We start from the raw sequence: 72,089 nt of genomic DNA, 5'->3' as shown, positions 1-72,089 counted from the left end.
AAAATGCAATATCATTATGCAAGATGAATGCATCTGGTTAGACCTGACGGTGTGTGTGTCTCTGTGTGTTTGGGCGTGTCAAAGGTATTTACTCACTCAACAAACAGTCGAAGCAACAGTTTATCGTGTGTGATATCTTCACTGTGACTGATATACGGAAGCCAAGTTTCAATGAGCACACAGTTTCTGCTGAGTCACAGTGACAGTAACAGTAGTGTCAAGCCAAACAATTTGAGCATTTTAGTTGAGCTGTCTGTCTTACCTTATCATCTTAACTGCCCCAACATTCCACATTTGGTATCTTTATAGTAAGAATTAAATGGTTGCATTTCTTTGTGTCAAAATGTGACATTTTTGCATAAATGGTCTATTCGATTACTGTACACATTAATTATACATACACTGTGGGCAATAGATACATCCTGTGCAACATAGGCCTGGGTGATCAAAATACATTTTAATAACATTCAATAACATTTGACAGCGGAGAGGAGAGAATATGTAGTCGGTAGAGGAGAAGACATTTGAAACAATATAGTGGAGGGAACTCAAACAATTAAATTATTTCATAAACTCAACCTAATCTCCTGTCCCCCTATTGGTTGTAAACCAGCAACACTAAGGGGTGTCTTGTAGCAATTTGCTTTAATACAATCAGGGATCTCTTATTTTGTCTCCATCAAATCACACTGAATAAAATAGCTTACAGAGTTAGTCTAGACTCCAGCTGGGCGGAGTCAAAGTCGTTCTCCTCCCCCCCAAAAAAATCCTGTCATTGCTCTCTAATCAACTGTATGTCAGGTTGGTGTATTCTTTTGTAATGCCTACCAGGTGCAGACGATATTTTATCTCTGCTTGAGCGAGGAAGAGTGATGTCTTGCCAGTTTGCAACGCTTTGAAAACATGTATGTGAGAAAAACACATCACAAAGACAACGGAAACTCGTTATTTATACCCTCCAACCCAACCCTCTCCCCATGACATCCAGTAAACCAAATATAGTCATTTGCTACAAGGGTATTTACCATTTTTGGAGAAAAAGAGATGTCTTGTTATCGGGAGTTGTTAAAGATGTGAGCCCAAGAGGATCAGGAGGGGAGGGGGTGTCTCTATTTGGCCCCAGGCCTTGTGCTTTGTGATGTGACGCGCCGATGCATCGCCGACCGTGACGGTAATGACAGGTGACAAGCACAGAGGTGTTGGTAGTTTTACTCAAATACACCATTTGCAATGTGGTGGTGACTAATTATCTCCGGTATTCGGTCCTTTAGTCGACGGTAGACTGTGAGGGGAATGTGTCATTATCTACTCTCATTATCAGCTATGAATTACAGGATGGACTCAAACTGACTCTTAGTCCCTATTAGCCCCTGTTCATAGGCCCCTCATAACTCCTCCTGGTAGATCTGAAAGAATTTGATATGTTCGCGTGACGGGCAGGGTTTGAACCCGGTGTCTACCATAACAAGTGTCTACCATAAGGTAAGAGGACGTCCTCAGTCATGTAGTCAGGCAGGGCTACCTCATCAGGAGAGCGTGATTCCAAGTCACCTCCGCTACATATGACATACTGTACCATACTTAATGGTGGTCGTGCATGGAACGGAATGAGGAATGGTATCAAACACAAATTCATACCATTCCTCATTCCATGCCATGCATTACAATGAGCCCGTCCTCTGATTTCTACATCCGCCAGCCTCCCCTGCTTCACGGATATGTGTGCATGATGTAGTATGATATGAATTCATCAGCGGCGTAGTCAAACCACTCTCTCTCCATGCTCTTCACACTAATCATACACTACAGATCTTAACGTTAATCAGATCTCCATGCTCTCAGATACCACACCGAAAGCAATGGCCATCTCTACTCTATCTATCTACGGTATTTAAATCCAAAGCCCCTGAAGTGGAGAGTAATTGGAACACCACCAGAGAGATGGCTCTATGAAATCTTCAGGATCACAGTCACCATCTCTGTCTGTCTGACGTTAAGACCACAAGGAGAGCCCAAGAAAAATAATGTAGTGTGATTTCCCACAAGGACCTGTTGTAGCAGCAAACACTTGCATTGATCTCCCACCAGCCAGCCCCACCAATGATTGGGATGCTGGCTGCGACACTCGCCAATTGATTTCTTATGGTAGCCGGCTTTACAGGGGGTTGTAGGACAACGACGACTAAATAACAGCTCGGCCAATGATCTTAATGCCAGAAGCCAAGCACAGGTATTGATTTCATTACGGAATACCTTCGAGGTTCCAGGCACATACATTTTTTTATTGATCAGCGACAGTGTCCACATTACTTTCAGCACTGTCACATGCGCGGCAATCGGCCAATCAATGCTGGCGGAATGCTGAGCACACGGGATTGCATAGGTAACAGCGGGGTGCAGTAAATTTTCTGCATCGTGCAATCAGGTTTGGGAAGGTGACCCAGATTGACGGAATTGATGAGTGTGAGTGTGTCCAGTCAAACCTCGGGGATCAACCTTAGATATGGAGTGATTAACTTGTCCGACAAGGTTTCATTTGACCCTGATCCCCCCCATTGGGACCAGTGCGTAGAGGAAATTGGACATTTTGTTTAGTTTATATGTTACAATTGGCTGTCATTCGTCCAGTCATATAGTGTAACTGTGTACCTACATTTTTGATTGCAAAAAACATTAAAAAGTTGCTGAAAAGGAATCAGAAAATGGTTGTTACTGTAATACTGTAACAATGATGTTATCCAGACAGATTGTTTGTCATGATATCAGAAAGCTACGTTTTGCTGTAGCAATATTATCAGATTAAGGAAAAAGCAAAGTGGTCTCACATAGAAGTTTTAAACAATGACTGTACTAGTACTAGTACTCCTGCTTTCCGTACACAGATGTAGAAGATCTGGTTCATAAATCCTGTTTGCTATTTGTTCATCTCTCCCCTTATCTGTGCATTCGACTGCTACACGCCTTCTTCAGATAGGTCTTGAAACACCATCTCATGGTTAAGTGTTATACCCACACACATACACACACACTCACATGCACATACACACACACACACACACACACACATTCTCTCTCTCTCTCTTTACCCACCTCTCTCTCTCTCTTTCTCTCTCTCTCTCTCTCTCTCTCTCCCTCTCTCTAGTCTTATCAATCTAACACATGTATGTGTGTGTTTGTAATGGCCCTTCCCTAATGGAGGTGGTGTGCCCCTGTGCTTGTGTAGGGCAGGCCTTGGGGTCCTCAGACTCTCTCTACCCATGGACCTTTCCCTTCCAAATGGGTCTTAATGAAGAACCTCATTAAGGATTAGCCGTTGCTCTGCACCCTTAATGAGGGCCAGACAGCTGCTCATTAGGCTCACAGCTTAAGGCTTTGTCTCTTCTCCAACCACCAGTGATACATCATCACTTACCACACCCCTCACAAACACCATAGCTGGTTACCTATTTACAATCTACTGTTGCTGTGGAGATTAAATAGAGAGTTTTTGTTTGCATGTGATGTAATAGACAACGCAAGGCTGTAGCCGACCTTTGTGGGAAAACGGAGGAGAGCACACACTCATCACTGTGAATAATATTCTCCTTGAAGTTCTACTACATTTGACAGCATTTTAAAAGCAATGTCTCTTCCAAGGTCATCCATGTTTGAGAAAGAAGTGCTCTGAGGGTCCAAGGGGGCCATGATCCCACTCATCATCAGGGTCCTTAGAAGCAGAGTTGATTGGAGTTTGTGGAGTGGAGGGGGGGGGGGGGGGGGGGGACTGTCCAAGACTCAGACTGCTGTTAAGAGAGAAATGCATAGTAATTGACAATCCTTTCTTGATAAAGGTTAGTCTGTGGTGCGTTTGCAGTACGTTTGTCATGATGAGGGCTGGACCCATCAGGCATGGAGATAACACATATACACACTCGCACACGCACACACACACACACACACACACACACACACACACACACACACTGAGAGTGATGATGAGTGCTGGAGCCATCAGCCATGGAGATAACACCGAGGACAAACAGCACGTCGTCTGAACGTGGCGGTAACATAATGCAGATATAATGGCTCAATCACCTCAGACAAACGTCACGATCTCGTCCTCCCCATTCGTCCGTGCCCTGATTGTCCTCGTGTTATTCAACGCCGGGGTAATTGAAATGCTCCACGCATGTAGCGTGTGGCGAGGAGGGGACACGCATTGATAAGACTGAACTTACTTCACTCCCCAGCCCGAGCAGCCTTTATAGAAAAGGTTGATGTCGGACGTGAATAGAAAATCGAAATGACTCACGTCCGCAAACCGGCTCTAAGTGATTAGGGATGTGTCATCATCCCTCCCGTCTCTCTCTCTCTCTCTCTCTCTCTCTCTCTCACGCCTTCCCTTCATCGGCCCAGCTGGGTGAGTTTAGGGAATAATAAGAAGGTCTCACTTAGCATTTACTGCCTGGGCTTCATGCTGTGAAAATGTGGATAGTCGTGCCAATGGCCAGAAGGACATGCTTATGGATGAACTAACTCAACTCTCCTCCGTAATTCTGTCTCCTCGCTGGAACCTATCAGCTAAGGAGTGTGTCCTTGTGCTGTGTCATGTGCTGTGCTCTCCACTTTCATTATAAATAGGGTATGTAACCGCTCCGTGGTGTGTGAGTACTTTTACAGTGTTTGGGTCCAGGATTCTTCCATTGCTTTGCGGCTGTCGAATATGAGCACTGAGCAGACCAGGCATTCACAGCAAGGCTGATTTCAGGTTGGAGGGATGGATGGATGGATGGATGGATGGATGGATGGATGGATGGATGGATGGGGATGATAGAAAGGGATAGTGGTCTTCAGACAAACAGCATTGCTCCCTTGCACTCCGAGCTCACACAAGTCTCGAACCTCCGTCCTCCCTATTGCCAACACACGTGACCGCCCGTCACCGGAATAACCGATGCTAACCAGCTACGCCACCAAAAAGCTAGCAATTCAATGGCGCTGGTAGGGGTATTTCAACTCGAGGAGTGAGTTAACCATTTCATCTCGGTGACATACATAGTACTCTGTCTGATATTGTGTGTCAAATCAGAAGGTCTGTGTGAAGAGATGCGCCATAGTTCTTGTCCTTGACAATATTGCCTTGAAGACACAGTGTATACAATCAAACATTCTCAACTTTCTCACACACACACACACTCTCTCTCTCTCTCTCTCTCTCTCTCTCTCTCACTCACACACACACACACACACACACACACACACACACACACACACGCTCACTTTACAACCACCTCATGATATCTACGTTATTTTAGTCTCCCCAGTGACTGAGACAGTGTGTGTGAATGAGCGTAGAACCATGTGGTAATCTTAAGGATCTGGTATCAACGCGACCGAGGCTCCCCGCGCAAATTGAGATAATTATAGACAGCGGGCCGCGGTAAGTAGTTCTCCCCTCCGTGCCGGTGCTCAGCAGAACAAAACCGTGCTCTCTGGGTGCGGAGGCCGCTGAGGCCCCCACTCAGCAGGGGGGCAACGTCTCATTAGGGCGCTATTTTAACAAAGCGCTTCCCTTCCGCACTGCAGAACGCCATGTACCCACGGCCTGAAGATCTTCTCTCTTCTCTCTCTCTCTCTCTCTCTCTCTCTCTCTCTCTCTCTCTCTCTCTCTCTCTCCCCCCCCCCCCCCCCCCCCCCCCCTCACAAAGGGATATAAATCTCCTTTGGGCAGGATAATTACCGAGATAATTTTATCCGTAATGATGCTTGTCAGTCAGGAGTGCTGATGAAATTAAAGAAGTTCTTCTCTGAGAATGTTCTCCCTGAGATTTATGTGTCAGGAAGAGAAGGAGAGGAGGAGGAGAGGAAAACTCAGAAACCTTTTCTCCAGAATTTTGTGTGTGTGTGTGTGTGTGTGTGTGTGTGTGTGTGTGTGTGTGTGTGTGTGTGTGTGTGTGTGTGTGTGTGTGTGACCTAATAAATGTTTTGCAAAGGTATCGCCTGGATGGAAGAAACACAATAATGTTCTGTATATATTCCTCACCTGGCTTCAAGCCCCAGTCAAGCACACATCAATTTCAAATACATGTTAGAGGCGGACAAATGACCGTTGTTGACACTGTATTAATATTATTCATAATGATAAAAATGGCGCAGTGAGTCGGTGACACAACATAATGTGAGCGTTGTGTGACTGTTGCCATCGGAGTACATCATTCAACTTGACACTTAATTTGCTGTTCACACATACACCTGGCAGTAAATATGCAGACATGTTCTGTGTTATGGGCAAATCTGGCAGGCTCCAGGACAGGCCTTTTAACAAAACAGTGTACTTGATCATGGTAGTAGAAAGCTGGGGAAAGTCAACGCTCGCCCCAACGGCTGCGGTTCTGCACACTTTGATCTTGAATCTGAATTCTCTCGACTTGTCTTATAGTTTTTCAAAAAGGGCTACTTAAATTATTTCAGAGATGCCGTTCCTCGGCGCGGTGGCAAAGGTAAAGCCCTCCCGTGGATATGAGGAGATAAAAGCGGAAAACAAAAGACATCATTGCAGGAATGTTATAATATTTAGCATAAGCAGCGCCAAACATTCCTTCAAGGAATAGATGTCTTGAGTTTTCCTTTAAAAAATTAACGTGGAGGAATTGGGACCCCGTGTTGTATCGCTCAACAAAGGCGACTGAACAATCGCTTATGTCAAACTTTGACAATGACAGAATTAGAGCAGGGTTTCTCAGCTCCCTGTCCCCCACTGGGACCTCGCCACACACAACTCGGAAAGAAAGTTTACTTTCGTTGTCATTTGAAATTACGCTCATTTGCATTTGCCAGGAGAACGAGGCCACATGAAAAACAATATGATGCCACCGAGAGGGACGAGAAGAGACACGGAGTCTTTGAAACGGAACCGTGGAACACTTCAATGGAATGTGCACCATTGTTTGCTAATCAACCCCACTGTGTTCTAAAGGCTCAATGATACAGAGTAATAAGAGAAGGTGGAGAGTGATCAAGTAACCACATCATGGTAACCACTGAGAGTTCGGTTCATCTCCTGCTGAAGCCTCTCTGCAATGACAAGTCTGTTTTCAATGACAAGTTTGGGTGTGGCTGACTATCAGGTCCCCCCAATTGTTCACATTGGCATACTAAACCATGCTAATGTACTGTATCACATGGTACAGTCTTCTCTGAGCCACACAATCATCAAAAGAGCACCATTGGTTGAATTGTGAGTTTTGTGAACCAAACTCCCTCTCTAAATAAATAACCTTTGAAAGGAAGAACATTCTAAAGAGGGAGAAAATAAATAAATGAAAGAAAAATCGATGCTGGCGGATTTTAGTCAGAGCAGCACAGTGTGAAAAATACAGGAGAACATTTCACATGCTGCGAAGCCCACTCGAGCACTGACCCTCATACGGGGATCCTACTGCCAGCGAGATCAATTGACAGGACTAAAGTCACCAGGGCATTGATTGATTAATCAAAGCTAATGTTCTTTTGATCAGCGGGACTACCCTATTAACAGGCGAAGGCAAAGTAAAGCGCCATGTTTTATTTACTGGTTCAGCGTCACTTGTTGGCTCCCGCCGTCTCAGACTTCAAAGAGCCTGTGACAATTCTGTCAGAGCCTTGATTTGATTGATACAAAAAAAGTTGTCTTTCTGTTCCCACCAGATGCATCCAGTAGCGTGAATCTGTTTTAATCGTTACCAGTTACAAAAAAAGTTGTCTTTCTGTTCCCACCAGATGCATCCAGTAGCGTGAATCTGTTTTAATCGTTACCAGTTTTTCAACACCACACCATCATGAAATGATGATATCTTTATTATGTAGTATATTGTACTTCCTCATTAGCCTTTAGGGACTGAGAGTGTTGTTTTCAAAAACAGAAATGCATGACAGATCGGCTTGTCATTGCGGCCGGACTGAACCCTGGGCCAGGGCTACCCTAAGTGAGAAAAATGTTGGGCCCCCCCGCCCACACCCGCAACCCCCTACCCCTCACCCACCCACTGCAACCGGTATATGATTTTTATGATTTTGATTTTGCAATAATAAAAACAAGACATCATAGGAATAATAGGAAACTGTGTAGGCCTACAATATGGACATTAAAATGATAATACAAATTATCGAATACAATAATATAAAGGGCTGGCTTATTGAAAGCAATGCTAAATAAAAGTCTTCAGTTGCTTTTTAAAAGAGCCAATTGCAAATGGCTCAAATGGAGGTTTCGGAGTAACAACCAACACGAAACCTCCCCAGCAAAAAGAAAAATGAAAAAAATCGCTATATTTTCTTTTCTTACTCTGGGCCCCCTAGTGGTCGGGGGGCCTATGCGCAGCGTGTAATCTGCGTATAGGGAGAGCCGGCACTGATGGAACCAATTTAAGTGAGGAGAAGCCGAGGGGAGTCGAGATCGGTCTAACTGGAGCTTAAGGCCAATCCAGTCCTAATCAGCCTCCCTACTGCCTAACCCAGCATGTTCCCACAGTCAGAGTTGGTTCCAGACCACAACAAGAAGACAATCAACATCACACATATGTTGCATGCTGTAAGGCGGAGGGTGGGGGTAGGGGACTGTATGCGTCAAAGCTTTTGATAACAAATGCAATGTAGTTAAAGTGCTTTATAGACTGAGTATTTCCTTTTCCTCTGAGGTTCATTATTGGAAAAAAGAAAATGCCGTTCTCAAGAGTCACCCCCGATTCGGCTTCGCGATGGTTCCTTTTACAAGGAAACAACAAGGTCTTGTGCATCAGACCACTCCAGCGTCTCGGTTGGCAAGCACACAATATTTTATATTTAATGATCTCCTGTAGTTCAGAATGTCAGGTGTACCCACACTTACAGTATAGACCAGGGGAGTTGTGGTGGAGATGGAAATCGGAGGACGGGCTCATTGTAATGCATAGAATGGAATGAGGAATGGTATCAAACGTGTGTTTGACACCATTCCTCATTACATTCCATGCATTACAATGAGCCCGTCCTCCGATTTCCGCCTCCACCAGCCTCCCCTGGTATAGACGTGCCCTCGCCTCGCTACACCGTCCGTCTATTCTCACAAACTTTACGGCTTGAAGAATGTTCTGCTTATAATTTGTAAAGAGAATGCGGCCCCATCTTTCTTCATTTGAGAGGCCCCTCATTCCCTTCCCGCCCTTGAGTTTCTCCAATGTCAGCGCTCACTTCAAAAGCCTCTGAATGAGCTTTGAGGACTCCGCTGAGACCTCCCATTGCAAACAATTATTCTGTCCGTAGTTCATTGGCAGATTTCCTCAGATTTTTATTACTAAGCCGTGAATCAAAGTTCCCTGCGTCCCTGTAGTGCCTCCTTCACACTAGTTATCCTATTGACCCATATACATGGGAGTTGAATATATATATTTTCCCCTAAATGTGGCCAAGGATCAGTCGTGTTGTCGTTTGCACAGCTCAGAGCTAAGAAGTGGTGGGCTGATCCTGGAGTTGCCGGGGCTTTCACACTCACTCCCACACGACCACTATTCTGCTGCCCTCCTGGGTCACTTTGCTGTGCAGCAGAGTATGTGGACTAACTCTTCTTGGAGGAGCGAGGTCTGAAGGCAGATGGTCTGAACAGTTGAAACTACTCCCCAACTTTTTCTTTGTGTTTGTGTTTGTGCGTGTGTGTGTGTGTGTGTGTGTGTGTGTGTGTGTGTCTGGGTATGTCTGTCTGTGTGCGTGTGTGTGTGTCTGTGTGCGTGTGTGTGTGTGTGCATGCGTGTGCATGTGTATGTGTGTGTGTGCGTGTGTGTGTGCATGTGCGTGTGCGTGTGGTGTGTTTACCTCTCTCGCTCGCTCTCTCTCTCCCCCCTTCCCTCTCTGATTCCCTGTCTGGCCTGTGTACTGTACCTCAGGCATGGGCCGGCGGGCCTTTCATGGTGTGAGGCTGCATCATCCAAAATAGATAAGAAAGGTCCTCTCCTGCAAAAGGGAAAGAACAGTGTGATGTCTCCCCAGCAGAGGTCCAGGCAAAGGCTCCAGTACCTGCGAATGGGAGCCAGGGAGAATAGGTTGAAGGCAACATGAGTGAAATACAGTGTTCATCCCCCAGGTTACCGCCCACATAAACTAGGAGAGAGAACGCAAGTCCAGCCATGTCCTGAAGAAAAGGTACGGTTGGACAGTACACCCACAGATAGATAAATGAATAAATAAATGTAGTTTTTTTTTTCATTTATTTATCTGTACATGTAAAGTCCTTATAGTCTGTATTCCAAACTTACAATTATTCTCTCTGTGCATTGTGGCCTGAGGAGGACTCACAGTGGATCTTCTAAACAAACATTAGTGTCAATCCATTCAAATCCACCAGGAGCAGAATTAGCTCCTGATCATCTTGCCTGTTTGTTTTGACTAGCCTACTTGGATTGAAAGACATGTTCTGATTTTGAATGATTTCTAAACGGTTTTCCATGAATAATGCCTGAAACAATGGCCAAATCAAGACCGTGCTTCACTGAGTTCCATCTCTATCTCACAAACCATTATGAGACACCAACCCCTATCAATATACCTATCAACTCATTTGTCACACGGAAGAATTATCACAGCCTTCGATAATAAATACTCTATCATTACGCTTCCTTTCCACTTATTCATCTGCGGGTCTGACTTGAAAGCGATACAATCTAATCAACTTTTCTACTGAATTAGACTTCCGTGGCTCTCGACAGTCCTACTGTACGCCCGTGTCTGTGGAGACAGGTGAGGCTCAGTCTGTTTTGATCTCTCAAACATGTATTCCATCTCTTCTCCGCCACAAGGGAGCCGCGTGTCAAGGTCAGTGCTCAAAGACAAGGTGCACCATGGGAAATGAGCCTGTGTGAGGAGAGGAGTGAACGCTCGCCTCCCCTCTTTTGTGAGGGATCAGTGCGGCATCAGAAGGATCGGGCTGACACTAGTGAAGTCCCCGGGTATCACCTATCACTACCTGTTTCTGCCACAGAGGAAACCAAAGGCCTGCCCTAATTGTATCATTAATATCATTGCAGTCAGAGGACCAATTATTCTTTCTCTGTATCACCTGCCCCAACCTTGAATTAGGCTCTGCTGTGATGTCTGAGAAGAAGAGAGCAGTCCAGTGATGGCAGTGGAGGATTTCTTAAATCTATGATTTCATGTGTATGACATTGGATAATGGCCTACAGACCTGGGCTAGTATGCATAAAGCGTGTTAGAGTATTGTAGGATTGCTGATCTAGGATCATGTCTCTCCTGTTCATGGAATTCTATTCATTATGATCTAAAAGGCCAAACAGATTCTAGATCAGTACTCCTACTCTAAGAGTCTCTATGAATATGGGCCCAGGTCAACATGTCCTGAATATCCTAACCTTTTCCCGGGAAGCATTACTCTGTAATGTCACTTGAATATACAATCAGCAGCTGAATCCCATTGATATTATCCTCTATTTCTCTCCTGTCCAGAATCTGTGATGTGTTTGATTCTTTTGCCCTTTATCCTCCCTTCAACCAGGACCAAATGGCTATTAAGCATGCTTTGTCAAATCAGTGCGAGAGGTGTCTCCCTCCCCTGAACAATTTACTAGACAAATCAATGTGTTCGGCCCTGATAAGAGAGCTCCAATCAATAACGGCCAGCACTGTTCCATCACAGTTGACCGGCGTGGACATATTTGGTAGTCATCAATCTCTCACATTAACATTTCCTTTATTTCACCGTATTTCTCATTATGGCAAAGTCGCCAACGCAAAACGCCATTGAGGGGTGAGGACTAGTCTGGGAAGTTGCTGAAGGATTCATGAGCCCAAAGGGGAGATTCATCAAAAGTTTTGTCAAAGCTTTTAATACCCACGATGAACATTATTTATAGAGAGTATGGCAGCGTGTTCAAACACATACTGTATACAGTAAAACTGTTTAAATCATATTTCATTTTATTTATTCAATGTGTTTCACATTAGAGAAAATACAAAATGTCTATGTCCAAGAGAATTCTCATTTTCACACTTCCTGTTGAACCATACATTTTGTGAGAGCAGAAAGATTCATTGAAATTTGGGATTTAATAAAATAAAGAACGTTAAATATGGATATGTTGAGCTCTATACTTGTAATGCCCTTGTTACATTTCAAACTTCTACCTTTTAACTTGACATATTTTATTCAGTTTCTTAAATCAATGATATTCTTGCATCATTTTTTTCCTCCACAGATTTGACTAACACTAAAATTATACCCTAAACATCAGACATGTGAAATATCAATCACACACAGCGACATATTTCCACAGAGATGCCGAGTGAGGGAGAATGGAGCAGCTTGCTACTTGGTAATTTATAAAACCATACACAATGTGTTGCTTTTGAGACAAGTTATGGACCCACAAACAGCATGACAAATTAGAGTTGGGGCTGATAATGGATAGTGAAGACATTACTGACACACTATCCCATGCCGGGATATTTCTTCCTCATCATCAACTACGTTGTGGACTAACATGGCCCAGAGTGAGTCGTTTTTCACATCTGCCTCAGGCCCCCCAAAAAATACATTGATGAATAAAACAACAGGAAACCAATCAATCTGAGCGAGCCGATTTGTCAGGTGTGAGCGACTGGCACTCCGGCCTTTTGACAAATACAGCCAGCTCGCTTGTGTGTGTGTTCGCCAGGGTCTTGCTTACCTCTCAGCCTGACCGAGGTACACAGTGTCAAAAGCAGACTACCCAGTTCACTTCAAACAACTGGCATCACATTGAGTACCCACTGAATCTCTATTGAAGCAGTCTGTAGTTTCTGTCTGTAGCCAGAACCCATCGGCTAAAAAGAGGTCTTTTGTTCACATTCCCTATTCGCCTGATGATTCTACAACATTCATTGATCATATTTTATTTTCATAATGCATGATGCCAAAATGTAATTATTTGATATGAAATATGTGGTGTTCTGATACTGTGTGTTGAACGAAACCCTCACAGCTTACACAGGTAAAACAAGCATGAGTGAATCCCTTCAGAGACCCAGTGATATCCATATCATCTAAACATGAAATATGACTGACAAGTCAGGGATTGTGTTGAGAACTTGAGTAGGGAGTGTGTTTGCATGTGTGTGTGTTTACTTGTGTGTGTATGTGTGTGTGTGTGTGTGTGTGTGTGTGTGTGCACTATATGCGTGTATTTGCACGTGTAAGGAAGGTAGTCTACCTTTGTTTGTGTATGTGTGTGTGTGTGTATGTGTGTGTGTGTGTGTGTGTGTGTGTGTGTGTGTGTGCACGCACGCTCGCGCGCCTCGCGGGAGAGGATGGGAGAATCAATCTCAGGCCAGCCTCCATTCCTCTGCCTTATCAAGCTGAGCTGCGCTGGCCGATGGTCCAGATTTGAGATGATCTACATGCCTTTATGTAAGTGGAGCTAATCCATCATGGACCAGGGCGGTGGGGAGCAGTGAGAGACAGTTCCCAGGCGCTTCATCACTCTAACTCACACCTCTCACAGTGCTTGACACAGAGGTGAACCCTGTCCCTGCAGATGGAGCTGACCTGGAACTAGAAGATGTCTTCTACTCCTTTATCGAACCAGCTAACCTGGGAGTTTGTGTCACTCATCTCTTGATCTGTTGGTCAAAAGCACCACCTTGTGATCTACCAATAGATGACTGACACCTGTCAAAATGTCCTCCCAATTGCATACATTCAGTCATTCAGTTCTTTCCACAATCGTCAACTGTGTCCTTAACAGGCGAGGCTGGTGGAGGTAGAACTTGTGTTTGATACCATTCTTCATTCCATTCCATGTGTTACAATGAGCCTGTCCTTCGAGTTCTACCATGTGTGTTGGATACCATTCCTCATTCCATGCATTACAATGATTGTTTGATTTCTAACCCCACCAGCCTCCCCTGGTCCTTAATGAGAAGAGAAGCAGACTTCTGGGGAGCCCGCTCCCTCCCTCCCTCCCTCCCTCCCTTTCTAAATGAAAAGTGATCCTAACACCTAACTCGTGGAACATGGGCATGCCCTGATTCCCAACCAATCCTGCGCTGTCCTGACTTCTCCTCCTCCTCCTCCTCTTTCTTCCCCCGAGTTTTCCTCTCAATCCCTTCCTCCTCCCTCCGATGGCTCATATCCATCCCATTCCACAATTAATTCAGTCATCTCTCCTCTGTTCTAGTCAAGGTCAAGGCCTGTGATATCTTCATTAAAGAAGAAAAGAAAGAAGAAAGTTTTCCCGCTTCAAATGAAGCCTCACATTTGTGAGCTGTTCAAATCAGACCATTTAAACTCACTTAACCCCTAATTAATCCCCAACACTCACTCTGTTCACAGAGCCCCTCACTAATGAAATTACACCAAAGGAAGCCCAATAACGTATTCCACAGGCAGCAGCCCAGACACAGGTGGGAGTGCTGCACAACGTTCACACGAATACGCACCCAGGCTCACAGTTTACTTAAGAGCCAGCAGTGGCAGAGGCCAGGACACACAGGCCTTACGGCGGATTAGAATTGATACATGTTAAATGCTTCACCCAGGTGGGAGCTAGTGCTAACACACTGGTAGCGGATGAGGGAAGTTCCCCGTACAATATATAAAGCGATTGTCAACACCTGTGTCAGGTGGAATATATATCGCTATATAAGGTTGATGGAGTGGGGTGCCGGCAGCTACGATGTGTGTGTGGAGGTGTGGTAGAGGCCTTTAGCGGAACAGGATAAGACCACACCTTATGCTAGGTAGCCATCATTTCATCACCATCAAGTCGTATAATGGAGTCTAAGAATAAATATACACCGAATTTGATCATGTATACTTGGGTCTTTAATAATGTGGCAGCAATTTCAGCTAAGATATCTTTTCTAAACATAAAGTATATTACTTTTCTTTTGACCAAGTACAGTATTCAACTGAGCTAGAATCAACTCAATCGTATGTAAAATGAATAGAGTATGTCTAAGAAATTATTTCTCAAAACAACTCTGCGTTGTCTAATTTTAGTTATGACAGTTTTCGGTATCGTTCGGGACTCTTCAACAGGGCTGATTCTATATAAAACAGCATGTTCCTTTCACATTGCTTGGACGGCAGATGGAGACAAGATGAAACAATACTGTCTTATTATGACAAGGCACAGACAATTAGATAAAATCTGACAATATTGAAGTACATCATTCAATAGTATCTGTAAAATTACAACACATTTTCTTTCCTTCACTTGCTTTGGTCACTTGTCACTTTCTCAAATTAAGACGAGGTCATAGTTCCCTGATGAGTCTGTGAGTCTGGTAACAGAGACTTGAGGTCTGTGTGTGTGTGTGCGTGTGTGTGTGTGTGTGTGTGTGTGTGTGTGTATGTGTGTGTGTGCAATTTGAGCAGCGACAGGCTGGTTGCGTGAGGGTTGAGGCTCTGATCTGGTGACGTTGACCAGGTGTCCGTGGTTTCAAGCCATTGGGAGCTCATGATAGGCTGCATAGTGTCCAGTCACGTAATGGTAGATCTGTGAGAACAGAAAAGCGAGACAATGAGAGGAATTAACTAAGTCTTTATACAATTCATTGAGTTTAATAACTGCTCAGAAGACACATTTAACCATTTTAAGATGAATTATAAGGGGTCTAGAGTGACATACTAAACTCAAAAAGCCATGACTGATGTTCAGACCGAACGGCTATTGTGTCAAATAAAGCTATTACACTTTACCCTTAGTAAAGTGCTTCCAGTCATTATCGCCTAAAATTATTAGGCCTTTTTTTTTGTTTAAGTGCCTCCCTGTCTGTGTCTGTGTGTGTGTGTGTGTGAAGAGCACACATTCAGTTTCTGCTGAGTCATGTGTGTGTGCTTACGCTCCTCTGTGTGTGTGTGTGTGTGTGTGTGTGTGTGTGTGTGTGTGTGTGTGTGTGTGTGTGTGTGTGTGTGTGTGTGTGTGTATGCTATCGTTAAAAAAAAAAAAAGGCCCAAGCCGAGCGTATACGTGCATGCATGTGTGTTTGTGTGCGTATGTACGTTGTCATGTCACCCACCTGTCTCTCGATGTCTGCGAGCAGGCTGCTGGCCCCCAGGCGGAAGAGGTGCGGGCTGAGCCACTCGTCCCCCAGCTCCTCCTTCATCAGGGTCAGCCACACCAGGGACTCCTTGGCTGTACGGATCCCGCCCGCTGGCTTGAAGCCCACCTACAGGACAGAGCAAACACACAGGGTCCTCTGTGGCACAGTTGGTAGAGCATGGTTGTGGGTTTGATTGCCGCTGGGACCGTATATACTGATATGTATGCACTCACTGCAATGTAAGTTGCTTTGGATAAAAGCATCAGCTAAATGGCATATATTATTATATTATTATATATATATATATATATTACACACAACTCTGTCAGTCAGACAAAGGTGACTAAACTATCACTGCCTAGTAACTACAGCCAATCAAGGAATAGGGATTCATTGAACTTCTTTTTAGAAGGTAGTGTTTTGGCCCCTTGAATGACATTGTTAACATAGATGAACTGAATTCTATACAACAACAAAAAATCTATCGAATGAGACATATGAGACTTTGGTGGCTTGGGAGTAGATGAATGAATGGGTATTGGATGGGAATTGCAATGAGAGATACAGACAATGTGTACAGCAGGGTTAAGGCAATTCCTTTTCAATTACATGCGGAAGTGTATTGAATTCCAATTTAGTCACTGAAAATAGGGCACGGGTATTCTATGACTTTTCAATACATTGAACGTATCTGAGTATACTGTACAGCATGTTCCTAGTCAGCAACTCAACTGCGTGGGATCTTTGCATTCTTCTGTGGATTGAACTTTGACCTCTCTTCATACAAGTCAATGTCACCAAATTACTACAACACTTTCCTGAGACCCTTTTAGTTGCTCTTCGCCCAATAAGTGCTGTCTAACCACCTGAGGTCAGATGTCAGTGACGCAGGCTTCTACTGTACCTTGTGGCCTGTACGCAGGAAGTAGTCACGGATGGCTCTCACCATCACTATGGCAACTGGGTACGTGGCATTGACAGACTCCTTCCCGGTGGATGTCTTGATGAAGTCTGACCCTGTTTTGTTAAGAGACGTGACATAAATTGCTCTGCTAATCTTCATAAAATGCAACCAGGTAATAAAGTAGTTTTCTTTCACTAGTCAAGCAGACCCATTTATGCTGTTGTCAACATTCCATACATCAGGGCGCCGGGCCTTCTATTCAGCTATTCAACACATTACACAAAGATTCCGAGCGGGATTAGCTATACAAATAGGAGCCTGAATGGAAGATGGCAGACTAAAATACAGCAGATTGGAGCAGTTGGAGAGTATTTCAGACACCTCAGCCAGGACGGGAGAGACAGGACATTACTCTGAGAGAGCAGGGTGGCCAGACAAGAACATATGCTGCTCCTGCCTGCTAACAGAGGGCGGCTGCGAGTTCATCAATAAAAACCTTCATTTTTCCCTTCCCTTTCCTTCAGAAGCAATTATGTTTTATCAGCTTTCTTGATAAAAATAGAAGACAAAATGACGCTTTTAATAGATTAACCACAAACTGTGGACTGGTAAAAAATGGCCTCCCTTCTGCCTCCCTGGTGTATAATGACTGTTCATTACAGAATAGAACAAGATGAACATTTTACAGTTCATTAACGACATGTTCTATGTATTTTTCCAGTCAGGTTTTTTTCCCCCCTTCCCTCTCTTCCCCCTCTCCCTCAAACTGGCATAATCCTGAAGATTCGTTATGGAGAGTCTTAATTACCAGATAATGGATAACGGTTATTAAACGCGGGTGGCGGTAATGAAGCTCTATTCATTTGCGTGGGCATTGGGATACGGCGGTGGGGGAGGGGGGTGGAGGGTGGGGTGGGGGAGGGGGGTAGCGGAGTAAAATAGCCTGCATTGGAGATTAATAGGTGAAATTATCATTCAATTTCAGGAATCTCATACGCAATTCATAGGAACAAGGGGAGATTAAGGAGCGAGCGTGGCGACAAAAGCAATGCATTTTAATAATGATCTCTATCGGAGCCGCTGACAATTTGGTACAGTAATCGGCTTATTATGTGATGGCTAGTTAAGTGTACAGTGTGTGTGTGTATGAGAGTGTGTGTGTGTGTGTGTGTGTGTGTGTGTGGGGGGGGGGGGGGGGGGCGGGGGGGAAGAGTGTTCATCAGGTCAGCTAACTACAGGGAAGAAAGAGAGGAAAACCTGAGCAACAGCTCCACGCAGTGGAGAACATGACAAACTGCACTGCTATTTGCTATTTTGTAGTGCTGTACTGTATGTAAGGTACCCCCCTCAACCTTCCTTACCACTCAATCAAACATGTAAACAACAAACTGTCACAGCAAATTGACAATGGTAAGTCAACAGTGCTAAACATGGTGTGTGTGTGTGTGTGTGTGTGTGTGTGTGTGTGTGTGTATATGTGTGTGTGTGTGTGTGTGAGGACAGGACTCACCAGCCATCATGGCCACCAGGCTAGCTTTGTAGACGTTAGTGAAGGTCCCCAGCTCTCCAATAGCCAGGATGGACTTCATGTGAGCCTCCCCACAAGCCTCCCTGAACTGGCGAATCTCATCATACATAGCTGAGGAGAGAGATCGGGACAGGACAGGTAATCTCTCTCTCTCTCATTCTCTCTCACACTCACACGACAGCTCAGCCCCGGTGTGAATTAGGGTATAGCATACCTTCCCACTGTCCGGTGAGGGCCAGTGTCCGGTTGATGACAATGTCTATCTCCATGGCTCCGTCCTCCACTGCCATGCGAACCTCCTCCAGACGGGTTTTCAGGGGCGTCTGGCCAGCAGGGAAACCAGTGGCCACTGGAGGACACACACACACACACACACACACACACACACACACACACACACACACACACACACACACACACACACACACACACACACACACACACACACACACACACACACACACACGTTATCCGACCACAGAATCACACTTTCAGTTAGTTTTAGTTTAGTTTAGTACTTTTTAGTACTGTTTAGTACCATTTCCTTACCTGAGGCAACAGGTAGGTTTGAATTGGCTGCTTTCAGTGATTTCACAGCATCGGCCACACGAGATGGGTACACACATACTGCAGCAGTGGTTACACCTTGAGATACAGAAACACAGCCACAGCCATTACAGTTAAATACACCTACACCTCTTGGAAGCTAACAGGAGAGCAGAATTTGACAGAAAGGAGTATGCCGCCCTCTAGTGGTTGAACGTGGCATTGGTTACCAATTGAGGTAAAGTAAAGGCGGGAAACATGAACCTCAACCTATCAAGCACTATACAACATCAGTTAGGCTGTTTAAGGGGCATGTTAGTTGCTTCACACACAAGCATAATGCTTAATTAACCTGAACATTCATCTCCGGAGCTGAAGAGTGGTGTTGGAGAGACATACCTTGGGTCAAAATAGTTAAATACTTTTGCGCGTTTGCTTGAGCCTGCCTGGAGGGCCACTTTTAGGACTATTCCCATAGTTCCATTGTGCCAGGCAAGCACAGTGAAGTATTTAAAATGATTTCGAAAAGTACCTTTGTCGTGCATGTCCATGCTCTTGAGCAGGTCATGGCGGACTGGCTGCGTGGCTTTCAGGCACAGCCGGTGGACGTTGGAGGGCGTGTCATCACCGGCGAGGGTCGTCAGGTCGATACACGTGACCGCCCTGAGCAGCCATGCTGCCTACAGCAGAAAGGGATGCAGAGTTAAACGATCGTCATTAATAACATTAATTCATTATTAACATTAATAAAACAGACGGCAACTCATACTGTGGTGCTAAATTCACCGCTCATCTAGGGATGAGTGTTGAAGAATTACCTTCAAATATCTAAGACTAGAGTCTATGGTCAATGCATCAGATTATTGTGAATCCAATTATCTATAATTTGTTTGTGCAAATAAAATGCTTATGCAAACACACACACAGGGCAAACAATGTGTCTTCAGTTGTTTGTGCAAATAAAATGCTGATGCAAACACACACAGGGCAAACAGTCATGTCACCATTACTCATTTCCATCAGTGGAGGCAGAAATCGGAGGACGGGCTCATTGTAATGCATGGTATCCATTCCTCATTCCGTTCCATGCATTACAATGGGTCCGTCCTCCGATTTCTACCTCCACCAGCCTTCCCTGCTGTCCATGTTATAGGTGCTGCACATGGTGAACCAGATAGAACCCTCGAGCCCCATCTGTAACTAGGACTACTTGTGTACAGTATTTACCTTTGAGTGTTCACAACACCTATATGTAAATATAAAAACTAATACTAACCACAGATGGGGCTAAAAACCTTCACAGATGGGGCTTAACACCGACCTGCCACTGTTTTTTGGCCAACTTGCGTCCCTGAATCTGCTGGGACCTCTTCAGAACTGCCTGGGTGTTCACTCGCACCTTGGACACCCACTCCAGGTCTGACGAGAGAACAACAAGAGATGACACCTCTGCATGTAACAAATACTGCACCGTCTGCGCATGCAGTAGTTTGGTTAGGTAGGTTTGGAGTGTTTACTGTACACAACACGTCAACAACAACAAACCAATTGGTTCGTATTATCACACCGGCAGGCTATTTGTTCTAACAATTAATATAATGTATTACATGGTTACAGCTCATGAGTACAGATAAGGTAGCCCCATCTGACTAGTACTATTTTCATGTTTACATTTCAATGTTGTGTATGTAAAAAATGATACTAGTCACAGGAGGGGCTATAAGAGTGTCCAACAGTCAGACAGCACAGGACCCCTGTATATAATCACAAGATTCCTCTCCTGTCATGTGCAGCATATTAACCACTAATTCATGAGAGAGTGGGACACAGTCAACAACATAGAGTAAGCCAGCATTTGTAGTATAGTTACACTGTTCACAACATCAGATTCAACTGTAATCTATGTAAGGTATCAACTAGATACATATTAACAAGCTGACATGTTCCGACAGTATGTTACAATGTGTACTTTGGTGTACCACGTGAGAGCACGTTCTTTTGGAAGCGTTATGTACTGTGCAGTGAATAAACAAGTTCTGGAATTAAAACTCAATTTCAGGATCAATTTCAGGATCTTCTTGATCAATGATACACTGTAGCTGGCCGATAACACAATTTGACAAGTGAAATACTACTGCACGTGCTAACACTTGATAGCTTGCTAGATTAGAATTATTGTAGCTCAAAAAAATGTTCATGCAATAGAAAAACTAATCTTACCCAGGTCCATTCCCGGATTTCTTGCGGACATAGTAAATTTGAAGTTGTTTCGTAATATAATCCAAACTAGGCTCTTTTTTCAGCAAATTCACCTAGCAGCAGACAGCTAGCTGTGCTTACAACTTCACGGACCTCTTCCTGACTGTCATTTCCCTTCCACTGTCACCGCCCCTCTCTATCCACCAATCACGACTCAGCTAAGACAGGGGGGCGTCATGAGATGCATTATCCCAAAGATAACACGTGGTTTATCTCTGCGGTTATGCTTTGACAGATCATTAAGATACAGTTTATCATCTAAAAAGATGAATGATTGCAAAATGTTCTCTATTTGTAGTCTTATTTACCTTTAATTTGACTTGGAAATGTCAATGTGTGTGTGTGTGTGTGTGTGTGTGTGTGTGTGTGTGTGTGTGTGTGTGTGTGTGTGTGTGTGTGTGTGTGTGTGTGTGCGTGCGTGTGCGTGTGCGTGTGTGTGTGTGTGTGTTTGCCTGGGTGCATTAAGCAGATCTAAACAACAATACAGTCTGTAGGTGTTGACAGAAAGATGTGTATCTCATTTTTCGTCCCACTGTGTATTTGTCAGTCATTCAACTGAGATGATTGAGAGAGCAGCACATCTTCATTAAATGTTCAGTTATGTTGTTGTCAACATAAATGCCTATGGCCCTTGCCAGAAGCAAAACTACATTGTGCCAAAGTAACCTACTCTGCAAGTTCAAACGTCTCTCACACATCACACATTTCTGGGAAGCACCAAGAGTGTGTTAGGCCACCCAGAAGTGGTAGGTGGTATGATGAAAACCACACAGACCAGGAGATGGATCACAAAGTGAACAACATTCGATATTGCCATAACAGACAGACAAATCTTAGGGCATGTCATTACATTGACAATCAGAGCTGGAATCAGTAATTATCAAGATGAAAGGAGGATTACACAACAGAGGTGAGAGGCAGAACCCAAGCTGTAGTACCCATGGTAACCCATTGTTGTCTCTGCCTTCATCTGGTGATAATGCACTCTGAAGTGCCTAACATGGTGCTATTATCTAACAGCAAAGACCCACTGCCTTTACTGGTATCCCCAATGAACCCATCTGCAGATAAAATATCTTGACTGATAAGGCGACCATTATTGTGTGTGTGTGTGTGTGTGTGTGTGTGTGTGTGTGTGTGTGTGTGTGTGTGTGTGTGTGTGTGCGTGCGCGTAAGTGTGTCTGTGCATTTGTGTGTGTGTGTGTGTGTGTGTGTGTGTGTGTGTGTGTGTGTGTGTGTGTGTGTGTGTGTGTGTGTGTGTGTAAGGGCTGTCTTTCTGCATCTAGCTGTCAGGCTTGTGTGATTTGACCCCTGAGAGGTTTTACATGCTTTAGTAATTGTTGCATACCAGACTTATGCCGGGACGCATGCTAACTGTGGGTTGGGAGCGGAGTCTTCAGCCAAGAGCATTCCACCGCCATCTCTGTTACCATGGCATCACTCCACAATATTATGGAACCATACGTTTCGGAGACCTTGTAATGTTTTATAGTCTTTTATAGTCTTTGTGAAAATCTATAAAAATGTGTGGAGTTCCTCTCCCTGTTTTGAGCTTTCTGTTTCTGATTTTGAGGTATTAAAAAGTAAGACAGGAAAGTTTGTGCTTGTGTGTGTGTGTGTGGTCTGAATGCTTCACTTGTGCATAACTCACACCACTGTTTAAAAAACAGCGCACCATATCATTACATACCAGACTTATGCCGGGACTACTATTTTGTAAATTTCTTGTCAATATTTGCTATTTGTTTTTTATGTCCATGCATCAACCGCACTAAGTCAATATCCTGTATGTGTAAATATTTGGCCAAATAAAAGAATTCTGATTCTGAATTCTACTTATCATTACTGAGAGAGTACCATAGTTGTAACATGTGATTAAGGACCATTCATTGAGGTATAGGTAATGTATTTCTTAGTAACTCAGACTGGGTCTATTGACTTTGATTAGGTAGTTGTGTCAGTTGAATTAGTGATTTCATAAATACATTTTTTTTGTTTTTACACTTTTAAGTCCCATATGGTGACACACAGTCATATGGAGTCGTGTCTTTTGTAACTACAGTACCACATTTGTATGAAGAAAAAAAAAAAGAAGAAAAAAACGAGAATCATGAAAGCATTAATCAATAAACGTATTGATACATCTATACATGTTTCAGTAGGCTTATAGTTTTGACAGATAATCGTTAGGTTGCTGCATGAAAAGTTTGGTAGTAAAAACATTTTTGCCAGCTCTCCTAGTTGACCACTAGATGTCGGTATAATCCTAACATTTGAGTTTTCCACTGTAGTGGCAGTCAATACTTTCCCCCTTCATGCAACTAATAGAGTGCTCCTGATTTCAAACTCAGTAAGGCATATGTCTATTAGCCTAGTACTAGTATTGTAAATTGTCAATGAGAAATTAAAAATTATTGCTGGTAATTTCCAAAACAGGTACATTTTTAGCTAACCCTACATAATTTCACGTAGTAGATAGTCACGCGAGGAAAGCGTTGATTTGGGTATGTATCTTGTGAAATCTAGTTTACAATAATTTGCCCCATTTTACAACAAATAGGTAACTATAGGTAAAGACAAGAAATTAACTTAATTAATGTTCAAACGTTTTACTAGTAAGCAAGCTGCCAGCCTCACTCCAAACGCTATAGAATGGCTCCCGAAGCCAAGGCCGTGGCAAATACAAATGGCGCCTAACATTTCAGATAGGCTTGTCCAGTGTTCCTAATAGACATCTCTGAGCCTGTCTATAAAGCCTAGCTGAGTACCTACACATTTAAACCTTTACATTTGATCGACTATAATAGCTTTTCAAATTAAAAAAAAATATTCCATGCATGAAGTCACCTAAATATCTTGTGCGTTTTACCTTGATGGGTTTCATTGCACAGGCAAATAATGAACTGGACAATTAGGCCTATCGATGTGAACACATTTGACAACAGTGCACAGCCACCTTATTGACATCTATATGTTCAGCAATTGAACTCTACTGTATGTCAATGATTAAGAGAGCATTTTTCCAGTACAGTTTATTGTCTAAACCCCCTATAAAATCTATTGAAGTAGTGGGTAGTACTCATAGACTTTGGTGAACAGGATGTCATGAAATACAATGTCAAAGGGAGATGAGATTTACAGCAGTAGGCCATAAAGCTGTCTCATCTAATCTAATCTCAGTGGAAAATGAAAGACTTATATGATGTTCTAATCAAATGTTTTCATCTCAAACCCTACAGATATCCACTCTACGGTTGAGATTTTGATCTCTATGAAGACTCCTCACCTGGCGTCCAAACGCTTGTGCAGTAAGGTATGAATCACACATGAACACACACACACACACACACACACACACACACACACACACACACACACACACACACACACACACACACACACACACACATTTTAATTCAAGCCCCTGTGAGTGAGCTGTCCATGATCAAAGTGGATATTCTTCATAAGTTTTCGCAATTTTGCAAAGATTTTCATGTACTGCAAGGAAATTATGATAATGGATGGATATTAAATGGGTGTACATTTTGTAGTATTTTATCATCATAGGCTACCTGTAATAAAAACCAGCTCCAGATTTCATCTGTAAGTAAAGTCTTTATGAAAGGATGCTTCTCTGATGACATACATGTAAAATATCTCGTTCCTATTGCAAGGCATAAGAATCATATTTCTCATAAAATCAGAAAAGGACATTATTACACATATTGTTGTTTATTTGTGTCAGAAGCAGCTGCTGCACGTCAGTATCCAAACCAACATCATCTTAAAAAGGTTTCTTCTGACTCATCTCAGTTGCCAGAGAATTTGCAGAGGCATTTGTGAATAGCGCGCCTGTCTTTGATTCCAATAGAAATGTGAATGGTGCACAGTTACTGGGTGGTTTTAGGCACCAACTAGAGAGGGAGGTTCCTGGTGATGCGGTTCGGTCTACCCACCAAGTCTGTGCTTCATTAAAATGAGGTCATTTACAAAGCCAAGGAGGAGAGGGGAGGAGAGGGGAGGAGAGGGGAGGAGAGGGGAGGAGGGTACAGGAGAAGGGAAGCAAGGGGGCAAACTGAAACCAAAATGAGTCACAGGGAGGGAGAGGAAGAAGAAGAGAGAGAGAGGGGGGAAATCGTTCCTCGATGACTGTGTCCTCCTGGCCGCGCTCCTGCCGCAGCACGCGAGCCACGGCCTGGTGACAGCGCTGTGAGTCACGGCACGCTGGCCCCCGCAGGGACAGGCAGCCAGCGCTACGAGAGTGACTCAGTGGCCCACTGTCACAGAATAAACAGTCACACAGGCTGAGCTTCCTGCTCTGGCCACCCATGTGTCACTGCTCTCTCTCTCTTTCTCTCTCTCTCTCTTTCACTCTCTACTCTCTCTGACCCCAACACACATCTCGATACCTAACCTGAACACATACAGTACACATTCTCTCTTTCACACCTGTACACAGTCTTTGCGCACACGCACGTGCGCACGCGCGCACGCACGCGCACACGCACGTGCACGCACACACAGACACACACACACACACACACACACACACACGCACAAACACACACTCTCTCTCTCTGTCCCACACACACACACACACACACACACAAACACACACACACACACACAGCTACTCTCTCTCTCTCTCTCTCCCCCACACATACAAACACCTACGCACACTCTCTCTCTCTCCCACACACACCCACACCTTGTACTGTAACTAGCCGCCCACGCTAAAAAAGGCTGCGGTTCTTATTGTAGGGTTTGACTCAGCGTGGAAACCGGAGACATTTATGTCCGCCCACTTCCAGGAGCTCAGGAGGAGTAGACTGGAGAGTGCCTTTAATGTCACCTGACTCATACAAGTAAACAGAAACAGAAACTTAAAGGTAAAGTGATCACATGGGATCAAATGAGTGGTTGGACAATACCCGGGAACTAACACCTTGATCCACCTTGTTGACTCACAGCACTTTAGGGTGCCACTTTCCTTCAGATGTGGCTCGCAAATCTGATATCCAGTACGAGTCCCACAGTCCTTATCACAGACTTATTGACAAGGGCAAGACTACACACATCCATGTTTTATGGAGGGATGTGGAATGTCACATTTTTTTGTTGTTACAGGTAATGCAGCTATGACTTGCATTTTAAGGATTGGATTGAAAGTAGATATTCTGATATTAGCATCAAAGTGTCTGTAAAAACTGTAAAGTGTTGTTTGTGGTACAAGTGTCTGTGGAAGGTCACCACTTGTTGCTTCTTCTTGTTCTTTCTCCCAAACTTGGTGGTTTTTCATCCCCAGTAAAACACCACACCTCTACGGATGCTGCAATTACTTTTATGTTTCACCAAGCAACTAGGACCACATTTACGTCAATTTCAACCGAATTGAAACCCTGTAGGATTGCTTTTGCAACCCACATGCAGGTGAAGTCATCATATGAAATAGAAAATCAATCCTATGTATTTTCCCGTAGTCATTAAGAGAACGTGTGCATCATTGTGAGTTGCCGCTGCATCAGAGGGGATTTGAGCCCATTCGTTGTAATAATGTTCCATCCCATCTCCCAGGTGTCAGTTGTTTTCAGACATCGTTTTCCACCAACCAGGAAGGATGTAGGGGAGCATGTGTCTTTGTAGAGTGAGTGATGACAGGAAATGGAAAAGGAAACAGTTATATCCTCCTAGCCATAGGAGACAGATCGATAACCATATTTCACATTTGGCTCCATTATAAGCTGTATAGGTGTGTGTGTGTGTGTGTGTGTGTGTGTGTGTGTGTGTGTGTGTGTGTGTGTGTGTGTGTGTGTGTGTGTGTGTCTGCTTGCATGCAAGTGTGTGCCTTGTGCCTGTGTGTGTGTGTGTGTGTGTGTGTGTGTGTGTGTGTGTGTGTGTGTTAAACACGCACAGTCCAGTCTACAGTATGCATGTGTGAGAGAGAAAGAGAGTTTGTGTCCTGAGTGTGTGCATGGCCGTATGATTGTGTACACTCGTGATAAGCCAGTCAGAAGACAGACGTGTAACCTTAACCCCTTCCTGATGGGGGGACAATGCTGCTGGGCTCTGGGCTTCCTCAATGCCAGACACCCAGACGGCCCAATCCAAACACTTGTCTACAGGAAGTGCACAGACAGACACAGAGTGGCCTCAGCAGAACCACCGAGACCCCTGCTGTCATCCACACACCGCACCAGACAGACACACATTTCCCAGACACTTTGCAGAGCAAACCACTTAGAGATCACTGACCCACCAAACAAGCACAACAAAGACCCTACTTTTAAAATCAGGAAATAGATATGGGAAATGCAATTTCACACTTCTCAAAGGGCTGCTTATCGTTCCAAACTGTCAAGGCTTCCCAGAGGTCAACGTATAATATCCCCATCTGTGGGAAGTGATAAAGTATTCATAAAATATATAGAGGAATGTTTTGAAGTGCACTTTTGTCATATAACTTCCTCTCTTGTGATGCTATAGTGCTGTACTGTGCCTCAGTCACTCATGTGCTTTGTATTGTCATACATTTTGGGGTGTGTGTGTGTGTGTGTGTGTGTGTGTGTGTGTGTGTGTGTGTGTGCGTGCATGCGGGTGTGTGTGTGTGTGTGTGTGTGTGTGTGTGTGTGTATGTATGTGTGTGTGTGTGTGTGTGTGTGTGTGTGTGTGTGTGTGTGTGTGTGTGTGTGTGTGTGTGTGTGTGTAAAATGAAGCAGGGCCCACACACTCAAATGCTCTACCACCTACCTTTATTGACAATCTACGGTTATAGGATGGAAACATTGCCTGTCACTGTACGTGGTGGAGCATCAGACTGTGCAGCCAGGCCCCACTTCAATCTACACTGACTTTTTTCAGCTCTGCACCCCACTAAACGATGTACGTTTTGATGGCACCTTTTCATCCATTTTCTAGTGTTTGTGTGTACTGCATTTCATGCAACGTTTTTTGGCAGTAAATAAAGTTCCATAGATTTCAATAGTGGGGACCTAATCCGAAGAGTCATTTAGTTTGTCAAGGAGTTCAGGACCTTAAGGCTGATTCGTTCTTTTAATAAAGTTATTTGAATTGAATTGAATCGCGGTAAATCACGTGAGGTCACACATTCTGACGTAACACCTCAAGGTCTGCTAGAGTTGTGAGGCTGGTGGGGATGTGGGGAACGGTGTGGTGAGGTTGAGGGAGTCATTGTCTCATTCAGTCTTCTCCAAGGATAGGCGGAAGTAGCACTTCCTGACACAAAAAGTGGAAGATTTAGGTTAAATATTTACTCAAGGAGTTTGGGAAGTGGCTGTGTGGGGGTGGGGTGGGGGGGGGGAGGGGGTATCCTATTTTTACAACAAGCGGCAGTGGACAGCTTTGGTTTATCACGGGGTACCACTGCAGGCCCTGCTCATTGTTACTGTCAATATTTCTGCTTGTCTGTGAGAAACAGACTCTTTATACAATGGGAGTGATGGTCTGGACAGCCTCTCTCCCTATCAGAGAGGCTCCCCACTGTCCACATTCCCTGTGTTCCATGGTTGGGGCCATGCAGGGGCAATACAGAGTCAATCTCACAACCATAAACCAGACATATCTTTATTAAAGCCTTTCATGATTTGAAGTTTTTTTTGCTGACAGAACTGTAGTGGATATGTAGGCTAGATGATTATTAAAGTTAATCTTTAGCCTACTTTCGTAAGATTTAAGAGTAACATTGCAACCATGTAATAGACGATGTTGGGGTGAATATATATATATATATATATATATATATATATATATATATATATATATATATTATTTTAAGGACAATGTGTGTCCTGAGACATTTGTTGGTTGAATGAAGTAGCCAATTCATTGCAACTGTGCCTGCATATTCACACTACCAGTCTCCTCTGTGGTGAACCATAGGTCCAATGAGATACAGTACATGAGAAATAACGGACCTGGATTAGGCTGTCTCTCACCTACCAATAGACTGAAGAGTCAAAGGCGAACTGGGGGGGCAGGGGGAAACTGGGTGTACCCCGTCTCTCAGCTCAGAATGGGAGCCCCCCCCCCACACACACACACACACACACACACCCCTCCTCCTCCTCCTTGTGGGTCAATCGGGAGGAATTAGTGCAGGGCTTTATGATGTGTGCTGGCACTAACAACAGAGCCTGGGAGGGGGGCCGGTCTGATGAGTGACAGGGCCTGTCAGAGAACAGGGAGCGGGAGGGCTTTGAAGTGGGGGCTGGTCCCCCTGTTTGCAGACCCCCATCGGGGTCAAAGGGCAGAGGCTCTGAGGTGGCCACGTCTCCCAAGTGAGTTGAGCAGAAAAGGAGGTAGAGAGGGAAGGAGGGAGAGAAAGATGTTATGGAGAGGAGGGGTGTGTATGAAAGGATGGATGGGTGGGGGGGGGGGATGCAATAGGAAGAAAGTTCTTTAAATCCCATCAAAAACTGTACCCTCAGCTGCCTTAAAGGGAATGGGCCCCTTTGTCATGGACCGAGGGGCTGTAGGCTCACTCCTGCCCTGGGATGACCTCTGGAGAAGTGAGGGAGGCATACTCACCCCCCTGTAACCCCTGATGGTTTTTGTTGTGTGTGTGTGTGTGGGGGGGGGGGGGTTCAGCAAAAAAAAATGTAACACTCCTTTCTTTTTTTTCCAGGCCTTGTCAAGACAGGATTTTACAGGTCTCAGGTCGACACTCCAAACGTTGAAATCACAGTAAGTCGCGCAGCTTAATCGTGGCTGTTGTGTTTGTTCTATAAAGTGACAGCTGTCTTAATTTCTCTGTTATGTAACATTTCCCCCGCAAATGATTAATGTGGAAAAAATTACCCGATACTACTGTATGTGATGGTCATGTTTTTAAAGCACTTATTCAGGATCAGGGACATAACTAAACTTGTTAAGTTAAAGAAGATGTTTATAGAACCAACAAGTACCTCGCCATACAACCATTGTGTGGGAAATTATTACAGTAAATACTCTGGAAGTGAAACGTGTTGCCACAGGCCTCCACTTTGCCTCAATCTCACAATGATTTACCATATGATTTACTGTCAAACTGCACCCCCCCCCCCCCCCCCCCCCCACACACACACACACACACACCCCATCCCCCCCACCACCACCACCACTATTGAATGTCACATAAGGTTGCATGGTTTGCTGGTAGATCTGCGGGAATTAACCAAAATACACAAACATGACTTACAACTTACATGATGTATAACAAGTAGTGTGTACAGTATCGGTCTGCGTTTCCGCAGATCCTTTTTACCTGTGTGTGTGTGTGTGTGTGTGTGTGTGTGTGTGTGTGTGTGTGTGTGTGTGTGTGTGTGTGTGTGGTGTATGTGTGTGTGTGTGGTGTGTGTGTGTGTATGTGCGTGTGTGTGTGTGTGTGTGTGTGTGTGTGTGTGTGTGTGTGTGTGTGTGTGTGTGTGGTGTGTGTGTGTGTGTGTGTGTGTGTGTGTGTGGTGTGTATTCATTGATGCTTTTTAGTGTCTGTGTGTCCTTTGTTGTGTTGTTATTGTGCACAAATTTCCCCTCTGGGGATTAGAAGTAACTGAAATAAGAAATACACACTCAAAAACTGACATGCCACAGTGGTCACAGATGCCATATTTTTATTGTGCTGAACAAGGCTGTGAATATCTATAAAGAGAACTTTTTTGTTTATCAAGCAAGCAATTTGAAGTGTAATCAAAGACAGCAACACTAGGTGGATAGAGAAAGCAATACAAGTTAGATAGAAGACATTTGCAATTATACCAGGGGAGGGAGTTGGAGAGAGAAACTGTGTTATAGCTTTTCTTGACCTCTCCCCCACAGCTAATATAACGACGTAACATTGCGGTATGTATGAAAATTACTTTAAAAAAGTTAAATGTCCAGTCTTACCTATGGGTGACAGAGAGGCAGAAAAGAACAGTCTTGTAAAATTTATCCCCCACAAAAATAAACTATATATATATAAAATTCTAAGATGTTCTCCCTGTTCTCTCGGCCACCTGAATTTTAAGCAGATATTAAGTTTGAAATGAGGTAACAGTAGGCCCTTTTGGAGGTAGTAATGTGTATTCGATTGTACTAGAACATGATATCATGAAGATACAAGATCAACTTCATTAAGACTCCCAGAGCTAAAAGCACATCAACAGTGGCTTCCACAAATACACATTCAAACCAACAGTGAGGTAAAATATGAAAACATTAACCGGTGTTTCTCTTAGTCTTTTGAACTCAAGTACATATTCATGAAATAAAATCCCAAAGTTCATGCAGCTCCAACATTGGAACATCATTACCTCAATGGTATACGTGTCAGTTATGTGCACCACAGCATTTTGCCCTTTTTAAAAAGTTTCTCCTTGCCTTATATGCTGGTGGAGAGTGTGGCGTTGTTTGTCTCAGCTGTCCCATCTGTTTCAAAGCGACAACATGCTTTCGCCAGCTCACACAGGTATGCAGTCGTTTTAACCAGAGCAGCTTAGCGACTGTCTGTGACTTTCTTTATTTTCATGGTTTTGATTGTTATGTACCCCTGTAGCAAAGCTAGTGAAAGTTCAGGGGAGCTTATGTAGGTCTTGGTGTGTGAAGAAACGACAGTAAAACGGACACAAGTGAGAATAGCACTTGCATACCTGTGTGAATGACAAGAGCATGTTCACAGTTTAAATAGCTCCCTCTGAGGTGCTACCTCAGGCCCAGTTGAGAATACCATGTTAACGTTTAAAAGGTTGCCATGGTGAGAGGCGGAAAAAGGTGTAATCCATCACTACGTAAGAAGCATTTCCATATACATCTGGTTGAACCATATAACAGGAGAAGAAAATCACATTTGTGTCAAGTACACAAAATAACTAATCAAGTATATCAATATCTACTAATTTTCAAAAACATATCCATGAATACAATATACAAAACCCAAACATATCTATTTCAAAACCTGAAAATCTTCAAGATTTTTTGAAGGCTATTTCTTCCCCAGGGTGAAATCAAAATTTACTTGGTTCAGAAGTTCGAAAACTGTTACAAAAATACTGGGATAATAATAGGGATCTTTTGCAGTCCTAATAAAGATTTCATCATACATTTTTAAAAGTCATACTGAAAGTAACCCGGCAAAATCATTCCTTTTCAAGACTGGAGGTAGGTATTTGTCAATTGATTATTAGTCCATTTTTATCAGTTTGTTTGAGGTACATATATAGTTAGTACATAGTTCAGAAAAAAAAACTAATCTAAAAATTCAGAGCAAAAAACAAACAAAAAAACAAAAAACATTCGTAATAATATCATGTAGTGTCATACAAGCACTTGATCCTTAATAAACCATTGAGTAAAATCAGTACAAAATATATATTCAAGTTAACAGTTTGTCAAACAGAAGTCCCAGTTGTAGAGAATGAAAAGTAAGTGTTGTTACAATTGTTAGATAAACACTTATGTTAATGTGAAGAAGACAAAATAGTACTTATTCCCTTAGCTGCTTTTGAGTTCTACATAGAAAAAAAACAGACCGCTGATTTCAGTTATTACCTGACCGACTCATAAAAACATTAGCGGAAAATCGCTGTTCCACCCTGACAACATAACAACCGGTATAATATTGTTATAACTCAACAATAGACGTTATTCTAGTGACATTGTTGGCATGTCGGCGGCACAGTGCACACACTGCCATCCCATGCATTGTTGTGTGTGATCTACGTAGCAGCGTGCATGTCTTGAGCTGGTTTGCTGGTTGAGGAAATCGGAGGTAGTTTGAAATGATGAGGAGATATTGCATCAGCGACCAAAAAGTGCCGGCGTATCATCAGGATTCTTAGAATACCTTATAAATACAGTATACAGTGCATTCGGAATGTATTCAGACCCCTTCACTTTTTCCACATTTTGTTATGTTACAGCCTTCTTCTAAAATGGATTAAATTCATTTTTTTCCCTCATCAATCTACACACAATACCCCATAATGACAAAGCCAAAACAGGTTTTTAGAAATGTTTGCTAATTTATTCAAAATAAAAAGCTGAAATATCACATTTACATAAGTATTCAGACCCTTTACTCAGTACTTTGTTGAAGAACCTTTGGCAGCGATTACAGCCAGAAGTCTTCTTGGGTATGATGCTACAAGCTTGGCACACCTGTATTTGGGGAGTTTCTCCCATTCTTCTCTGCAGATCCTCTCAAGCTCTGTCAGGTTGGATGGGGAGCGTCGTTGCACAGTTATTTTCAGGTCTCTCCAGAGATGTTCGATCGGGTTCAAGTCTGGGCTCTGGCTGGGCCACTCAAGGACATTCAGAGACTTGTCCCAAAGCCACTCCTGCGTTGTCTTGGCTGTGTGCTTAGGGTCGTTGTCCTGTTGGAAGGTGAACCTTCGTCCCATTCTTAGGTCCTGAGTGCTCTGGAGCAGGATTTCATCAAGGATCTCTCTGTACTTTGCTCCATTCATCTTTCCTTCGATCCTGACTAATCACCCAGTCCCTGCCGCTGAAAAACCACCACCACCATGCTTGACGTAGGGATGGTATTGGCCAGGTGATGAGCGGTGCCTAGTTTCCTCCAGAAGTGACGCTTGGCATTCAGGCCAAAGAGTTAAATCTTGGTTTCATCAGACCAGAGAATCTTGTTTCTCATGGTCTGAGAGTCCTTTAGGTGCCTTTTGACAAACTCCAAGCAGGCTGTCACATGCTTTTTACTGAGGAGTGGCTTCCGTCTGGCCACTCTACTATAAAGGCCTGATTGGTGGAGTGCTGTAGATTGATTGATGATTGTCCTGTCAGAGTGACCACTGGGTTCTTGGTCACCTCCCTGACGATGGCCCTTCTCCCCTTATTGCTCAGTTTGGCCGGGCGGCCAGCTCTAGGAAGAGTCTTGGTGGTTCCAAACTTCTTCCATTTAAGAATGATGGAGGCTACTGTAGAGGTCTACGGACAATTCCTTCAACCTCATGGCCAGGTTTTTGCTCTGACAATTGACAACTGTCAACTGTGGGACCTTATATAGACAGGTGTGTGCCATTCCAAATCATGTCCAATCAATTGAATTTACCACAGGTGGACTCCAATCAAGTCGTAGAAACATCTCAAAGATGATCAACGGAAACAGGATGCACCTGAGCTCAATTTCGACTGTCATAGCAAAGGGTCTGAACACTCATGTAAATATGACATTTCTGTTTATTATTTTTAATAAATTAGCAAACATTTCTAAAAACCTGTTTTCACTTTGTCATTATGGGGTACTGTGTGTAGATTGACGAGGAACATTTTAGAAAAAGGCTGTAACATATCCAAATGTGGAAAAAGTGAAGGGGTCTGAATACTTTCCGAATGCACTGTATATAAGGCATATATACCTGGATTTACAGTGCGAGGTGAGTCTTCCTATGTCACGCTGCCACTAGATTCAGGTATCACGTGTGTCATGAGGTAAATGTGTGATTTGTTCTTGTGGTTTTGTTTTTGAGGTTTGATTTCTAAGGCAGACCGAGTAGTAGATGTATTTCAGTGGAGGCTGGTGGAGGTAGAAATCGGAGGACGGGCTCATTGTAATGCATGGGACGTCCCATGCCTTACAATGAGCCTGTCCTTCGATTTCTACCTCCACCAGCCTCCCCTGATGTATTTTCTTTACAGTACAGTATTGATGATGGAATTCATGGTTTAAAGCTATATTGTAAAAAGAGGACATAACATGACATATTTATGTACATATGAGTTGGTTAATCAGATGCCTTTCTTAAGAAGTGATATACAGTAGTTTTGCTGCGGTTTGAAAAAAGTATTGATTGTGGAATATCTAAGACTATATATTAAAATCATCTTTAAAAATCCACAAAGCTTTAGTTTGTCCACCAAAGACAGGGAGGCACGGAGGCGCTCTGATAGTGTAGCACTGTTTGACAAACCACAGTACAGTACAAATATATTATAACTGACAAACTTAAAACCTGCCACCACACAAGCAATTTGGCATTCAAGCATGTCATTGTTAAAGCTCTCCATTAAATGTTTACTCAAGGCATCAACTGGACAATCAAGATGTTGATGAATCGAACTGGTTTGATTATCAATGGGTTGGTGTTCCTCCCTGCGCTGATTTCATACACCTATTCAATCAAAAACTGAGCAAATTAAGTACAACATTTAAAAGAGAATTGTAAAACCAATCATATATTACCTTCTTTATGATTCTAACATCATATGAAGTGCACAATAATAAACATTAAAGCTTAGTTATTCTCAGTTTTGTGCAAATGCAAATGCCTTCCAAAAGCAATTTGTCTACACTTGATAAAAAGGTTCTCTGGTAAAAGAGATCACTTGAAAGGACACTCTCCTTATGATGAGAACTATATAATAGCCAATACCAGCAATTTCAGCTCTCTCAAAACCTGTTGAATTGAAAATCTTGAATTTAGCAAGTTCAAGAAGCCAATTTTTTTCTGAGGCAGTTTGCGTACACGACGGATTCAATAATGACCTGAAGAGAGAGCTCTCTGTCTCCCTGTCTTTGGTGGTCTGACACTAGACTGTGTGTGTGTGTGTGTGTGTGTGTGTGTGTGTGTGTGTGTGTGTGTGTGTGTTTGTGTGTGTGTGTGTGTGTGTGTTTGTGTGTGTTTGAGTGTGTGTGTGTGTGTGTGTGTGTGTGTGTGTGTGTGTGTGTGTGTGTGTGTGTGTGTGTGGATATTGGAACAGCAGCCGTGTATTCTACATTTCTGAATGACAAAACCAGACTGTTTCAGTTTCTATATCCCTGTCAAAGCCTGGAGAATCAGTCAACGGGGAGGGAGGAGGGGGAGGAGCAACCGCAGTGGCACATTTTGTGCGTCTAACCTCTGCACCTCTGTGCTTACAGCAGTTTAAAAACATGTTGTCGTTACAAAGGTGCAGCGCCGTTCTTCGTTTTTGCGGCAACTTTTTTTACGCTCTGACGAGGATTATGATGTGTGTCGATCCGAGAAGAAGGAGAAAAAAACCAAAAGAGACAAAAAAGGCGACAATTGAAAATGAAACCAAATGAAATAAAAGTGGAAAGACCGTAGAAGTCAAAAATAAGTGGTCAAGGCAGTCTTTTCCCTTCGAAAGACCTGACAGCTGAATGAGGTAGAGGTAAAATGGTGTGGTTGCTTAGTCCTCCTCTGTGGAGTCCTCCTCAGCTTCTTCCTCCTCTTCCTGCAATACAAAAGGTTGGCTGAGTCATTGCCAGATCTTCAACAGAACAGGTTCCCTATCTATTTATTCATGTATGCAATTTATTTGACATGGGCAGTGCATATTAAAATAGCTAGCCTAATTTTCTTCTCCTAATCCTTGGTCCCTGGGCAGATTAAAACAGGAGCATAAATAACTTATTTTCCAACCTTGAATTTCTATTGGATACGGGACTGGCTTTCCCTAACCAACAGCCTCAACACCATACAGTACAATACAGAGAAAGGCTCTAAAAAAACATTTGTAAATTATTGATATGTAGCCATTGATTTGTGTGTCCTTGCGTCCATAGCCCCGTCTACGTTCTGTATTTGAGAGTGGTTACATTTCTCCATTTCTCTACCAAATAAAGTGGCGGGATAACACTTTGTTATTGTTTGCCCCTTTAAGTGCATGGAGGCTTCCCAGTCAGAACTCCTCTCAACACAATACTACTACTACTACTACTACTACTACTACTACTAGTGGCTGTTGCTAACTTCTCCAAGATGACCACCGTGGAATAGAGGAGGGGGGGTGGGGTGTGTGGGGGGGGGGGGGGGGGTTGGTGGTAACACAGCCCTTCCTCGCTTTTCAGATTGAAATGGATTTCATTTTCCACATGGCTTCATTTTATTCGGGGAGGCTAACTGACACAATTTATAACCCTCTTCCTTTCCCAGGCCGTAGCGGTGCACCCATTCAGCGAGAGGTCCACGCAGAAAGCTTGTCTGCATTATACGACCCAACCTCCATTCATTAGTGCAGCAGACACTTCAGCTGTGAAGGGCCGGCTAAACGCTACCATGTGTGACATGGGTGAATGAGAGTGAGGGGGGGGGGGGGGGGGGGGGGGGCGAGACAGAAAAAAAAGGCTTTAATCATATTGGGCCATTCCACCCCCCCCCCACTCCCCACCTCCCACCCCCCACCCTTTCAAAAGGCTTACCATCATTCTAAAAAAGAATCCCAAAAAAAACTAAACTAAAACGTAGAGTTGTACTACCACAGTCGTGCTTTTCAAATGATTCTCATGACGTGAAATGGTGTACTATTGGATTGGTTTCTCTCAAGCCAATGCCTAGAAGTGTCTTTGACAAGATGGAAACATCTTAGGAGTTCATCTCCTCATAACATTTTCATAACTGTCTCTTGCACTCAGGCCAGCGCAGGGAAAAGTATTGGAAACGACCTCTATCCATCCCCCCCTCTGACTTTACCTCACGGCACTTTGAGATCTTGCTTCTCTGCATTGTGATCTAAACTTCAGATTCCCAGAGTAATAAAACAAAAGAATTACATCTCCACCAACAACCCCAATCTCCTTCTTCAGGTTGGAACACGAGGGTGGAATCCAGGGGTCATAAAACGTGACTTTCCAAATACATTTGGAAAGGAGAGCTGGTTCGGGCTATCATTATATTCATTACGCTTAGCTTGCCTGAGTTAGCAATGTGGAGAGACAGAGGGCAGATTGTTAAACAACAATAGTCATTTAAAGCGCCTGCCGCAGGTTCATTGTGCATGGCTTTGTGCATGCCTCCTTTTCCCTGTGCCCTTTGAAGTAAAGAAGAGGGAGGCTGGGAAAACTGGTAACTAGTGGTAGCACAAACCTCATTAGGATCTTATGCTATGTGGAGGGGTCAGGTTGTAGCTTCCGGGTCAACCATGCTCCATCCCCCCACCCGGACGCTTTGGAATGAAAGGGTTTGGGTTTTTGTACAGGGGGTTGGTGGTGGTGGTGGTGAGGGTGGTGAGGGTGGGGGAGCTGTGTGTGTGTGTGTGTGTGTGTGTGTGTGGGGGGGGGGGGGGGGCTGGGGGTTGTGGGCTGAGATAAAACAGCCTATCAAAGTTGGAGTGCTCAGTGACATTTTTATGGGTTCCAGCTCCCAGGGCTTCGTAGCGCCCCGAGCAGCTCAAAGCCACCTCAGCCCTGTTCCCACATAGCAACAAATCAGGCCCGAGTTATGCATTCACACCGAAAAATGGTCCGCACCAGCGAGCAGAGGGAGGTGCGTGGATTCCTAGTGTGTGAGGGAAAAGGGGGAGGGGTTAGGGGGGCTCTGTACCCCTGCGTCTTTTTTTTTTTTTTTTTTTTTTTTTTTTACTCACTCATTACCTATTTGCCATTTATTTCCCCACTGATCTAAGTGCTGTCACCAGCCACGCACAACAATACTTAATTATCTGTTAGATGTTAACAGTTCTTAATGGTGCTGTTTAAACATGGCGGAGGAAATGGGAATCCATGTACTCAGAAAGGGTATGGTGTAGCAGGCCTCCACTTCATGAATTTCTCACCTTAAAGGGCTAGAAATAATTCATGTTTTTTTTTCTTCTTTCTTTTCTTTCAAATATTCAAGCAAAAACAACTATAAGCTTCTGTAAAAATTCAAAGAGCTGTTCTCATGTTGTGGGATTTACAACCCCCACCTGGCTTGACGTTTTATGTGCAAAAACCCTGCGATGCTATGAGCTCCTGATACAGAGAGAGAGTTACTACTGTTGCAGCGGCCACACTGATGTTCACAGCCCCAGTAAAAACAACAGGTGCTTATAAGTCACCCCTACAAGCGACATATCTGTTACTTATACTTGTATGGTTAAAACAATTATCGAGGAAGCAAGCGCAGACACACCTTGGGCGTTCTTCTAATTCTCTCAACAAACATTATCCGAACATTTCAAAATGACCGAACGTTTTCTGTATTTAAATCTGAATCTGTTACAGTAAACTCGTACTTGGGCCTTTTGTTTTACTTAAGGCAACCTTACACAACGAGGCCTTGCCTTGCTTTACGGCAAATTGCATTTCCATCTGCAAGGGTATTTGGTGGGGATAGGGGCGCAGAAGGCATGGATTCCTCACATAGCAGAGAAAGATTTACATGATCCTTGATGATCGTCCATGCGGGTCTCCAGTCAGTGATGAATTATGCCATCTCCTCACTCACTCGGGGTCTTTGGAACCTTGAAACACTCGCCTCCCCACCGCTGGTGCGCCCCACACACATCCTGAGGCTCCGTTCCCATCCCCTGCACATCCCCTGAGTGCCCCCCCTCTCACACAACTACCTAGTACTACTACTCTACTGCTTTCTCAACAACCTTTCTTCTATCCACAGCCTGACAACAAAAACCCGCCCACTGATTTTGTTTTCTTTATCACAATAATAATGTGGGAACAATACTAGATCAAATGAGAGTGAACGTAGTGTTGAAGGAATGTCAGTGAATGGCAGCTGGGATGGATCTGTGAAAGGCCTGAGGCACATGAGTGAAATTACTGAAGGACAGGTACACGTTTACAGCAGTCCTGATTGGCTGCAAGGTATGACTAGAGGTGTGATGATTGGAGGACAACTCACGGCCACCAAGTGGTGATTGGTAGACAGAAGGAGTAGTTTAATGTGGTAGGTGGATTGTGTTAGGATGCAATCATTCACGTACCTTAATAGGCTTTTTCTGGACCACTTGCTGTGGCTGTAAGGAAAAATGAGAAATGGGGGTTTTATAATTGCAACAGTACATGATAAATATATTTCTGTGTGTTCAGTGTTTTTAGTCATAACTTAGTATTAGTATTTGCAAACCAGAGCGAATGTACAGTACTTAACCACCTTTCAGCTCAAATAAAAAACCCAGTGTTGATTTAGGCATATTCATGAAAAGCAACAACATTGTGGCTAATGTTTACATTAATGGCCTTCCTCCAATATGCTGATTAGGGCCTGCCAGACCCTTGGCCCCATTAGCTAGACCACACATTACAGGGTAAGAACATTCACACAGAGGCTGTGTCCTAATTCTCTGCCCTTTCCCTGAAGTATGCACTTGTGCACTCTACCACATGAACTTAAAAGCATAGGATTGGTGTAAGCATGGGCATACGCCAGTCTACTCCTTTTACATCCAAGTCAAGTGCATACTTCAGGGAATTTGGACACAGCCTTGTGGAATGCACAAGTGCATACTTCGGGGATAGAGAATGCGGACGCAGCCTGAGACCCTCTCGCTGGCCTTTCTCACTGAGGTCACATCTGCGGTGAGGAATCTCCTTGATCAGTAACAAACCCCCCCCCTATGAACCTTGTCCATGTTGTAATGTTTCGTCCTCCCTCTTCTCTAGCAACAACACTGCCATAACACACACTACAGTGCGATAACGTGTGAGTGTGTGTGACACAGTTGTGTAAGGACAGCACTGTGGACTATTCACTGTGTGCGGAGCTGTCCAGAGGGAAGGGGGGAGGGGGGTGGTGGGGAGGCGGGGGGGGGGGGGGGGGGGTTGAACAAAGCTCAGATTGTGCCTTCTTCACATTACATCACAACCATCCCAGCGCTGCCACCACTACACAGGAAGTGGCTCTAAGACCAGGGCCTGACAGCTGAGGTCTCTACTGCTATGAGAATCCCCCCCCAAAAAAAAGAAAAGAAAATGAAGAGTCCCCTGTGTTTGGAACCCCGGCCAGCCGCTGACTCTGCGTAACGTAGCACATGCCCCCCTGGATTGTTCCCAACAGCTGGTGCTTTCGGTGCCAGCACCTGTCGGAATGCCAGCAGGCTGTAACACAGTAACGGAGTAAATGTCAACACCGGATGGGTCCGGGCATGGAATGTATGCGCCGGCGATAAAGGAAAATTGGGAAGATGATGCACACATTCCAAATGGACCCGAACAACAACAAAAAATATACGCTGGGAACCGTACAAAGAAAAGCAGTAACTTAAAAAAAAAAAAATAATAATAATGTTTGGGACACCTGCCTCGTGACCCGCTTGTCACTTTCGTTAGCCAGCCCAAGTGTTATCTAGCACCTGCGTGATGTTGCATCGTGTGTCTTTAAGAGGCTCCCTGATTTGTTATTTCTTCAGTCGATAACAAATGAAACAGTAAAAAGTAGCAGAATAATTTAGACGAGCTGCAAGACAATTTTCGAGACAAGGCCAACAAAAAAAAAAACACTGAATGGCTTGAGGTCCACTAATGGATCCATCTAATAATTCTGACATTTGTCTCACAGCTTATGTATGACATTGACGTATAATTAGCACCGCTGTAATCACAGTGATCTGATACCTAGAACGCAATGTATCTTTTGACTTACGTCCGGCATTAACTCTATGCAAAGGACGTCATAACACACCCACTAACTGGGGGGACGCACAAGGACTGACATTTAATGCATTCATCTATTCATCTATGCATCGATTCAGAAACACTATTCAGACTCCTCTCAGTCAAACTCATATCTGATGTCACAAAATACAAACATCCATCCAGAGATTATACTGCATTAAATGCTTTACAAAGTTACATAGGGCTCAACTAAAAACTCTCATTCCCTGTAAGATGGTGCATTGTGCTGCCTAATTCAATAGGCAAGGGGTTACTGCAAGGGCAGTGGTCTCTGTTTAAGTTATCCAATTCAATCAACTTATAAAACAGCTCATAACAACATTCATTATACATGCTTGAAATACCCTCCCTTCCTTCAGCGTCAACGTTACAAACTTCATTCCCCCTCATCGCAGTTTATCTAGGATGAAGCATTCCAAAATAACCGGCGCTGAAACCCTATCCCTTTAAGTACAGAAGCCCCTCTCACTGTGTGGAGCCCCCTCTCTCCCCTCTGCTCAAATCCGAACCCCTCTCCCTTTGACACAAAAGGGAAATCACAGCATTGTCTTTCACAAGGCAGCACCCGCTCTTTGATGTAGTCCCGGGCTGACACTATGAATCACTTTTAGGCCCTGCAGCTGCTGAGACCTGCGTGAGGAGAAAGCCTGACCAGGAGGCCAGAGGCCGAGAAAGACGTGCAACAGGGAGCGTGGGCGGTGCAGCTCTCTAAGGTATGCCGGCAGAGGTAAGAGCAGAGTGGGGAGGAGGAGTAGGAGCGGGAGCCCCCACAGAGCGGTCCCCATCACTGTTGTAACACAACACCCTCCAAGAATGCCCGCTCTGGGCTCAACTCAGCCCGACACCTTCTACAGTTCTGTCCAACCCTATCCTTCTAAATGTTTTCCTGCGATCAAAGTTAGAGATGGGTTTTTTTTTCTCTCTCCGTGAATCACCTTGCGCTTTTGCACACTTCACATCGCCACTGACACAAGCCCCTACTGTACCTTCAGTGAGAGGTCATCTGGGAGAGAGGTTCTCGCCTGCTCTGGGTGTTTCCAGCAGGGCAGTACGCACTTCTCCTCAGGCCTGTCTAGTATGTTTATAAGCTCTTATAAGCTTATAAGACTTAGTATTTAGCACAAAAAATTTATGAGAAAAGGTGATAGGGTGTTATCATAGTCCCTGTTATGAAACATATGGTAGTTGCAGAAATCTACATGGATTACATGAGCAAAGAAGATTATATTTGCACCTCTGCTTGGGATATTCAATAGCTGCAGTATTATGCAAGCCAAGGGATGTTTTTCAAACTATTTGCACTGTGCTCAGGAGATGGAGCCCCCTTACCTTTTCCACAGTTTCCACTGAAACTGCCTCTCCATAATCTATGCATTCACTTTAAGTTACCACCAGATGGACCACTTAATAATAATGAATCCAATGTAATATATAGCGCTTCCCTAAGACACAAATACACAAATATACGAAAAGTGTTTATTATAAACCATGATGTTCCCTTTCCAGGTACAACACTGCCACAATTTGTGATTGGTTTGATGCTTCCATGCGTCGTTAATGGGGGTATTGTTTTAATGGTTGTGGTCATGCTCTCTGATCAAAGCAACTTTAATGGGCTAGGGATAAGTACTAATTATCATGTGAGTAACGTGCTACTGGTGTTTACTTTGAGTTAACCGTTACTGTGGCCAGTCAGTGCCCTTTGGACCTCTTTTGAAGGGGACCCGTATAATTTTGCCAAGTAAGTTCAACCCTCCACAAACATGATCATGGGTGGATGAGTTACATTTTGGAAACCCTTTAGGAATTGTACAATGTACAATTGTACACAGTGTATGCAAAATCTAAAAACTGTTCTCAACAGTTTGATGACCGAGCAATGTTTTACAGAGGATAAATATACCACGATATAAAGTCCATATTTTTCAATTCTTCACTAGTCCCAAGGATTAAGACTGCTTGGAATGTTCAGCTTTGTCATTTCAAGACATGACGGCTGGGCAGTTGTGGGAAAACAAAGGGAAACCTCAGCCATATGGAAACGTTGCAGCGAGACAGAAAACTGCTTCTATAGAATAACCATGGAGTAAAGCATCGCATACCGACAGCACTTACAGAAGGCCCTACAAATGTTTCAGGGTTTCTGACAGGATCTATTAGTATCCACTAAACAAATCACTTATACTTAAACCTATAGAGTTCTGATTTTGTAACCCTAAATTAAAAAAAAAAGGATATTAAAACAACTGTTTCTAAGCAATTACTTAGCATGTCCTTATATAAAGGCGTTCTCTGCAGTACCTTTCCAATAACTCAAGAAATGCTCTTCATAGATACGTTTGAATGTTCCTTCAATTTCAAACATAAAATCTGCTAATTTAAATAGCTTCAAATGGGCATGTGAGTGGACAGGAGGGGGAGTGCCCCAAAAAACCCCGTCTCATTAGAATATGTTTCAGATTAAATCCTGTGTAAAATACGGGCCTTGTTAAAACCTGGAATGCCTACCATTTACACCGTAAAATGTTAACTACTTTGCCTAATAGAGCACTTTCAGTAGGTGAACATTTCACTCGTCTGAGGTCCAGGCCTCTGGTAGTTTGGGAACACAGTCGGCTTTCTGGTACTCTACAGAGGCTGCCTGAGTGAGGCGTCAGTCAGTTGGGGGATGTCGAAATGGCCCAACTTTGTGGGTAGTAATTCAACCTTTAGTTAGCGATATGCAACTTAACGCAGTTCATGGAACCCCGTGAAGCACAGACATCATGGCTATTATACTCATATGGACATATAGAAAATAACACTGCAATTAGTTATTGTAGCTGCCCTGGTCCCAGCACTACGTTCCAATTTCCAACCGACAAAATATGCTTGTTAGTGCTTGACTAGCCATTGCCGTGCAAAAATGGGGAATGATTCGAGATTTATGGGAGTGGAACAGGAAGTGGCAGTTGGCTGTTCAGGAATGAGGCATCGCCCAGTCAGAGACCCCCATCAGCTAATCCTTTCTAGGCCCTGTGTGCATTTATATAGGCCTTTGTAGTTTAGACATGCATTCCAAAATGGGCCTTTAAAGTGGAAGATATACAGAGAAATCCATACACCCTCCATGGTAAAATCAGGAGCGGATTCCCAAGGGGGAAAAATCGACTCACACCAAAGTAATGTTTTCAAAGACTTTTCAGAAGTTACGACTTGCAATATCAGTGAGGAGAGAAAGCCTAAGCTCTGTGCCAATTAAAGCCATGGTCAATTCCCAATCTGCTGCAAAACAACAGCCATGGTGTCATGCCCACCCACAACCCATGCTGTAACGCATATCAAAACATCAACAAGCAACAACATGGTAGGAATGGTAGCAGAAAAATAATTAAAGTGTAAGAAATGAAAAATGGCTAGAACAATTGGATTAATATAATATTTAGTTTCCCCTCCACGTGTGTAGTAATGCTGTAATTACATTGTATCAACATGTTGTTACATAGTAATTTGGTAAATGCATGACCTACGGAGCGGAGAGCAATTTTTCAAATCTCTCCGAAAGTAACCCTCTTCTGAACCAGAAAAGTCTCTCAAGCGGTTGGAAGGTGCCACATTTACTGCTAAACAACCTGTTTCCTTGTACGGCACCTCCCCTGCTCTCTATCAAACATTTAATTTCAGAGAGGAGTAGAGGCAACAAGATAAGCAGCTCCTCAGACAGGCAGTTAAATCTTGTTCCACCGTCGGCCTCTTTTAAGTTTTCCTAACCCTAACAGCTTCCAAGTAATCAGTACGTCCCCCCACATGATGAGAGAGCTCAGAACGTTTTCCAAGTGTGTGATGTGTGGGTGTTACTCCACAGACTTGGGGGGAATGGACACAGACAGTCTCCTTGGGTCGGTTCTCACCACTTTTGGTCAGGATGGTGAGTGAAAGGAGAGAGACATCTGACTCCCTTGTGTCCTCCCATCTCCAGAGCAACAGCAGGCCAGAAAACCTCCATCAATCTTGGCTATCTCCGTTATAGAGCCGGCCTGCTAGTTCCTACTGTTGCTCAAGTACAGCCAAGGATTAAAAGCATCGTGTATACCCTCTGGCCTTAGAGGAGATAGATCATTGTGCAACTATCCAGCCTATAATTAGTGGTTGTTTGGGGATTTTCATGTATTTGCCAGAACCGATTGCTATGAAAAGATTGAAATTGCTCTGACCACTTTTGTGGAATAAGGACAACTACTGTGACTGTACTGCGATGTCCAAATGATATGTGTGGCCACACACAGATTTTTTAACACTGTGTCTTACCTCTAAGCAAAGCACGACCATAGAAAAGGCATGTGACGATCTGCAATGGAATTACAATACATGCATAACTCACCATGCTGCTATGCTGCTATCATTACGGTCAGAGTACCTTGGTCTGGAACCGTATACAGTGAGTTGTAATCAAAACATGCATTGTTGAAAACGTGGTGTATCTATGATGAAGCCACACTGAATGCCAAGTAGATGACATAATGGTAGGCAGGCAGGCAGCCCCTGGCACAGGTATCTCGGGCACCGGACTCAGAAAGAGAGAGAGAGAGAAAGAGAGAGAGAGAGAGAGAGAGAGAGAGAGAGAGAGAGAGAGAGCAGCTGCAAGTCAAGGCATTGCCTTAGTGGAACGTGCTCAGACAGAGCTAAGCCAAGACACATACTGTATGCACAAAATAATCACACTTACAAACTTGGCATGACTTCCTTGCCAACTCCCCACCAAGTGTCAGGAGCATTTAAGGTAATGAAGTCATACCTATAAGCCCACCTAGCCTTTGCCCCCCCTTTGTTCTTTTGAAGCCCAGGGATCTGGCTCTAAGGCCCTGTCTGGCGTCCTTTGTCACTGACCCCTACCCCCTGAGGGGACCGTGACTTGGTGACGTATCCAGTAGTTAGGAGGCCTAGACTGGCTGAGTACAGACTCCCTCACACAACTGTAATGACCCTCCCATCGCCTGAAGGGAAAGGTTTTTTTTTACATGCACTTTCTTTCCTTTTTTGCTCGCCCTCTCTCTCTCTCTCTCTCTTTCTCCCTCTCTTTTTTTTTGGAACTGTTACTTTTACAGCTCTTCAGAGACCCAATTCTGTGGAAGTAACAAGAAAATAAATCTGCTGGAGGGGCTCGGGCTGGTTTTGACGGGGTGCGACCTCGCTCCTGACCCCAGAATGATTCTGCACTTGTGTGCCGCCCCGAGTCGGGCGAGCCTAGCCTCCCCCTTGTCATTAAACTTGACCCCATCGGGCTACTTCCCTACGTGAACGGGCTGATAGGTTCACGGCTCAGGGCTCCAGCTGAAAAGGAGGGATTATTAAACATGATCTGGAATCAGGCAACACCTCAGGAGTCACTGTCACTCACGTCGACCTTCTGAATGAGATTCTCATTACAGGTTTTTCCGCCTTCTTTTGTTGTCTGGGTGTCTCCGACATTGGCTTCTCTCCCATGCATGTTCAGGTGCTGTCATACTTAGCGCTTTTGCTGACAATGCTTTTATTTTCCAAAGAGCGGAACGTACTAGAAGTTGCATTTTTGGCAGTGCCGTTGTGAAGGAGAAGATCACTGATGGACGCAACACGATTTAACTGTAACAGCATGCTTACACAACATTGTTACCAGAGTAATTACAGTGTTGTTACAGTGTTATTACAGTGGAGGATGTAAAGTATGCCCATGCCGATAAGATAAACCCCAAAATAGCGTAAGATCAAATTCAAAAACTGTTCAATTTGACACGACAACATTTTACCAAGAACTCCCTCACTCCAAGCAGACCCCACAGCAGAGCCACCCAGTAACTTCCCCTCCCCCTCCTCCCATCATTCCCGTGAATAAAGGCCACATGTTCTGTAAAACTCTGAGGTGGAAGTGGGGAAAACAGGCTAGGGATCTCCAGGGTGCAGGGTATAGCGCTGGCTTTGTGATCTGCCCAGGGAATGCCTCCACTATTTCAGTTGATCATGAAAAGATTCCTCGTCAAAGTCCCCCTTCTCCCACCCTGTCCTAGGCTATGCCCCCCACCCCACCCTACCCTGTCCCCCCCCCCCTTTTAGCCCCCAACCAACCTCCCTCCCCTACCAAACAGAGCTATGAATGGCACCTATCAGGGCCCAGCTAAACCCTGCGATTAGGGGGAATTTGCCGAAGGGCCCTTTGTAGAGGAGAAAAATGTCTGCCGCAGCGAGGAATGTGGAAAATTCCTGGCAGGACAAGCAGCCTTTTGTTAGGAGGTTTTTGGGGGGTGTTCTGGAAGGAAAGAAAGGCGCAGACAAATTGGATCTGCTCCGTTTAGGAGCCTCTGCTGTTTGAAGTGAAATCAGTTCCCAGAGTTTCTTAAAGGAGAGGGAGAGAAGGGAGAGGGGTGGGTGGGGGGTGGGGGGCAGTGCAATAATTCAGGTTTTAGTTTTGTTCCATGCAAGTTTCCAGTTTTCGTTTTTCTACTGTTTAAAGGGTTGTTGCTTTTCGTAGGGAACTGTGTCAAGAACTCTTGAGTCCGTTGGGAAAGAGTTGGAGACTCCAAAAACTTTTTTTTGCCAAAGATTTATTTTCTGTTTCCTTAATGGCAGTAACATGCTACAGATAAAAGTCCATTAAATATATTCGATTATTTATTTTTTCTCCTAAAATCTCAATCATCAACTGCAGTTATTTATTGATGTCGTAATGCATAATACATGGCAACGGTTGTGTAAAAAGCTTTTGAGTGTGTGTGTCTTGGAACCATTTGATGCAAATATAACCTTGGGTTATTTCAAAGCATCAGAGTTCAACGAGAAGGAATCCATGCATGGAAGTCAGTTCTCCTCCATTATAGGCAACCAGGAATCGTTAGTGTATGTGTGTGTGTGTGTGTGTGTGTGTGTGTGTGTGTGTGTGTGTGTGTGTGTGTTGCAGATGTTATGGATTAACCTGTCTTGCCTGGAACAGCTCACTTCCTGTCTCATGATGGTAGCAGGAGAAACACTAATGACATAAATATCCATATCTATACACACACACACACACACACACACACACACACACACACACACACACACACACACACATTTTCTAAATATCCATATCTATTTTAGGAATTTCAAAGAGCTGCATTCATTGTGGAGGGAAATTATTTTCAGCAATCGGATGCAAACAACTATAAGCCCGTGGGCCATAGTGTTTAGTTTCTAACAAACACACACACACACACACACACACACACACACACACACACACACACACACACACACACTGCTGCAACACTGCCTTTGATTTTGAGGTCTGCACATTATGGATTTGACCCATTGGCTTGATTCCACTGGCAGAGACCACAAAAGACAATATAGAGAGACTTGTCTGAAACACCGGAGGGTAGTTATCCAGCATATATATATATATATATATATATATATATATATATATATATATATATCCTTTATTCTCTATTTGTTTTCTTCTTTATGCTATCTTGATAAATGCAATCCCCCTCCTTTGCAGTTTTTGTCTATTTGCAGAGGTCCCAGAGTCTTTGCAGAGTCTTTGTTGTTGTGATTACCTTGTGCTTCTGCCTTTGGACTAACAGAAATGTAATGAATGTGAACTTGATCTTTCCACACATTAATCACGGCAGTTAACTGTGGCCAATTGACAGCCCTCATGAGTGTGTGTGTAACCATTTGGGACTTGAAGGAGAAAAAAAAACTCCCCCATTTAATGTCTTCCGCAAGAGAGTGTGAAATCGAACACAAACTTCCAGTGTGTGTCTACAGATCGGTGACAACCTTGTCTCCCACAAAAAGAATCCCTCAAGGAACTCGAAAGCAAATCAAAACAATTTGAATCACTTTAATAATAGTGGAGTGATTCCTGGTTGTTTAGCAAATAAAGCACTCCCTTTTTCAAACTCCTAAAACAAAAACACTATTCCGCATCTGTAGTTTTACTCTATGTGAAAAGAGTAGCATATAGGATCGTCCATCTATACGAACACACACTCGTCTTTTAAGTGAGTTACATGCGTGTTTAGGTGGAAATGCCCTGGAAATATTCTGCCTCTCCAAGTCAATGAAAGGGTTCACATGCAGTCACAGCCCCATCTGTGGCCGTCTTGTCTCACCTTGAACAGGAAATAGGGACTGAGCATGTGGTGCCGGAGCAGGATGAAGGCCTTGGGTTGTAGGGAGGCCTAAGCATCAATAACACATGGCACATACCTTTCCCTGCTCTTACAGAACACTCGCTGGCTTTAGCTCTCGGACTACACACACACACACACACACACACACACACACACACTGACTGACACACACACACACACACTGACTGACACACACACACATACACATACACACACACACACACACACACACACACACACACACACACACTGACACACACATACACACACACACACACACACACAAATGGGCATATTGTATTACCACTTATTACCGCTTAATCAGTTTGATGCCCGACGTGTCATTAAAGGGGCAATCTGTAATTGGATATGTACATCCATTTTTTAACTTTTAAATTAATGATAGAATATAAAGAATATAACTTATAAATGCCTCATGAGCTTAGTTCAACTGTCTTACCCCATCAGAACCCAAAATATAATATATATTAAAAAAAGAATATATATATATATATATATATATATATATATGTTTGTAAACAATGGAATTGTAAACAAACACCGTATAGCTTGAAAACATGGGTATCATTTTTATCTAATGGATGGTCAGTCCTTGCTTCCATAGCTCTGTCAATGAAATTGAGAACGGTAACATTTCTCCAGCCCCATCCCTCAGCTGTTTACCAAAAAAGTGGCGGGGAGCCTGCTTTGTTGTTGTTTGAATTACAGATTGCACCTTTAAACATTGATCAAACTCATTGATCAGAATTAGTCACATATTGCATGTTCTCTCACTTTTTACTGTATCACTTTTCCCTCCTCTAATGCTGTGTGCTGTGTGCTGTTTCCTGTGTCCTGTGTGCTGTTTCCTGTGTGCTGTTTCCTGTGTCCTGTGCGCTGTGTGCTGTTTCCACCTTGCTCCTCTTTGGCACCTTCCAACGTCTCTCTCAAGAAGAGTAGTAAAAGAAAATGGGGCTCCTTGTTTTGTAGAAAATGTTTAGTTTTCCTCCCACCGCTTCCCTCTCTCTCACTCTACTTTTTTTTCCCTCTCTCTCTCTCTCTCTCGCTCCCCCCCCTCCCCTCTCTCTCTCTCTGTCCTTTTCTCTCCCCCCCCCTCTATCTCCTTCCCCCCCCCCCCCCCTCACTCCCCCCCACCTCTCTGGCGGCTCTGAACTCCATTGCCTTTTACATCCTCATCTCCGGAGCACCTACCGGGACTGCTGTTTTAGCCGCTGGCTCAGAGCGAAATGATTAAAGCGCTTCCAGAGGCTGAAGCAGGAAAGGGTAGGGGGGGGGGGAGGCGGGAGGGGGCAAGTGGGGAGAGGGGGGGATGGGGTAGGGGGGGGGGGGGGTGGGGGGGGACCACAGAGGTCACCAGTGGAAATCCGTTGAGGTGGTCCCAGCGAACTCCCGGTGTGTGTGGAGTCCTGGACGCACGCCCCTGTTGGCAGGAATTCAGCCTCTCAGGCCAAAGCCGACAGAAGAGGGAGGGAGGGGGAAGGGTTGAGAATGTAGGGAATGAGGCAGAGCTGTCCAGCCTCTCTCTCTTTCTCTCTCTTTCTCTTTCTCTCTCTCTCTCTTTCTCTCTCGGCCAGTCCAGGGAGGGATGGGACACAGCTCGCAGCCACGGAATAAACCCAGCCTAGCACTGCACTTACCCCAAGTCATTGTTGTGTTCTTTACTGAAACTCCTGTTACTCATTAGAAACCCAGTGTGAGAATTGCTAATGAGGAAAGTCTAGCCACAGGAACTTATTTACTTTTTTATTGTATGCTGTGCGTATGGATATGTACGCAGCCAAGTGAACTCAAACCTCTCTCGGCAGAAATAACGGATAATTTAGCTGAACTCCGAAGGCACAGACACAGTAGATAATGCTTCTGTATATAAGGAAACAAAGCTCCCGTACGAACATCCGTCCGTTTGATTAAGTCAACAGGGGCATATCCACTGCCTTCGTGGCCTTTCTTTACAACACATGCCGTTTTGTGTTTGTTTTTGTTTTTGTTTTGCAAACGAGGCCTGAGTCGTCACCCGGTCACGGTGGTTTCCAGAGGAAGTGCATGGTGTGCAGAGGAAGCACGAGCCGCCGCTCCGCACCGAGCCTCTGATTCACGCTCTGACTAACACACAGGTCCGGAGAGGAACTCTGCCGACTGTAGGATCTCCTGCCCAGAACGCCCAAGAGGCCAAGTTCAATATTTTCTCTGAAGCAAGCTGAAGCTATAAAAAGGTTTTTAATGTTTGACACAAAATTCCCATCACAATACCCCTGTTCCCCCTGCCTCACATATGCACGCATTCAAAAAAGAGAACTTTTCACACTTTGGCAGCGGCTTAGGGTTTTCCAGGCCTCCCCCACCACTATTCGAGACTGTTGGATGACTCCCAATCGTGCTGCTCATCCCCTCTGCCAGACTTCCCTCCCCCCTCCCTCCCTCCCTCCCTCCCTCTCTCCCTCCCTCCCCCCTCCTTTCTCGTTTCCCTACTCTCTGATTCCGCTCCCTGGCACCTGCCAACGGTGTCTGTCCCAAAGCCAAGAGCAGCAAAGCCTTGTGTGAGATGGGAGTACTTCCTCTCTCTACACGCTCCGTCATCCCCCCCCCCCCCTACATACACACATACACACACACACACACACACACACACACACACACACACACACACCCCTGTGCTTGAGCTTCCTCACCCCATTCACTTACTCATTTCCGCATGTTTAAGTGTCATAGTAGCGTTTGTCTAAAAGTAACCTCCATTTAGCCCTTGTGAGGGAGGGATGGGTGTAGGTTTTTGCGTGGGTGCAGAAACGGGAGATGGGTATGAGTGTGCCCTGGGCGTGACTGGGCCTCGGATGTGGCTGGGTAGAGTCATGCACAAAGGGGCAGCTGTGTGTGTGTGAGGGAGCAGGACAGCTCAAGGGCAGCTGAGCTGGTTGGTTTCCAGAGAAGTGGGATTGAGGAGCTGGCTGGCCAGTGGAAATGGAAGCAGACCACTCAGGATGGGAGGAAAGGCGATGAATAATGTTTTCTTTCACCTCAAATGAAATGGATATAAAGTATACAGTACCACGTCTATGACTGTTGCGACCTCTCGCCTTGGCGCTCATTGTCAACACCGCTTTGGGACCGACTAATCGTCTTTGTCCGTGCAATCTTACTGTGACATTCCTCGCCGACCGCTCCTATACGATACACCATGGGAAATAAAAAATCGTTTGTCTTTGCCGGTGTCGCCATTTATTGCCATGACAACCGGTAGGGCAAGCCTGTCTAGCGCGGAGCCAAATGGACGAGGAAGCCAAAGCTTGACTGTCACAGGAGGGCTTCACCCTCTCCACTGTGGTCTTGCTTGCTTGTCGAGGAACCAAACACATAAAATCCCAATGGCCACCAGCCAGTTGGCAGCATAAAAGGGGAACTGCTTTGCACAACTGATTAATGCTAGCTGTTGGAGGGCCAGAGATTCCCCCCTCTTTTACTAACAGGGAAACTCATCCGCTTGGCACAGCCTGCCCTGTCCATCTCGCCACCTGCGCAGGGGAGAGCAGAGCGCAGCAGAGAGAGAGAGAAAGAGAAAGAGAGAAAGAGAGAGAGAGAGAGAGAAAGAGAGAGAGAGAAAGAGAGTGAGAGAGAGAGAGAGAGAGAGAGACGGGGGCAGTGGAGCTTCCAGCCAAGCAGTTAGGAGGAGCAGGATGAGGGAATGAGCCATGGATCAGCCCTGGTCAGACTGACCTTGGCAGTTCCTGCCAGCTGTGTGTGTGTGTGTGTGTGTGCGGGGGGGTTGGGTGGGTGGGTGGGTGGGGGGTGGGGAGGTGGAAGTACTGTTGTACTGTTGTTAACCCGCATTGAAACAATCCCAAAGCATTTGTATGGCAGAGGTGGGTGGAAGCCTAGCCTACACACGGCTGACTTGGGAACCAAAGCACTACAGGGGGTCCCTGCTTGAGACTGAGCTGTTGCTTACACTGTCCAGACCTGATTGAAACGGACAAGACCAGAGAAAGTTTAGACGCAGAGAGAAGGGAGTAGAATGAATAGAACGGACGGCTTGTCACCCACTGTCTTCTTTTGAGAAAGAGGACATAACGTAGGCTACAGGCCACGAATAATGTTTTGAGCAGGCTTCTCTAACGAGGCTACGGGAATCAAAACTCAGGTACCGCAAGTCGATACGTCTCCGCTGTGATATATTTTAGAATAAGACACGACGACAAGACAGAGGAATGAAAACGATGACATTCGGGCATTTCTTGTTCGCTACGGTATATGTTGGGTTTCATTCAATAGGACGGTGGCGGAAGATCAAGCAGACAAGGCCTCGCACTTGTACATTTCAACTCTATGACATCATGTACGCAGATAAGAGGTGAGCACAGCTGTCTGCTCCACACCCCTCTCTTAAATCTCGACTTCTCCCTGGGAAAAATGCGAACAGACTTATTTTTCGACCCTCGTCAACGTACTGCAGGAGACAAACCAACGCTGAGTCCTTGCGATACGGCGGTATACAGAATGCTCGGGACAGACGGAGGGGAGGGGTAGAGCTGTTGGGGAAAGAAAATCTCTCTCCCTGTTATGTAAACATTCTTCTCTCAACTTCCCAAGGTCCCAGAGAGAGAGAGAGAGAGAGAGAGAGAAAAAAAAATCCTACTTGTTCTTATCGGTCTGGAGGAGGACAATGAATTCCTTGGCACCAGGAGAACTTGACAAGGTGCCAGCGATGCCAACTGGGTAAGGTGTCATGAGGGCCCCCAGACTGGGGCAGGTAGAGCCCCCCCCCACCCCCCACCCCCCAGCCCCCAAAGTCTCCCCAAGTCCCTGAAGAACCATCAAGGACTGTGATTCATCCAACTATGCATTGACTGCAAGTGATCACAGCAAAGCCGCCAGCTTGTCAACATGAACAAGTCTTTGTTGTGCCAAATCTACAAGCCTCTGCCCTAAATGTTTGTCAATAATGGCATCATATTAACAGTTTTGGTCTCATATGACACAAGAATGCACCTGTGCTATTCAGTGTTCATCATAATGTCTCATTGAGTGTGCAGAAGGAACAAGTCAACAAATCTGGCAAACAAGACATTTAGAAAAGCCCATTATCGCTAACAATATGAATGGAGTCACAAACTATACAACAAAAACCTATGGGCATAATTTATAGTGTTATAGTAAAGAAATATAGTAAAACATTTTTTTCATGTCCTGGGGTCTATCACCGCTCAACAAAGAAGAGCCACATGATTCCCTTGACGAAGAGAGAATGCCTTGACTGTTTGGTGAGCACCAAACGTACATGCCCTGGGGTGGCGTCAAGACTTTCCACCCAGTCACTCCAGCGTCTGGCCAGACTCCATAGACCTACACTCTCACTGTTCCCTGTGGGCCAGATATGGTTAAACACTTCTTTCTTTCCCTCCTGGTGGCCATGGCCACCTTCTTCTATTAACCATTTAGGGGGGGGAGGAAAAGGGGGGGGGGGGGGGGGGGTGAGGCAAAGAAAAACATTCCAGCGGCCCCTTGTAGCCAAAAAGGATATGCTATAATTAGTTCCAGGAGGGCGAGCAGTAGCTGAATGAAGAAAGCTGACTTGTTTGTCCTGGATAGGGAACGGCGAGGCCCGTGACAAGTTCACCCTGTATGTGCACACTGCAGCGGAGGCTGGAGGAGGTAGAAATCGGAGGACGGGCTCATTGTAATGCATGGAACGGGATGAGGTATGGAATCAAATCACGTGTGTTTGATGCCATTCCTCATTCCATTCCACGCATTACAGGGAGCCCGTCCTCCGATTTCTGCCCTCCACCAGCCTCCCCTGCTAGGAGGCAGCCAGGCTATTTCATCTGTGACACACTAAAGCTATCAAACAGATCATAACCCACGCTTTTAAAAGCCACACAAAGTCTCCCATACATGAGGGAGGGCTTCGGAAAAAAGACGCGGTCTCTGAGTCCATTCATAAAAAAAAAAATAAGCTCGGTCTCTCTTCCCCTCTGACCGCGGTCCGTGAGTTAATGGGCAATTCTTAGTGTGTGTCATGTCCTTTTGGATCACTGGCACAGGTCTGCACAAGCACAAGCACAAGCAGGCCTCTTTTGGGATGGCTTCCCATGCAGGAATCCCCCTTTCACCTACCAGTCCTGTTCCTCTTCCACATGCTGTGAGATTTTTTTTTAACTTTTTGAGTCACTTTTTCTAAAAAGCTTCCCTGAATCACTCAGAATGACAGGATGTTGGGCGTGCGTATTCTCCGTGCTGCTATTGGAGAGCCAACCAGTTGCATTACCAGGATTTATATACCTTTTTGTGATGTGAAAATGTAGCACGAGAAGTGCCTTTATGTCCAACAAAGTTCTTGTACTATAATTTGAGTATATGCATATTAATGTCTCTAATGATCCCAAAAAGGAAGTCATTTATTTATTTGTATTTTTATATAATTAGTTCACTCATTCATTCATTAACCTGGTGCTACAGTACACTGTGGGATGCTGAAGTGATAGTGAACATAATTAATTGCTAACACTTTCTCTGAGGCACACACATATTGCATTATAACCCATTATAGGCATGTAGGATGGTATAATACATCATATGTGTTATGTTAGTCTTTTTTTTAACTGACAGAAAATGGCTTATAACAGCTCAGGATCATTATAAGATGATATAAGGCTATATAATGCAGTTGTAGGAGTCGAAGGGAACACAGGAACCGGAGACTTGTTTGCAGTGAAAAGCCCAAATGCGTTGAGTTTATTTCCACCTAGCACCACCAGCATCAACCCCCCAGTGAAACCAACAGGCGCATAAAAAAATGCGTGACCACCTGCGTCACAACTGCGACCAAGTCTTAAAGGGCACTAGCCCCTATAACCCAATGCAAACATTCTGGTGAATTATATCAGTGTCTCTAAGTAGCGTCCGGTACACAGTCAAACATTCTGCGGTATAATACACAAGTGGTATAATGTATATATATAAAGGTAATAAATATATATAAAGGTAGAAAGTTCATAGTGGTATTCACTATGAATACATTATGCTCAGTATGCACAGGGTGCTCTGAGGGAAGAGTCTGTTCTCTGCCGTGGCCGCTCTCTGCTCTCTGGACCAGGCCAGTTTACGTTGGATGTCATTTGTAATACTATTAACCTTAGTTGTAATACTCATACATTTTCCTCTTTTCAATAATTCGCTCATTTCAGGTTTTCGATTGAGTGGATATTGGTTTTGGGTAGAGTACAGCCTTCTAAACTTTACAAAGTCTGTAGAGACCCTACCTCCTGATATTGTCTAACTGCAGTGTGCTGTATTCTTCTGAACCTAAGTTACCCCTGCCTTTAATACTGCTGAAACCAACTAAGCAACAAGGACAGCGACTCCAAATGTTAACAAAGTCACGTTAGAGCGCATCAATGCATGTCAATCACCACTCCTGTACGCTGCCGCATGCTTCTCTGTCACGTTAAAACAAAACTGACGTCAAACCGATGACATAACCAGCCAGGGTACTGGATGTACACAATGTAATTTGCAACACACGGACCAGTAACCTGTGGCTGCTTTAATCCATGCCAGAGACACTGACGCAGCGCTGCAGCCATCGAGGCCGCTGCGTGGGTGGATGTGGTGCGTAGGTGTGTGTACCTGGGCCTCGCAGGCACCACCAACACAACAGCACAGAGTCTGCAGGCACCACTACAAAGGAAATATTGCAATAAATTCGAACTGCTTTATCAGTTCAGTCCAAGGGTTCAGCGGCTGCCTGGAGCAGAGTTGAGAAACTGATTTGCTAGCAGCTCTGACAGTATGGCGATGAGCTTTCAACCTAAGCCAGATCAAAAGAGCTGATAGAAACAGGTGAGAATGCTTCCTCCACTTGGTTCCAGCTACATCTTCCCTGGATTCACTTTGCTGAACTACATTTCTTTTTTTAAATTTCAGACATGCCCGTTGCATATATTTATATGCCATTTAGCTGATGCTTTTATCCAAAGCAACTTACATTGCAGTATATATGGTCCCAGCGGGAATCAAACCCCCAACCTAAGCATTGTTAGCGCCATGCTCTACCAACTGAGCCACAGAGGACCGTAATGCTGCATGCCAGTGACCGAGAAATATGTGACGTTCTTAATAGACCTATTACCACAAACAATGCATACAAGGTCCTATGTACTTGTAGCTGTGGCATACATGCTTATGGGCCTTGAAAGTGAGGGATTTAAAGAGAAACTTGCGTGTAGTAGGAAGTTTAGGGTTAGGGTCCCGCATCGAAGAAATGCACCTCAGCACAGGTATTAGCTCAGTGAGCTAACGCATGTCTTTGGGGGTTCAGGCAAAGTAACTGATTATGGGAGAGTGGTTCCCAAACCACCTCTGCTACACCTACTCCAGGAGAGGCTGGTGGAGGTAGTAATCGGAGGACAGGCTTATTGTAATGCATGGAATGGAATGAGGAATGTTATCAAATGTGTTCCTCGCGTGTTTGATACCATTCCTAATTTCATTCCATGCATTACAATTAAACCTGTCCGATTTCTACCTCCACCAGCATCCCCTGATCTACCCATGCTTTCTTCAAACATATCTGGCACCCACAGTATTGAGCTGATTATCTCACCTTTCTGTTCACACCCAAATAGCAGATAAGGGTGTTGGCACTAGGCACTGACATAGAATAGGGAAATATGCCTAACAAGACTTTGTTTTTGTACATGGAAATTATGGAGACTACTTTATTCAGTGCATATCTGTTTTGCTGTATAAGACACAAGATATGATAACTGAAAAATAAAACACACACACACACACACACACTTCTCGACTCTCCAAGTCTATGCTTGTACTTTGGGCTCTGGCTTGGTTTCCGATTGGACGCACACAAATGTAGACTTGACATACAGGATGCAGGAGAAAGTTCACATTCCCGGTATCTTTCTACAGTCTTCCTGGTGGCACTTCTAACTGCCCTGCGGCTTTTCCCTGCACTATCAATCAGCCGCGTCACGTATGAGATGATAAACACTGAGGGCTTTAAGCTGTCTGAGGAATTATTTAAGTATTCCTGTGGTCAGTGTGAAGTATAAACATTTTCTTTGACTGATAACACAAACATTTGCACGATCTCCCTAAACACACACACCGACAAGCAACCAGCAGAGGGGCTAAGGAGGAAGCCTGCATGTATTCAAACCACATAATTAAACCAACCAATATAACAGAGTACCACAAAATCTGACACGGGTAATGTTTGTTTGTTTTGTGTGTTTGGCTGTGAAATAGGGATAACCAAAATATTACCATTTAATCGAAAGATATCCACAGTTATACCACTTAGAGCCCAAATGTACTGGAACTGAAAGCCTTAAACAACGGAAAAAAATTGTTGATGGATAATTCTTTGTGCCACAAATGCATTCTGAAAACATTTTAGGTTAAAGCTTGCTGAACTGTTAGTTTAGTGTGGAGATACTTTTTCATAAACATGACAAACAAATCTACAGTTTTGTGAAGTCAGTTAAAGGTGACTTACCCATTTCCTGGGTCGCCCTCTGGGCCTCTTCTCTCCGGTGGCCTCCGCTGTCTGTAAAACAAACAGTCATTGATGAAGATTGAATATTCTCGGCAGTGTTAATAAAAAATTATAATTGTGCACATAAGTTAATACGTATAATACAGAGATAATTATTGTACATTATTTTGGTGGAAGCATTAAACCCTTCAAAAGCAGAAAGTGAGGCATTTCCCCCTTGTGTTTTTGCCTCTTTCCGCCTCTTCCCCTAACCCCCACCTAAAACAAATCTCCATTTCAAGGCAACAAAAGTTACCCCAGTCAGTGGAGAGTAATATTTCACCTGTAGAATTGTATGCTATTCATGTGGAAATGAGTAGACCACTATTGATGGACTCAACTCACAGATAAGGGCTTTGATGGACAGTTATGGAGTTTGTGTTACATTGAACACATTGACTGTGTCTGTCTGGTAACTCCAGCAACTAGCTACCTCAGTTTCTCCTTGATTTAAAGACTCTAGTGTAAAAGGTGAATTCCACACTCTCGGTGTACGCCGCGTACGCTGTAGTTGCGTCGGCCATTCATCATCGCATTGGTCCCTCTGATAAGTGCAGAATACCTTCCCGCTCAGTCATAGCACCAGTCAGACTGACTCAGTTATCATTTCAAAGCCAAAGTATATTTACAGAGCATTCCTTCTTTGTTGTGAAATGGATACTGCCCGTGGAATGCCCCTGGCTCTCAGCTTGCGGTGAAGGTATTACCCGCTCTTATCTGATTTCAAGATACAACAAAATAATTTGACATTTGTGGGAAGTGGGAGAGGTTGGCCCTGCAGGCTGACTCCTATAGCCATGAGACGAGGAAGAAGCTATAGAGCCACAGTAGAAGACAATTAACAAGACAAGACGTGTTTCAATAATTCATGGGATATTAAGTAGTATCCAGGGCTGAAGGCTTTTGTCAGGCAAGGACCCAAATGAAACCCTAGACTAATCGCTAGGCCACTATGAATTTTGCAGATGACCTGAGAGATCAGAGGTATCAGTGGTTCAACACTACACTGGTCAGTGTGGTTCAGTAACGGTTAGCTCAGTACCGGTCAGTGTGGTTCAGTAACGGTTAGCTCAGTACCGGTCAGTGTGGTTTGCTGCAGGTATTCAGAGTGGGAACCCTGAGGACATGCCCGTCTCCAGGCAGGTCTTAGCATGGTTGGGGTCAGTTGAATTTCACATTCAGTTAATTCAATTAAAACGACAGGGCATGTCTTTTTCAATGATTTCTCAGCTAACTGAAAATGAGAAGCTTTTTACGTCAAGCGTTTTTTGTATTATTTTTTTTTGGGGGGGGGGGGGGGATTCGCACTGCAGGTACTTTTAGGAAGTCGGGTTAGTAGGATATCATTCACGAAAAAACGTCAAAGCACAGTCAACGACAGAAACTATCAGTCAACAACTGATTAAAAGTGAGAAGATTCACAGAAAAACACCTTCATGTTGACATTTTTCTTTGGCCACTTCAGCGAAACATTTGAAGAGGCACAGGCATTTTGTAAATTCCACCCTTATTCCCATGGTATGCATGCAGACAGACATAAGAGATACACACTCAGACAGTTTAAGGACACTGTACTGTACTGTATGACTGGGGTCTGTTCAGTGTGTGTGTGTGTGTGTGTGCGTGCGTGCGTGAGCGTGCTTGAGCGTGTGTGCGCGTGCGTGCATGCGTGTGTGTGTGTGTGTGTGTGTGTGTGTGTGTGTGTGTGCGCGTGCGCGCGTGCGTGAAGACCCTGTTTAAGACCTCAGATCACCTCCCGCTGGCCTGTCCTCATCCCTGCCTCTCCATGTTCTGACCTCACGCGTTTGTCATGTCACTCCTCCGTTAGGCTCGCCTTGGTGACCTTTCACCCCATACCAGAGTTCTTACTCATAACATGTTTAAAGCATGATGGACACTGGACATGTATTGTTGTGACGCAATGATGAAAAAGTATGTTCCAGTTCCAGTGTTTTGACACGGACCGGACAGTTCGGAACGCAAACAGCTTCAAAAGTATGTTCTTCGGTTTAATCATCGTCTTTTTCTTTAGAACATTCCGTTTTAATTCAACTGTTGATAGTTAAAAACTTGTCTGTAACTATGCATATAATCCCTGAGTTACGCAATCCCAGATCACACTACGAACCCTCTACCTCCCCACCACCGCCACAGCCAATCTGTGTACTTTAATCCAGGTTCTCTGTTTGGGATGCTGCATATTTAATCAGGGGATTTAATGGTCTGTAAGACAACACCCTGTTCAATTAATCATCAGTGTGTTTGCATGTCTCGCCCGGGCGCGATGAGGAGCACTCGCATGTCTGCAATGGTAAGCGGTGCAGTGCATACCCAGGGCTTTGAGGAGGACTGTGAGGGCACTTACACACCACAGTGACTGTGTGTGTGTGTGTGTGTGTGTGTGTGTGTGTGTGTGTGTGTGTGTGTGTGTGTGTGTGTGTGCGCGCGCGTGTGTGACTGTGTGTGTGTGTGTGTGTGTGTGTGTGTGTGTGTGTGTGTGTGCGCGCGTGTGTGACTGTGTGTGTGTGTGTGTGTGTGTGTGTGTGTGTGTGTGTGTGAGAGAGAGAGAGAGAGAGATCTGCAAGGCGGAGGGGGGACAAGGCCAGTGCTCATTAGCAGCGGCTGGCCTCATCAGGCCAAACTAGGCTTGGGGAAGGAGGGTTTAAAATTAGCAGAGGGGTCCATTGTATCAGGTTCCAACAATGACTTCTCCATGGAAAATATTTCAGTGTGTCATCAGGACAAAGATATTAAGCAGATGATCCAGCTAATCTTTGAGGACTAGGGTGGCTTTGGTGGTGTGATTATGATAATGTTATTGACTGGAATTATTGTTTAATTGCTCAGACTGTTGTTACACTCACATGACTAGTTTCCATTTGGCATTTTGTTGGATCATTACCATTTATGATGTTTGTGCTATTTAGCAGATGCTTTTAACCAACGCAACTTACAGTACAGTGAGTGCATGACATTGTTTGTACATTATGTTCTGAACAACCCATGTGTTGCCAGTGCCATGCTCTGCCAACTGAGCCATACAGAACTGTATTCATGTATTACCCATTTATTACCCAAGTGCATCATACCATATTGGGGGGGTGTATTGTCCCGCTATAACAGATTTATAACCATTACGGCAAAATTGTACAAAGCAGAATGCTTCGGAACCACCACAATCTGGGAGAATCCTTCCTTTTCTCCCAAAAATATGTCTTTAACTGCTCGGTATTCATTTATGAGATAATCTGTAAGTAATATATATATTTTTTTTTTATCAATTGGATGTCACTTATTTCTGTGATGCATCTGTGACACACAACACAGGACTGGATATAGAAAAGAACACTCAGATGGATATAAGATATGTCATGACAGATGGGTGGAGAAATTATCTAGATAATACATGGAGATTGCTGACAAGCAATTCAATTAGGTTTATTGCGTGTGAGGTTAATTTTTTCTTTTTTTTTTAAAGCCTTAAAAGCTCTAAAAAGCCTCTAGTGTATCGGAAGCCACTCGGTGACACAGTAAAGCATTGGCTTACAAATACAGTACAAGGGCAAGCGATCATGATATCTTTCGGGATTTTCGGAATGATTGATTTTGGGGAGAGGAAAGGAACTTGCAAAAAGTGTATGTTCGAGACGCCTGTGCAACTACGACTCCTTTCATCTCGTGAGATTGATATCTTTTATGTTTATCATAACAATGCCAGATGAGATGAGAGCGGATTACTCTGAGAGCAAAGTGGTTCCGTTTTCAAAGAAGCTGGGATTGTTTACAATGGTTCCTGATGGCAGCGGAGTGCTGACTGTGCTGCCATTTCATCACTAACAATCCCCAAAACAGATGAAGACATCGGGACTTGCCCCAACATCTGAGAGTATACTCACACAGTTGGTACTGTAAACCAAATGTTACAGTGAACTTCTTAAAGGGGAGAGACGAAAGGGACTTTTCTGACCAGCGTCCCTTTGACAGCTCAATTAGGTCAAAACCTAAAACTGACCCTAACCTTTAACCTAACCTTTACCCTAACCTTAACTCCTCACCCTAACCTTAACCCTAACCATAACCTTACTCGTAACGCTCACCCTAACCTTATCCCTAACCATAACCTTAACCAAATTTGAACCAATTTGGAAATTCAACATTGACTAACATTTTCTGGTCAATTACGCCCCCGTTTCTGGTCAATCACATCCCCACCGTTCTGGAACGGACAAATGTGAACTTTCTCTTTGCTGCTGTGATCTGTCTAATCATTCATCCATTCTCTCTGCTGTTCTTAAATGTCTTTAAAACATTCAAAACATTTGACGTAAATAAGGGACAAGCTTCAGTGTGTGTGTGTGTGTGTGTGTGTGTGTGTGTGTGTGTGTGTGTGTGTGTGTGTGTGTGTGTGTGTGTGTGTGTGTGTGTGTGTGTGTGTGTGTGTTGTTAGAAAGGGGTGTTTACTGTGGTGCTGAAACATGCTGCACTGGTCTCAGCCTGCTGCGGTTTGGCTTGTCTCCCTGCCTGACCATTCAGAAGCACAACATAGAGGGTTTGCAATTAAGACATCAAGCAGCCAGTCCCACACACAACACTTTCTCTGCTACTGTCAACATTTCAGTAATACTTCCCACCAGTGAAGTAGTGGAGGGTCAACACACCGCACCTATTTTTTGGTAAATAGTGTTTACCCACCTTTTTACGGAAATTAGCGCATTTTAGCGTTTGCGTTTACATTTGTCATTTTTTCCAGTGTCCAGAATTGACCCACCTTCTATAACAATACCCCTGCCTCCCACCCTCCAGCCTCTGTATTGATTAAGGAATGTCTACCTTTCTATGCACAATATGCACAAAAAGATACCTTACTGCTCCTAACTGAGTTGTGAATGGTGCAGAGACAAATGAAGTAACACGTGTGTGTGTGTGTGTGTGTGTGTGTGTGTGTGTGTGCGTGTGTGTCTGTGCACGCGCGCGTGTGTGTGTGTGTGTGTGTCTGTGCGCGCGCGTGTGTTTGTGTGTGTGTGTGTGTGTGTGTGTGTGTGTGTGTGTGTGTGTGTGTTCCACTGGTGATGAATGGCCAGGCGTTGAGGTGATGCTGAGGTGTCAGGGTGCTGTTGGGGCACACACACACACACACACACACACACACACACACACGCTGTAGTAGCCTGATTCTCACCTTCTGCACAGCCTTGGAGGGGCCCTTGTTCTTGCTTCCTTTAGGGCGGCCCCTCGGTCGTTTGGGGACAGGCTCTCCGGTGGGCTCCTGAGGAGAGGAGGAGGTGAACATGAACATGGCTGTTGAGGACAGGAAATAAAGCCATGGCCCAGTGCCCCCCCCCCCCAAAAAAAAAAAATGCTTTTGCAGACAAGGTTTGCAACAATAAACAATATTTTTGTCAAGACGAAAAGAGGGACAAAGTTTGTGAATGTGTGTGTGTGTGTGTGTGTGTGTGTGTGTGTGTGTGTGTGTGTGTGTGTGTGTGTGTGTGTGTGTGTTTGCGTGTGTGTGTGTGTGCATGTGTGTGTGTGTGTGTGAGAGAGAGAGAGAGACAGAGGGTAGCAGCAGTCAAGGTGGTAGAACAGATCTCACAGTGAGTGGAGTGTGTGTAACAAGCATGAAAATCCTCATTTTCTAATTTGCACATCTTAAATTGAGACTTTTTATTGTCTGAGAATTGCCATGCACTTTTACCATGATAAGCAGTTACTGAAATGTGAGACCTATTAACCTATTAAAATGGCATGCTACTAACTGATTACTTTAATTCTAAGAATATATCTGAATATCTGATTTCGGAAGTGCCAGAGTAGCCCATGATCACGTGATTGTGATGCGTTTGTAGACCTATTTTAATTTATAGTGCATGTCGTCCCAAATAGTTTTTAGGGTCAAACCTTTTAATTGTGTTATCATTTTAATGTGAACATAAAACGTTTGAATGTAAACATGATTCTAAATAAATAACATGTTTGCTCTACTGCTTGTAAAAAAAAAAAGAAAGAAAAATAACTGGTTCAGCCTAGCTACGCCGGTGTAGCCTACTACTATGTTATAAAAGGTTCTACGAAATTATTGCAATTTTGGCACAGATTGCGTTTGGTTGCTTTTTTTTTTAATAACACGTTTTATGGATGTTAGTGTGACTCATCAATAACTTCCTTTACGCAGTGAATCATATCCTATAAACCATAAACACATCCACATGAATACTTTAAAAATGCTCTCGCATGTCGCAGGATGTGTGACTCAACTGATAGAATTGTAATTAAACTCGCCTACATATTTTATTTCATTACCCATCATTGGCAATCAAAACAAATCGGCCATAGACTACTATTGTAGGTTACAAAATGCAGTTGTAAGCCTATTAGGCTACTGGGCCTAATCAAAAACATCATCAGCAAAAGAAAAACAAACAGAAAAGTAAGTTTACAACTTAATGGTTAAGTTGTAAACGACATTAAAGAAAATACAAAGCAGTTTCGTTGTGCTGTGCAGCTCTGCAAAGCTATAGGCTATACAACCAAAAGGTTAGAATTTATGTCAAAGGACAACAAAAAAAAACATCCTGCAATGGTATGAGTTGCTTATCTGTATATTGCTTATTTGACATACTTTGACGCACATTTTTCAAACATTTAATTGTCTATCTCTGCAGTATTTCGTGGCAGTTTGCTGGATCGTGAAACTGGCAGAAGGACTGCACGAATAGCTTATCTCCACTTGCGAGTCCTCTCCTGAAGAGTTAAAGGACCTCTCTCCTTACATTTATTGCGCAAGCTTTACCACTAAACACATTTAAAAACACACCGAACCTTACTATAGTATAACTACTACATTATATGCGTTCCTGTGCTCCAGTTAGTTTTCCTGCTAAAGTTTTGCTCTCAAGACATAGGTACCGCGCTGCGCCCAAGTTCCCTATCCCCAACGCGCAATTGGAACCCTATAGTGACAACTGCATTTCTGGCAGGTTACGGTATATCGGATCAAGAAAAACATTGAGAAACACTGACTTGCTGAGGCTTCCTTGGTCTGCCCGGTCCTCGCTTCGCTGGAGTCTCCGATGTAGTTGGCTGCTCCTGTTCCTGTGTCCCTGAAGTTTCGCCGGCTTCTTCCCCGCGTGCACTCATTGTGACTTGTACCAAATCGTAATCTCCTGCACCTTCTAGGCTATAACAGAGTCTGGATCTGGCACACCGGACGTCCTAGTGCGGAACGCGAGAGGGGGGATCCTCTGGTTGTAGTAACGCAAGTATCGGCGGATTTCAAAGTAATATGAGAAAGGTAGTGATACGGGGAAAAAATGAAAACAAAAGGAAAAAACAGGGGAGATGTTTGTATTATGAATAGCACGTGCTGCCCACTTCAGTATTTGGCTCAGAAAAATGTCTCTTCTTTCGAAGGAGGGTGGGGGTGGCTTTGGTGATAAAAAAAAATAAGCCAGTGATCGATTGGAATTTCGTTTTTTGTCGGTACAAATGAGCGGGAGACAATTGAAAAGAAACGGTGACAGTGCACTGTCAAATCCACGCGCCGCGTTTGACTGACAAATCACAAGTACCGAGTTTTAGGACTATAGGCTACAGGGCAAGATTTTTGCACGGATTGGCTAAAAAAACAGTGGGCATTATAAATGCATCTGCACAGCCCACACGAAACCAGTCTATGCTGAATGAGGATGAGGTTAAAAAAAAAAAAAAAAAAAAAAAAAACACCTCTCTCGTGGGTGGATAACACAAGGGTGAGGGGGGGAGGCACCACAAGACAGAAAAAAAAAACTGGACTACCGCCAGAGAAAACATGAGAAATTCTGCGGCGCTAAGAGGAGAGACCACATTGAGACAAACTCACGTGTCCAGCACCATTCATGTTACTGGCTACAATCCAGAGACTTTAAAGAGACAAGAGGGGAAAGCGCGCGTTTCATAATAGGCAGTATGAAAAAATGTATTCATATTCATTATGATTTAACTCATAATTTGAGGTTTGAGTTGAACCTATCACCCTGAATAGGCTATGCAGGGCACTGTGCACTTGGAAGCTTGTGCTTTCACAGTGTCACAGTGGACATGAATGGGATTTATTTAAAAAGTGTTATGATTACATTTTTACGCAGCAACTCAAATCCTAAATCATATGAATGTCAAAGAACATTTTTTTTTTCTGGAGATATGTAACAGTTTGCGTTTTCTGTCAGAGTCTTGTTAGAGTCTATCAAAAATGAGTAAGCTATCCTATTATAGGCTATAATAATGGAATAGTCTAAACTAAAATGTATATAATAGATTAATACATTCGTATTGTTTTATATTGATTGTAATATAATACACTTATATAACATTTTAATTTCAAATTGTCAGGATTTATCTGCCTTTTACGCAAATATAGCTGATAAAAAGATGTCCTCTCCAATATACATGCCTTTGTTTGTATTTGTAATAGTAATCACTCCACAAAAAAAGTTGCTTTTCTCTCCCCAGCGACCGAGACCGTATAGCCAGTGTGTGGCTGTGCCTAAATGCGTGTGCTCGCAGACCGACCTCCAACAGCCGCGCGTCTTTGAAGTATTCCGCCCATCGACGTGGAGTGAGATCAATTACACATGAACAACAGTGACAAAGAATAAACTGCTTTACGTGGAGGCCCTTTCCCACGATCTGACCAAGCCTGCTCGACAACAGCGAATGACAAGTCCTTCCCTACCCTCTCCACTGAATAGTATTGTGTTTGAGATGGGTTTTAAAAGCAAGAGTGCGGCTAGATTGGGCGTCTTGAACTCAAAAGACTGCAACTACAAGTGGATCTAATTCTTTTAATCATGCAGCTTCAGCAGTCAATATATTTGTGAAAATACGCTGATGATGCATGCGTGTTCATCTATTTGTAGCCTAATTCATAAGCGTAAAGTAGCCCATTCCCAATGTGAATTAACACCCGCATTAACATGAATGATTGTTAAAAAAAAAACTAAAAAAAATAACGAATCATTATTATTTGCCTTGCGACTTCGTTAGAAGATCCGCGCTTTTCCTGTGTAAGAGTGATTAATTTGTCGTTGGTATTCAGTTCATTCATAAAAAACAGCCCTCAGACCCCCAAAGAAGGTGGACTAGAAAGGAATTTCGCCGTTTTCTTCCCTAGACCACGCCCCCGCAGACAGAGCGGCGTCGGGACCGCAAGCGTATGAAACGAATACAATCAATAGCCACAGCCGCAAATTACTGCAGAAAGTATTAAAACCAAGATCGATTACTGAAAACTGATGTTAAAGCAGATTGGGCTTTTACTGCGCCCGTATCTACATTTTACACTTTACACTTTATTGGTGCATAATATAATTAGGAAATAAACTTTTATGGCCATCACTGTGCATTGTATAGCTTAGAGAGTGAGGATTTGGAAGCCAGAGCCTCTGTGTGAGCATTCATTTCAGTGCAGGTAACTTGCTTAGTCTACGACAGTTTTCATGTTTTATGAATAGTTATGACGGTGTTGTAGTGATAGATTACAGGAATTCCATCTAAATCTATAGGGATGTTGAAGACGGAGACCGACAAAGCGCTCACTGGGTGTTTATAAAAGGAGTACATGCATTTCTAAAGACCATTCTTGGGTTGAAAGCAGATTTCCTTCTCGGTATTGAGAGGCGCAGTGCTTTGGGCAAAATAGTGGAAGAACTCGTCCGAGGCACACGAAAAGATTTGAGGCCAACCACAGACCCCCTTGCCACCCGATGTCAATTTTAACCGTTTCACCCCCAGCAATCGTGCCTCCTGGGCTGTGTCAAAAGCACCGGCACATATGTGATGCATTTATGGAGGCAGAGCAGCGAGGGGCCTTCGGACACACTTCAGACTGCTAAAGCATTTCCATTTCTGCACTCACTGAGCCTCTCTCTCTCTCTCTCTCTCTCTCTCTCTCTCTCTCTCTCTCTCTCTCTCTCTCTCTCTCTCTCTCTCTCTCTCTCTCTCTCTCTCTGGGGCAATGCAAGTGGTGATAATACCCACACGCAATATAGCTATTTATGTATGCCGGAGCACAGCTCAGATAAGTCAGTGATAGCTGTGATTAGGTGTCAGTCGACCCGTCTCCCACACGTTTGCCTATTTTCACCTTTTATTTGATCCAGGTCAGAGCTCCGTCGCTATGCAGGGTTACTGCCCCGGCTGTCTCAAGTGCCGGGGTTGTGCACTCATCCCATTCTTCGGAGAGGAAATGAACAAATTAAATATAGAAGCTGGGAGAAAAAAGAATCCATCCAGATGTCAGGGCCGCCCTCCCCCGGCCATGTGATGAAGGGGAGCCACGGGAGGCCCCCTGGGCCACACACTGTAGCTGTCCGTCTCAGTGCCTGACTCAGGGCTCTGGGGGGGCCAGAGAGAGGTCACGGGCGGGAGGGGGGGGGGGGTGTCAGAGGTGGCTTTGGACATGGCAGACGAATGGTCGTTCTCTGACGTCTCCTTCTCTTCTCTTCTCTGTCAGCAGAGACTGCTTCCAAGTTCCAAGGCCACCTGAGAGAGGCACACACACACACACACACACACACACACACACACACAGTCACGCATACAGGGTGAATATGAGTCTCCTGTGAACTGCAGGGTCCTCAGGTCTATTAATAGGCTCCCGGGTCTCGTATTCCAGATGGAGCTGTGAGGGATAGGTGACCGGCTCTCATACACCACACACACACACACACACACACACACACACACACACACACACACACACACACACACACAGAGTTGTGAGGGGCAGGTGACGGGCTCTCACTGTAAACTGGGACCTGTTGAACTCACCCTGTAATTCTGCACGCGGTCATAAGGGGCCAATGGGTACGTGTCACCTCAGTGTGGCCTGCCACTGCAGGGTCAGCTTGAGGTGTTACATCAAGACATCAGGCTGTTCACCTCACCTGTAGAGAAGGACGGGCCGGAGCTGCATCACGCTAAACCCAGTGTGGTATCTTAGCTCAGACTGGTAATCTGGTAGAACGTGGAAAAGTCGGGGGTCTTGGTCGTGCCCGGAAGCGGACTGTGTTATTTGAAACCCTTCATCATTACTGATCCGCGGGCATCTGATAGCCATAAAACTGTTCGCAATGGACAGAGATAAGCCATAGAATAACTCAATCATGCGCCCCCCCCCCCTCCCCTTCCCCTATCACCAAGAATGCAACAGCACTAATGTAGCCGGTGGATTTCCCAGCCCCCCCCCCCCCCCCCCATAGGGAACAGGTGAAGGCCGCTCCCTTTCCCAGGACCCTGATGACCTGCCTCAGGCTGTGGCTCCACACTGGGCTCTGTTTGTCCACAAACACGCTGCACAAAGTGGTCGCCAGGCCAGGCAGGCTGTGTGGTCCGGTCTGGCCCCGGCTGTATCAGGGCTTGTATCATCTGCCCTGCCCAGTCAGGTATGAAGGTGATCCACTATCACCGTTCATCAACAAGAGCAGGTCCATTCGGCTCTGTCTGTCTGTCTGTCCATCCGCCCCACTCAGCCGTGTGGCTCTGTGATGGGGTCAGTCCGCGTGTAGGCTATGCTTTACTCTGATTAATGTTCATACATATTTCAAAAGGAACTTCGTCCTCCTCTTATTTAACGTCCATGTGGTCTGCAATTAGGTTTAATCCAACCAAACCGCCCACCCGAGTCCCCTCATTTCTGCCATGTTTTTCTAATTTGGTGACACTGATAATGCATCACAGTTTGCTAGGAGTTTCATGCTTTCAGTAATGCTCAGCGTATACACAGACACTGGAGTGGTTTCAGGCTGTGTTTGGTTGTTGTTGTTAAAAAAAAAAAAAAAAAGATTTAGAGATCCAAAATCAGACTATTGGTTAGACCATGTGTCACAGCCGGTGAGGCAGAGGGATTGGTATTGCTGTCATATCTCACCGTGTTTACTTCCTGGTGAGGTATTCAGGAAACCACCAGCAGAAAAACCTACTGACCTTTGAACCTGTGCAGTTGCAGAGTTCCATTGGGGCTGTGGCGGAATTCAGACGCCACACCCCGAGGGGTCAGAGGGCACATAACAACATGGAAGTCTCTCATACGGGGGTCTCACAGTCGCAACACCCCGAAATGGTCCTTCAAAGCTCATACCCCCACGGGCATCCTCGATTTTATTTCAATAACATGCTAACAATTTATGATGACGACTCATGATTACAGATATGCAGAGGAGCTTCAATCTTTCCATTAAAAAAAACCTGCATACAACTCAAGTTGTTGTTGCCCAGAGTGAAACCTATTTTGTTGCGCACTGATTCCAGTACGACACATCCCAGCCTTATGAGATGGTCCTATACAGCTAATTTATAAACACAGTGTAGTTCATTCACGTTAGTGCAGAGGTCAGGCAGGTCTGCCAGTCCAACCCCCCATTAGGTCTCATTGTGCCTTCCTTGCTGCTGGCTGCTGGCAGGGAGAAGGCTCCATCTGCTGGCACACTGGGGTGGCTGGGGCTCCAGGCATCCAGCCCTCCTCACCCCCAGACAGAGCCAGACAGAGTGGCCTTTTCACACAGAGAAAACTGTCAAATGCAGCTAAATCTTTACCTGCATTTCGTGATCTCATACCCATTTACGCAGTCCTTGATTTACCTACTCTATGCAGGTATGGCACCGATTACTCAAAAAACAGTGCCGTGCAGGTAAAGTGGGAGGGGATGGTTCGGGAAGGTTAGGGAGCTCCTCACCCCCCCGCTAGCTGTGCAGAGCCAGCAGGGTAACCTGGGTCTGGGATGGGGATATGTAATGACATGTACCAGGATTCAGCTGCTCCTCCTCTG

The 72,089-nt window shown here is 44.4% G+C and overlaps 2 protein-coding genes across 2 annotated transcripts; both read right to left on the bottom strand.

Annotated features, from left to right (window-relative positions):
* Nucleotides 1-14,780: 14,780 nt before the first annotated feature.
* dera (deoxyribose-phosphate aldolase (putative)) lies at nt 14,781-21,365 on the bottom strand. Its single transcript, XM_083692542.1, has 9 exons — nt 21,225-21,365; nt 20,326-20,423; nt 19,537-19,684; nt 19,008-19,103; nt 18,673-18,807; nt 18,441-18,569; nt 16,931-17,043; nt 16,003-16,152; nt 14,781-15,479 (listed from the first exon to the last, which is right to left on the bottom strand). The coding sequence occupies exons 1-9, from the start codon at nt 21,253-21,255 to the stop codon at nt 15,423-15,425; spliced, it is 957 nt and encodes a 318-aa protein (XP_083548668.1). The 5' UTR covers nt 21,256-21,365; the 3' UTR covers nt 14,781-15,422.
* A 14,674-nt stretch (nt 21,366-36,039) lies between these two features.
* On the bottom strand, nt 36,040-66,481 carry hmga2 (high mobility group AT-hook 2). The gene is made up of 5 exons (XM_083692553.1): nt 66,307-66,481; nt 64,466-64,552; nt 59,248-59,298; nt 39,894-39,926; nt 36,040-36,425 (listed from the first exon to the last, which is right to left on the bottom strand). The coding sequence occupies exons 1-5, from the start codon at nt 66,421-66,423 to the stop codon at nt 36,381-36,383; spliced, it is 333 nt and encodes a 110-aa protein (XP_083548679.1). The 5' UTR covers nt 66,424-66,481; the 3' UTR covers nt 36,040-36,380.
* Between the last annotated feature and the right edge of the window lie 5,608 nt (nt 66,482-72,089).

The sequence above is a fragment of the Argentina silus genome (assembly GCF_951799395.1).
Source record: "Argentina silus genome assembly, chromosome: 20".
In the NCBI taxonomy this organism is placed as follows: Eukaryota; Metazoa; Chordata; class Actinopteri; order Argentiniformes; family Argentinidae; genus Argentina; species Argentina silus.
The sequence above is the reverse complement of the archived record's forward strand: the minus strand, read 5'-3'. Positions and strand labels throughout refer to the sequence as shown.

What these genes read in the sequence shown, in the direction of transcription:
- dera (XM_083692542.1), bottom strand. Translation starts at nt 21,255, where the DNA reads ATGTCCGCAAGAAATCCGGGAATGGACCTGG. An exon ending in CATGGACATGCACGACAAAG is followed by an intron (nt 19,104 to 19,536) that starts GTACTTTTCGAA and finishes CTGTATCTCAAG; the next exon opens with GTGTAACCACTGCTGCAGTA. An exon ending in TCCTGCGTACAGGCCACAAG is followed by an intron (nt 16,153 to 16,930) that starts GTACAGTAGAAG and finishes TCTGTCCTGTAG; the next exon opens with GTGGGCTTCAAGCCAGCGGG.
- hmga2 (XM_083692553.1), bottom strand. Translation starts at nt 66,423, where the DNA reads ATGAGTGCACGCGGGGAAGAAGCCGGCGAAACTTCAGGGACACAGGAA. An exon ending in GACCAAGGAAGCCTCAGCAA is followed by an intron (nt 64,553 to 66,306) that starts GTCAGTGTTTCT and finishes TCCTCTCCTCAG; the next exon opens with GAGCCCACCGGAGAGCCTGT. An exon ending in GAGGGCGACCCAGGAAATGG is followed by an intron (nt 39,927 to 59,247) that starts GTAAGTCACCTT and finishes TTTTCCTTACAG; the next exon opens with CCACAGCAAGTGGTCCAGAA.